This window comes from Balaenoptera physalus, assembly GCF_965194825.1.
Source record: "Balaenoptera physalus genome assembly, chromosome: 20".
Taxonomy (NCBI): domain Eukaryota; kingdom Metazoa; phylum Chordata; class Mammalia; order Artiodactyla; family Balaenopteridae; genus Balaenoptera; species Balaenoptera physalus.
In genome coordinates, this window is record NC_138901.1 from 20,549,251 (window position 1) to 20,616,373 (window position 67,123).

At 54.8% G+C, this 67,123-nt stretch overlaps 5 protein-coding genes and 1 long non-coding RNA gene across 32 annotated transcripts in view; 3 read left to right on the forward strand and 3 right to left on the reverse strand.

The window, feature by feature from the left end:
* Window positions 1–2,271: 2,271 nt before the first annotated feature.
* Window positions 2,272–28,803, reverse strand: JUP (junction plakoglobin). 14 transcript variants are annotated; one of them, XM_082440733.1, is made up of 15 exons: window positions 28,650–28,802; window positions 17,351–17,566; window positions 13,916–14,172; window positions 13,439–13,677; window positions 12,371–12,572; window positions 11,433–11,577; window positions 11,203–11,306; window positions 9,163–9,501; window positions 7,380–7,535; window positions 7,051–7,170; window positions 4,637–4,787; window positions 4,406–4,527; window positions 3,816–3,855; window positions 3,390–3,555; window positions 2,272–3,061 (listed from the first exon to the last, which is right to left on the reverse strand). In XM_082440733.1, exons 2-14 carry the CDS (start codon window positions 17,556–17,558, stop codon window positions 3,404–3,406), a joined length of 2,235 nt encoding a protein of 744 aa, XP_082296859.1. In that variant the 5' UTR covers window positions 17,559–17,566; window positions 28,650–28,802; the 3' UTR covers window positions 2,272–3,061; window positions 3,390–3,403. The 14 variants fall into 14 exon arrangements, with proteins under 14 accessions (XP_082296859.1, XP_082296863.1, XP_082296861.1 ...); XM_082440737.1 differs by having other exon boundaries at window positions 13,868–14,172; window positions 28,635–28,795; XM_082440735.1 differs by having other exon boundaries at window positions 17,351–17,563; window positions 28,631–28,793.
* LOC309650010 lies at window positions 17,574–30,808 on the forward strand. The gene is made up of 2 exons (XR_014257376.1): window positions 17,574–19,366; window positions 30,333–30,808. It is a non-coding gene; the product is annotated as an uncharacterized lncRNA (long non-coding RNA).
* An 8,712-nt stretch (window positions 30,809–39,520) lies between these two features.
* P3H4 (prolyl 3-hydroxylase family member 4 (inactive)) lies at window positions 39,521–45,989 on the reverse strand. The gene is made up of 8 exons (XM_082440745.1): window positions 45,221–45,989; window positions 44,954–45,106; window positions 44,664–44,835; window positions 43,732–43,860; window positions 42,700–42,845; window positions 41,914–41,997; window positions 40,294–40,438; window positions 39,521–39,966 (listed from the first exon to the last, which is right to left on the reverse strand). Exons 1-8 carry the CDS (start codon window positions 45,701–45,703, stop codon window positions 39,944–39,946), a joined length of 1,335 nt encoding a protein of 444 aa, XP_082296871.1. The 5' UTR covers window positions 45,704–45,989; the 3' UTR covers window positions 39,521–39,943.
* Window positions 45,990–46,776: 787 nt separating this feature from the next.
* On the forward strand, window positions 46,777–54,678 carry FKBP10 (FKBP prolyl isomerase 10). The gene is made up of 10 exons (XM_082440744.1): window positions 46,777–47,117; window positions 49,741–49,886; window positions 50,211–50,400; window positions 50,515–50,660; window positions 51,102–51,291; window positions 51,400–51,545; window positions 52,145–52,337; window positions 52,710–52,852; window positions 53,083–53,246; window positions 53,617–54,678. Exons 1-10 carry the CDS (start codon window positions 46,870–46,872, stop codon window positions 53,800–53,802), a joined length of 1,752 nt encoding a protein of 583 aa, XP_082296870.1. The 5' UTR covers window positions 46,777–46,869; the 3' UTR covers window positions 53,803–54,678.
* NT5C3B (5'-nucleotidase, cytosolic IIIB) lies at window positions 48,083–63,911 on the reverse strand. 9 transcript variants are annotated; one of them, XM_082440748.1, is made up of 10 exons: window positions 63,856–63,908; window positions 63,534–63,632; window positions 62,888–62,957; window positions 62,755–62,801; window positions 60,419–60,504; window positions 59,763–59,852; window positions 58,626–58,788; window positions 57,577–57,777; window positions 48,316–48,425; window positions 48,083–48,210 (listed from the first exon to the last, which is right to left on the reverse strand). In XM_082440748.1, the coding sequence occupies exons 1-9, from the start codon at window positions 63,865–63,867 to the stop codon at window positions 48,336–48,338; spliced, it is 858 nt and encodes a 285-aa protein (XP_082296874.1). In that variant the 5' UTR covers window positions 63,868–63,908; the 3' UTR covers window positions 48,083–48,210; window positions 48,316–48,335. The 9 variants fall into 9 exon arrangements, with proteins under 9 accessions (XP_082296874.1, XP_082296873.1, XP_082296872.1 ...); XM_082440747.1 differs by lacking the exons at window positions 48,083–48,210; window positions 48,316–48,425 and adding an exon at window positions 56,210–56,784 and having other exon boundaries at window positions 63,856–63,907; XM_082440746.1 differs by lacking the exons at window positions 48,083–48,210; window positions 48,316–48,425 and adding an exon at window positions 56,210–56,711 and having other exon boundaries at window positions 63,856–63,902.
* Window positions 63,912–64,031: 120 nt separating this feature from the next.
* Window positions 64,032–67,123, forward strand: part of KLHL10 (kelch like family member 10) — a 6,240-nt gene continuing 3,148 nt past the window's right edge. For 2 of the 6 annotated variants that reach the window (XM_082440966.1, XM_082440968.1), the window contains exon 1: window positions 64,032–64,499. Coding sequence is in view for 2 of the 6 variants with exons in the window: in XM_082440963.1 (XP_082297089.1) it covers window positions 64,677–64,975 (299 nt within the window). In the remaining 4 variants the exon portion in view is untranslated. Of the gene's footprint in view, window positions 64,516–64,554 lie in introns of those variants that run through there. The other 4 variants (XM_082440964.1, XM_082440965.1, XM_082440963.1 and 1 more) reach the window with 4 other exon arrangements.

Here is a 67,123-nt window from a genome sequence, read left to right on the forward strand (position 1 = left end):
GAGACTTGAAAAAGAAATCCTTTCTTGTAAGCCGTCTCCAATCCTCTTTTGGAAAGACGGGGGGTGGGAGAGAGTTATATTCCACTGGCTTCCCCAGATCTACTCCCCACTCTGCTCTGGGCAGCAGGATACAACATGGATAGACCACATTGATGGGCTCTCTGGTTTCTGCTTGGGTTTGGCCAACAGGGAGCACCAGTAGGAAGGAGTGAGGTCACAGCCTTCCCTTGTCAGGAACCTCATCCACAGGGTCCTGTCCCCAAGAAGCACTCCTTCCCTTCTTGCCTGAGGGTAGAGAAGGTGAGGCCACCATAATTAGTCCAGGGTACTACCCTCTCCCTTCCTGCTTCCTATACCTGCCCACACCTTTATAAAACTGTGCCTTTAGCAAATTCTCAAATTACCCAAATTGAGTGTTTCCTATCAGGGCTCTCTTATGGGCTGAATGTTTGTGTCCCTCTGAACTCATATGTTGAAGTTCTAGCCCCCAGTGTGATGGTATTTGGAGATAGGGCCTTTGGGAGATAATTTGGTTTAGATGAGGTCACAAGGGTGGGACTCTCATGATGGGATTCGTGCCCTTATAAGAAAAGGGAGAGGGCTTCCCTGGTGGCACAGTGGTTGAGAATCTGCCTGCCAATGCAGGGGACACGGGTTCGAGCCCTGGTCTGGGAAGATCCCACATGCCGCGGAGCAACTAGGCCCGTGGGCCACAACTACTGAGCCTGCGCGTCTGGAGCCTGTGCTCCGCAACAAGAGAGGCTGCGACAGTGAGAGGCCCGCGCACCGCGATGAAGAGTGGCCCCTGCTCACCACAACTAGAGAAAGCCCTTGCACAGAAACGAAGACCCAACACAGCCAAAAATAAATAAATAAATAAATAAAGTTATAAAAAAAATAAATAAATAAGAAGAGGGAGAGAAATGCCCTTATAAGAAGAGGGAGAGAAATCTCTCTATGAGCCAGCACCAAGGAAAGGTCATGTGAGCACACAGCAAGGAGGTGTTGTCTGCAAGCCAAGAAGTGGGCTCTCACCAGACATGGAATCTACTGGCACCTTGATGTTGGACTTCCTGCCTCCAGAACTGTGAGAAGTCAATGGGGTTTAAGCCACCAGTCTATGGTATTTTGTTATAGCAACCCAAGCCGACTAAGGCAGGCCCTGAACACAGAGTACAGAAAGCACATTGTTAAAAGACCTTCTCGTGGGAATTCCCTGGCAGTCCAGTGGTTAAGACTCTGCACTTTCACTGCCAAGGGCCTGGGTGGGTTCAATCCCTGATCGGGGAACTAAGGTCCCACAAGCCGCGAGGCACAGCCAAAAAAAAAAAAAAAAAAGACCAAAAGACCTTCTCATGATCTCTGAAAATTCTGTTCTCCCCTCCCATTCCACGGCCCCTCTCAGCAGAGCTCGGCTCAGCACCTCATCACCTCTCCCCCGCACCTTTCAGCTGCCGCCTAACTGGGCTCCCTGCCCTGCCCCCAACACCGGACCTGCGCCACTGCTCCTCCAAGAGCAAGGCCATGACCTCCCTCCACTGCCCGAGCTCCAGGCAGGTACAGAGATGAGGCAACGGATCTGGTGAGAGCAGGCCCACAGGGGCCACATGTTCCAGGCTTGGCATGTGTGTTACACTCAGCCCTCCTCAGGAAGGAGAATTTGGGGACATGGGTGGGGGACCGTCACATAAGCTGACAGTGGCACCGTGATGGGTGAAATGAGAGGAGAGGGAACAGCATGGACAAAGATCAAGAGGCAAGAAACAGCGTGGAGGATGTCGGCTGAAGGGCCGATGATGTCGGCTGAAGGGCCGGAGGGGAGGCGTGCAGGGGCGGGGGCGGGCCCACCACAGACCGACCAATAAGGGGCCTGGACTCCAAGCCACAGGCCACGGGGGGAGTGTTCTGCCCAGGAGAGATGCGCCAATGTTCATTAAGGCTGGACGGGGGCAGAGCATGCTGGAAGTTGAGAGGCCGGCAAGGAGGTTGCCCACTGAAGAGATAAATACTGCCTGGTGTGCCCAAAAGGGGGGACTCACCCCCCCAGTCATCTCTTCACCCCTCCTAGCCTCCTAAGGTTCCAAGTTGTGTGTATTAAATCAACTCCAGCTCCTGGAAGGCTCCTTTCTCCCCCCGCCCCCCCTCCACCCCCGCTCTTGCCTTCTCCACACACAAGGTGGCCGTGGATGCTCGGGATCCGGCCAAGGAGGCATCAGGCTGCTAAGGGAGCCCCGTCCCCCCACCCCTCTCCCCCAAACAGTCTCCACCAGATCTGTGTCTTAGTTTTATTTTCTTTGCTTTGGTCTATACAAAAAAAAACCAATAACCAAAAACATAAAGCGGTAATAATAAAATTTTCTACTGGGACCTTCCCCAGCCCCCCACACCCGTGTGCAGGAGGTGGTGGGGGGAGTCTGAAACAGGAAGGGGAAGAGAAAGCCCCTCACCGCACACCAGAGGGGTCAGCCAAGAGCACTTCTCAGGGGGTCAGCTAGGGCAGTTGCGTGGGCGGGACAGGGTGCAAGGGAGCTGCTAACCCCGGGAGGGGCCAAAGCCAACTGCGCATCCTGGGGAGGGAGCAGGCCGAGTCCTGGAGCAGGGGAGGCACTCTCCACATCTCCGCCCCATCCCCCTGGTCAGACGATCCCTGAACTTTTCAAGATAAGCTTTGGATTCTGGGCCTTTGGGCCTTGAACCTGGGGCCTGGAGACCCCCAGGGCTCAGTACAGTTGGTGGAGTTCAGTGACCAAATCGGAGCCAGCCAGAGAAGGAACCACAGCCCTAGGGAGACAGGCAGCCCAGGAGGAGGGGGGACAGAGTGGGGGCCTCGAGTCTAAAGCTTTAGTGCCAGGGCCTCGGGGGTGGGAGGGGGTGTCGGGCCCTGGACCCACAGCCCAGAACAGAAAAGCAAGAGCAGATCGCCATCCCAAGAAAGACCCTACAGAGGACCTCTGAAGGCGCGGGGTTCAGCAGGAAGTTGCAGCCCTCCTGCCCAGGCTCAGGCACTTGGCTATCTCGCCCCAACGCCTGCGAGGAGAGCCTCTCAGATGGGGAACCGCACCTGGAGGGAGGGGCAGACATAGAGGGGTCAGGCCAGCCCCATGGCCCGCAGGAGCTCGTGCATAACCCGGGCACCATGGTAGAAGGGGCAGGGCTCCTCGCCTCGAGCGAAGATAACAGAATGAGGCAGGCGAGGCACACCTTCCCTGGGGGAGCTCAGCACCAAGAGGCCCCACACTTGTTCCCCCCAAAAAGGAGCCAAGGTTTCAGGGGAAACGTGAGAGGGCCTCCATGAGAAGGAGGTTCTGAAGGGAAGGGAAAGCCCGAGTCTCAGCAGCCCACAGGGAGAAGGGAGAGCTGCAAAGCAGGGCGGGGAGGGGTCGCCATACTAGGGTCCAGGCAGCTAGGCCAGCATGTGGTCCGCAGTGGGGTAGGGGGGCCTGAGGCCGTCGCTGTAGGTGTCAATGGGGTAGTCCCCGTCCATGTCCATGTGCATCTCCAGGGGGTCCAGGGGCATGTCACTCGAGTACATGGGGCGGTAGGTGGCATCCATGTCTGGGGAGGAGAAGGGAGCTCCGTCCAGGGTCTCAGGCTACCCCGCGGGGGTCTGGATAGCCCTCAGCCACACCTTCTACCTCTGCCCGCCCCCCGTGGGTCCGCCCCCTTCCCCAGACTCTCACATCAGGGACCCGGACAGGAGTGCATGTGGACACGACAGTGGCCGTCACTGGTCCTTTGGCCCTGGGGTCACAAAATTGCCCCCTTGCTCACACCCACACAGCACCCCCTCTGCCCTGGGCTCTGCACACACTTACCATCTGCGTAGGGTTCATTAATGGGGATCATGCTCTGGGCCTGAGGATGGAGACAAAGAGAAACATTGAGGGAGGGGAAGGGTGGAAAACGCAGGCTCCAGGCTGGGGGGCAAAGACCCCTTGAAGGAACAGAGGATGAGATAGGGTTACACAGTGCCCTGATGAACTCCTCTCCTCAGGCACCTCCCCAGGGTGGAGGGTCCCACCATTCACGCTTGGAGGCACCCGCAGAACTAGAGCGGGGAGGGGAGTGGAGGGGAGAGGACTAGAGAATGGGTGCCAGGAGCTGCCCCACCCAGGATCAGGGCAGCCTCCAGCCTATACAGCACCTTTGTGCAAGTTAGAGAAAGGCACCCCTGCCCCAACACTTCATATTAGTTTGGACAAAATAAAATTGCCATTTCGTAGGTCAAAAACAGTAGATGGTTCAACCTACTACTTCCATCTGCTGGGAATTGTCATAAATGATCCAATTATAAAATAAAAATCTATGAAGTTGACAGGATGGTAGAGGCCTCCCTAAAAGTACAATCCTTGTGCAGTGCGCAACTTGCACAACCAGACACTGCAGCCCAACCCACGATACTCACAGCCTCCCAGGCTGCAGGGTCGTGCTTGAAGAGGGAGTTGGTGAGCTCCACAGACACACGTTTACGGTAATCTGGGTTCTTGTCCTCGGAGATGCGGAACAAGACGGCAGCAGCGTAGGTGGCTGAGCAGAGAAAAGGACAGGCCAAGTCAGGTGCCTGCCTCCACCCAGGCCGGGGGAATAAGGCCCAGCTTCCCTCCTCGCCCCCCTCGCCTCCAGCCCAGCCCCTCACCGGTGCCCTCATTGTGGGAGTGCAGTAGCTCCATGAGTGGGGCTGAGGCCCCCTCAGCATCAATGGTGTCGGCCGCCTCCTTGTCCTGGGCCAGCTCGCACAGCACCCCAGCGGCCACACGCTGGATGTTCTCCACTGAGGAGTACAGGAGCTGGGGAGAGGGGGCATGGGGCGGGCGTGAGGCAGGCGGGCGTGAGGCACCTCACCGCCCTGCCCATCTCTGCCTCTCTTTTTTGGATTTAACCCAAGCCCGTAGTAGAAAGCGTGAAAAGTCTAAGAAAAGTATAAAGAAATGGAAAAGCACACTGGACACAATCCCCCACCCAGACACAGCTTCTTTCCATTGGATTTTTATCATAGTCATATACATATATTTGATTCCTGTTTTTTTATCAAACATTGTAGCATAAAGCATTTTCCCATATTATTCAATAACTTTTCCTTAAAAATCTATGAGTTCATGGGAATTCCCTGGCGGTCCAGTGGTTAGGACTCCGCACTTTCACTGCCGAGGGCGTGAGTTCAATCCCTGGTCAGAGAACAAATCACAAGCAGCACAGAGCAGCCAAAAAAAAAAAAAAAATCTATGCGTTCATATTGATACTCAAGAGAGAAAGAGACAGAGACTTGGCTGGACCTAGAGACTGTCATACGGAGTGAAGTAAGTCAGAAAGAGAAAAACAAATATCGTATATTAACTATTAATATTTGTGGAATCTAGAAAAATGGTACAGATGAATCAGTTTGCAAGGCAGAAATAGAGACACAGATGTAGAGAACAAAAGTAAGGATACCAAGGGGGGAAAGCAGAGGGAGTGGGGGGGGGGTGGTGGGATGAACTGGGAGATTGGGATTGACATGTATACACTGATGTGTATAAAGTAGATAACTAATAAGAACCTGCTATATAGGGGTTTCCCTGGCGGTGCCAGTAGTTAAGAATCCACCTGCCAATGCAAGGGACACGGGTTCGAGCCCTGGGCCGGGAAGATCCCACATGCCGGGGAGCAACTAAGCCCGTGCGCCAAAACTACTGAGCCTGCGCTCTAGAGTCTGCGAGCCACACCTACTGAAGCCCGCGCGCCTAGAGCCCGTGCTCCGCAACAAGAGAAGCCACCACAATGAGAAGCCGGCGCACCGCAACGAAGAGCAAGCCCCCGCTCGCCGCAACTAGAGAAAGCCTGCGTGCGGCAACAAAGACCCAACTCAGCCAAAAATTATACATAAATTAATTTTTTAAAAAAAGAACCTGCTGTATAAAACATTAAACTAAATTAAAGAAAAAAAAGAGAGAAAGAGAATGCTACAAAGCAAAACAACAACAAAAAGCAAAAAGCCTCATCAATCGCAAGTGGAGGTAGCTACCCGCACCAACTCCTTACTCTGAACATTAATAATTAAAGGAAAAACATTTCAAAAACTAAAAGTTCTTCTTCAACACCATTGTCTATGACCACATGATATAATGGACCATTCCTTTTTTAACCATTCTCTTATCATTGGACAGCCGGTTAATTTTCAATTATTAGTAGTAACATTGCAATTGTCAGCTCTGTGCATACATCTATGCCATGTTTTCAATTACATTACGTTATTGCATAAAGATAGAGTCCCAGACCTGTACTACTTGGCTGTCTATATATATTTCAAGACTGCTTTCTGGAAAGGTTTTACCACCTTATCTTCCCACCAGCAGGGTATAAGACTGCCCATTTTATCACATCTTCATCAGCACAAAGCACTCCCATTCTTTTCTTTGCCAATTTGATAGTGGAAAATGGGCTCTCGCTGCAGGGTAAGCTTCATTTCTTTAAACTCCTGGGGCTGAGCATTGTTTTTTGTTTTTCGGGTTTTTAAAATATTTATTTATTTACTTGGCTGCGCCGGGTCTTAGTTGCGGTATGCGGGGTCTTTAGTTGTGGTATGTGAACTCTTAGTTGCGGCATGTGGGATTGAACCCGGGCCCCCTGCATTTGGAGTGCGGAGTCTTAGCCATTGGACCACCAGGGAAGTCCTGAGCATTGTTTGTTTATGAGCCACCTGGGAATTGCATGTGCCTCTTCTTATATAACTGCTGGGGTCTAGCACTGGGGTCTAGTATTAACGAGCTCTTTTTATATGAAAGATATTAAACTCTTGTCTGTTGTGATGCTTGCAAATATTTTCCCAGTTTGCTGTTTACTTTTCAATGCTTTTAGGTTTTTTCGGACATTAAAACATAGTTTTTGTTTTCATTTGCTGGCGTTTGCTAAGTGGTCACTCCTGGTGCGGCCACTTTTCTCCAAACTCCTCCAAAGACCTCTTGATGCCTGGCCCAGACCCCCTCAAACCCATGGCTGTCAACCTTCCCCTTTCAGCAGTGGGGAGAAGCAGGGGTTGGGGGAACCTCTCCTGCCCACCTGCCCTAGACTCACCTGCACAAACAGGGGGATGGTGTTGAGTCGGAAGATCTCCATGCGGTTCATGGGATCCCGGGCGAGGATGTGCAGGGCCCCGGTGCAGCCTTCCACGATCTCCTCCATCCTCACGCCATCCTGTACAAGAGGAGCCATTGGGGCATAGCAACAGGTAGCCCTTGGGAGTGGTCACACCCCCCCACGACCCTGGCAAACCTCACTGGACCTTGGAGTTGGCATCAATTGCAACTCACCTCCTTATTTACACACTCGCATGCGCACACGTTCACACAGAGGACACCCTGACTCCCAGGGTAGAGGGTCACAGGCCCCTGCAGTTCACTTACCGTGTAGGGCTGCTGTGTGCCTGCAGCCATGTGGCGCTGGGCATCCTGGTGGGCCTTGACCAGCAGCTGGACGAGGCGGGGAATGACCGCTGCCTCCTGCAGTGGGGCATGGTTGGCTGGGCACAGGGCCAGATTCCTGATCAGGCCGATGGTTGCCTGGCAAGAAAAGGTACACTCATCAAGGGCATTTCCTGGGCATCGCTTCTCCAGCATCATCTCCTCCTTCCCCTCTCATCTCTTCTGTCCCCCAGGCCAGCCACAGACATGCTGGAAGATCTCCAGAGAATGAGATCACCCCCAGCCCATGCCCCTTATTCCATACGACCTGTGGGTCCTCATGTCTAACTCTTAGAGGTCCTGCTAAAATGATACCCCATTCCAGAATATTCCATCAGCCCCCAGGCCCTGACACTGCCCCCTGTCCCCTCTCTCTTACCTCCCACTCACAGACAACACAGTCTTGCTTTTCTGATAGTTCCCAAACCCTGATTATCAGGGAGAGGGAGCCCTCAATAGGGTTGACCCCGAAGCCTCCTGCTTTGGTGACGCTCACACTGTAATCAGTCCCCAGCAGGCGGCTCTGGGAAGAGGTCTCTGCTCCAGGGTCCTCCAACTCCCAGGAGCCATTCTGGCCTCCCAGGGCTCCTTGGGGAGCAATTTATCATCTTATTTGATCCTCAAAACAAGAAACCAGGAGGGCAGGGATGAAAATCATGGGGGAGATGAGGACAGAGTGGATGACCTGCCAAGGTCACTTGTCAACTTAGCTGCTGGGTCAGGGTGCAAACCCTCCGCCCACCTCGAGCTTGTGCTGCAGACCAAGACCAAGGAGGGGAGGGACCGCGTGCTGCCCTTTCTTTAAAATACAATATATATAATCACTTAGAGTCATTCTTCTCTGGACTGTTATATTGTTGAAAATTTAGGCAATAGGAGCCCCTGCCAGCTGGCTCCTGGGCCCTTTGACAAGACCCCGGTCTATGGCAGCTTCCTCACTCTCTGGCGCCAGGTGTCACACACACCGGTAGCCCTGCCCTGGCTCCCCCTCACCTCCCCTGCCTGTGACAGGGAACTGATACACACCTCTCCTCTACCCAGGCAGCCTCCTGACAAGAAAGCTCCACCCTGGCTCCCAGTAGCAGACACCAAGTGTCCCCAGAATCCTCTCTACCCTTTGTCTTTTTCGTAACCCTCCTGAGTTTGAGCAGGACACATAACACGGTGCTAACATCCTTGCATCCAGATGTGGCCAAATGACCAAGTTCCAGAGTATGGGCTGAAGTGATGTGTCCCACTTTCTGGTCGCTGCTAGCCCTCCCTACTTCTCCAGGGCTAAAAGGCACCTACAGGGATGATGTAGTCCAACTGTTCGTGTGAGGATAGTCCTCATGCCCAGACCCTCTGGCATAAGGAATGTGCTCCATGGACCACCAATAGCACCTGGGGGCTTGTTAGAAATGCAGACTCTCAGGCCCACCCCAGGCCCACCGAATCAGAGCCTGCAGTTGAATGAGACCGCCCAGGGTGGTCCTGTGCATGTTAAACTTTGAAGCTCTATTCTAGGAGATGGCTGAGCTACAAGATAGAAGGATTCTGGGTCTCAGGAGCAGAGCCGCTGTGGAGGTCTAAACCGGAACATGAGAGAGGAGTAAACTTTTGTCTTATCGGAGCCACTGTATTTTAGGCCTCTTTGTTACCGCAGCTTTGCCTGAACCCATACAGCGCCTAATCCTGTCTTCAGAGCTCCTCCCCTCGCCTGACCCCACCGTGCAGTGGGCGGTACCTTGACCAGTGGCCACTGGTTGGGCTGGTTGAGCAGCTTGACGATGGCCGGGATGCCGTAGTTGAGGCGCACGGAGTTCTGAGCCATCTCGGCCTCGGGGTGGCGGCTGGTGAGGTGGCGCAGGGCACAGATGGCGGGCTCTGTGATGTCATCCTTGTCACCCGCGCACAGGATGGCATGGATGAGCGCCTCCACGCCGCTGTTCTGCGTCACCAGCGTCTTGTTCTTGCTGTTGTTGCAGGTCAGGTTGGACAGAGTGCCCGTGGCACAGGTGAGGACATTGACGTCGTCCACGCTCAGCTGGTTCACCAGAATCTTCAGCACACTCTCCAGGCCCTCCTGGGGTCGGGGGAGGCAGTGCAGAGTGAGGGAGATTCCCAAACGCAGGGTCTTCCCAAGTGTATCCGGGAGAACGGATGGCCTAAGGAGGTCTCCAGCCCTCTCAGCTCATACTCGATGGGCCCTGCCTGTGTGTGTTCATCCCCGTGATCCTGCCAACACCCGTGAGAAGGTAGTCGTGGGGCAGCTGAGGCCCAGAGAGGTTGAGGGCCTTGCCCACAGACCCACAGCTAGTGAGCCGGATCTGAACTCAAGCCTGTCTCTAAGCTCCACGCTCTTTCCTCCACCCACTCCTGTCCTCAGACCCAACAGAGCTCTACTCAGGCCGAGGGAGGCCCCTAGGCCAGAAGGAAATTGTTGAGGAGGTCCACGCTTCCATGGCCCAGCTGACCCACTTTTACACGCTTCTCCCCTCTCTGGGCCTTAGCTGCTGCCCATTCAGTGGTCCCCAGGCCAAATCTGCTTTCAGGAAACATCCTTAACCCAGGAGCCTCATTCTCCCAAGGGGAGCCATATGGGCCCTGTGATGGAACAGGAAGACCCCAGGATCTGGGGACAGACAGTCCTGAGTTCAAATCCCAGCTCTGCTGTCTGCTAGCTGTGACCAAGGGCCATTCCTTAACTCCCTGAGCCTCTGTTTCTTTTTTTTTTTTTTCTATTTTTCTGTGAAAACTTTTTTTCTTTAAATTTTTTATTTTATATTGGAGTATAGTTGATTAACAATGTTGTGTTAGTTTCAGGTGTACAGCAAAGTCAGTTATACATATACATGTATCTATTCTTTTTCAGATTCTTTTCCCATTTAGGTTATTACAGAGTACTGAGTAGAGTTCCCTGTGCTATACAGTAGATCCTGTTGATTATCTATTTTAAATATAGCAGTGTGTACATGTTAATACCAAACTCCCAGTTTGTCCCTTCCCCCCACCCTTCCCCCCGGTAACCATAAGTTTGTTCTTTAAGTCTGTGAGTCTGTTTTTTTTAGATTCCGCATATAAGCGACATCGTATGATATTTGTCTTTCTCTGAATGACTTACTTCACTCAGTATGATAATCTCCAGGTCCATTTGTGTTGCTGCCAATGGCATTATTTCATTCTTTTTAATGGCTGAGTAACATTCCACTGTGTATCTGTACCACCTGAGCCTCTGTTTCTTCATCTAATGATGGGCCCCGCACTCTACCTCCAAGTACTGAAAGGGGTAAAGGAGCCAATGTCCCCAGTGCCTAGTGGAGCCCAGTACATGGCAGGTGCTCAACAAGCAGCCGATTGATGCAATTCTTAGCAATGACAGTCAGGTTGGAAGGAGGGACCAGAAGACTTGTCCTGAAACTGCATTTTTCCTTAAGCTGTTTTTAGGCACCGGGGGCCCCCAAGCCGTCTCCTGCACACTACTGCTCCCCGCCCAGGGTCTAGGTCAGAACTGTTCCTCTGACACCACCTGAACCCCAGCCAAGAAACATCAGCCTCCTCCATCTAGTCCCCTTTCTGAATCCCTAACAGGGATTAGAGCCTTGAGTCTAAAGGGATGAGGGGCTACAGGGCACTTCCATCCCCAGCCACAGTGGAGCAAGATATAGAGGCCTCCGGCCTCCCCCCCAGCTCCTAAGGTCAGACTCCCAGACAGGAGGTTGGACACGGTAAGATGGAAGGACGAGGTGGCTGAAGAGGCGGACCCAGGCTCGATGACCTCCCTCACCTGCTTGGTGGCCACGTCCGAGAGGTTGCGCAGGGTCCAGAGGCAGTTCTGCACGAGGCGGGGGCTGTTGCTCGTCAGGTGTTTGCCCAGGGCCTGCATCCCACCTGGGATGGGAGATGGGGGCACGTCAGCCACAGGGGAGCACCGCTGACCAAGTCCGGTCACCAGTCAAGGCCCCCGCCCCCGCCTGCCCGGCCACATGGGCCACCCTCACCGGCCACGGTACTCACCAGCCTCCACAATAGCGGGCTTATTGCTGGGACACACGGACAGCACCTTGAGCACACGGCTGGTGGTCCAGAGCAGCTTCTCGTAACTGTAGTTGCGCATGATGTGCACGAGAGCCTGGGGTCCTCCGTTGGCCAGGATGATGAGCTGTGGAGGGAGGCGGGCAACGAGTGTGAGACAGATGGGACCATGACAGGGAACAGAGAAGGAAGGGGGGGTGACAGAGACGTTATTACTGTGCTTCATCTAAAACCTGAAGAGCTTCTGTGACTATTAAATAAGCCAAAATGTTGGGAAAAAAAAGGTAATACACAATGCTGGCAAGGATGAGGTGAAACTACTAACATACACTGTCACTGATGGCATTGCAAATAATGCAGTCCTTTTGGAAAGTACCTGGAACTCTGAGTAAAAGCTTAGAGATATTAAAAATCCTCAGCCCCACTGATGAAACACTTTTCCTACTCTCTGGGAAAGGCTGTGTACCTGAATATGTTCATTACAGCATCGTTCGTTCATAAAGGTGGAAAACCGGGAGCAACCTAGATGCCCTCCCACAGAATAAAGTCTGGGGCCTCCACTTATATGAAATGCTATTTGCTGTTACAGAGGGTGGTTTTGAGGACAGTCTAGCAAAAAAAAAAAAAAATTTTAATATCATGCAGAAAACAGAGGCAAAGATGTAAATTGCTGTAACTACCACTGTGTACAAATATGCCCACAGGAAAGCACTGGAGAAGCACACGGTTGTATGAGGATAATGAATTTTTTCTTTCCCTTATCCTCAAAATATCCAGTAATATGGTGAAACATGTACATCTGTATATACATATATATTTAACCTAAAAAGGGTAAGAAGGCAGTGGCCTGAAGCTGCCGCTGGACGGAGGGTGATGCCATGGGAGCTGCAGGTCTTGGTTGGGGGCGGGGTGTGGCCCACCTTGCTCTCCTGGTTGCCGTAGGCCAGGAGCTGCAGGCAGTCGGTGGTGATGGCCAGGAACTTGGGGTTGTTCTTGTTGAGCAGGGGCACCATCTTCTGCAGCCCGTCTGCCAGGCGCACCGCCATCTTGGCGCCCTCCTGGTAGAGCAGCAGGTTGTGCAGCGTGGTGATGGCGTAGAAAAGGACCGACTCCACCGGGGAGCTGGGATAGGGGCAGGGGGTTTGCGTGAGCCAGGTACCAGGTAAACGTGGCCCACCTCCCAGTACTAATACCCCAATGGTGTCCCTTGAGTCCAGCCCCACTTTTTTTTTTTGGCCACACCGTGTGGCATGCGGGATCTTAGTTCCCTGACCAGGGATCAAACCCGCGCCCCCTGCAGTGGAAGCGTGGAGTCTTAACCACTGGACCGCCAGGGGAGTCCCCCGGCCCTTTTTATGCACAAAGCACACAGCACCTCTCCTCTCTCCACTGGGACCATGACTCCTCCTGCTCTGGGCTCCCGGCTGGGTGCTAAACGCACGGTTGGTCCCCTCGACACCTGTCCCTACTGAGTAACTGCCATGTGGAAGGCCTCATACTAGAGAAGCCCTGCAAGGGACTCAGAGGCGAATAAGATCAGTATCTCCACCCTTAGGTAACTCGCAGCCTAATATGATGTAAGGAAAAAGGCCAATCAACACTGCAAGGCTGGGAAAGATAAAGGTGGCAAGGGACTTTGCACATGCTGTTCCCTCTGCCTGTAATACTCTTCCCTTCATCTACACCAGCCAAACTCCACTCATCCGTCAACCCCCTGCCATTAGAGTGAACAGCTTCTTGGAGATCCGCTGACCAATCTTGGACACACCTTTGCCCTCATCTATACTGTATCCTGATAACTAACCTGTGAGTTACATGCCTGTCTCCCCTGCTAGGCTGTGAGCAGCTGAGCACCAAGACTGGGTGTGGTTCTGCACCTGGCACATAGTAGGTGCTCAATAAATGTATGGAAGCCCAGGGACGTGGGCAGGGTGGGGAGTCCAAGGGAGGGGAAGCCCCAGGCTCCCGCAGTGAGTAGGGGTCGGTACCTGAGCATGCGGACCAGGGCAGGGATGCCGCCCGACTTGAAGATGGCAAGCAGCCCCTCGCGGTGGTGGGAGAGGTTGTGAAGGATGCTGGTGGTACAGCGGGCTGTGTCCAGGTCGCTGGTGTTCTGCATGGTGCGCACGACGGCTGCTACCAGCTGGGGCGAGCCCATCAGCGCCCGCCGAGACGCCTCCTTCTTCGACAGCTGGTTCACGATCATGGCCGCCTTGGTCACCACCACCTGGGGGGAGGGGGGAGGACGGGAGGATCTGAGCAGATGGCCCAGGTTGGTTGCCGCTGTGAGAAGGAAGGGCCAGGAGACCCCTCCACAAAGCTCAGACAGACCCGGGTCAGACTCTTCCCACTGATGGGGCTTTGGGTCAATGACCTCCCTCCACCCCAGGTAGGGCCCTCTCCTGCAGACACCTGACCTCTCCCCTCCCTGTCCTGCCTCCAGCCCGGCCAGGCCCCTCACAGACCGGGTCCTCATCGTTGAGCAGTTTGGTGAGCTCAGGAAGGGCCCGGGTGGCCAGCTCGGCATCGTCCTGGTAGTTGATGAGATGCACGATGGCCGACTTCAGGAGCTGGGATGGCTCAGCCAGCCGCTGCAGGTTGGTGGTCTGTCCCTCCACCTGGGTGACCAGCAGGGAGCTGTCCTCTCCTGTCACACCAGGACACATGGCCTCCCGCACCCGCTTGGCTCTGGCTGTTGTGGACATCTGGTAATCCAGGTCACCTGGGGGCCAACAGGCAGGGACTGAGTTGCAGGATGCGGGCAGGGGGACACTGGGGAGCAGGCATCCCATCTGGGTCCTCTGGACTGCCTCCCAGACCACCACTCATAGTTCTACCTTTAACCAGTGACCTTGAGGAGGGCATCATCACCTCAGTTACATCATCTGTAAAATGGGGCACCACCTGTTCTGTCCGTCGCAGGGAATTCTTACGAGAATTAAATGAGATAATAGTTGTGAATTGGGACTTCCCTGGTGGTCCAGTGGTAAAGAATCCGCCTTACAATGCAGGGGACGCGGGTTTGATCCCTGGTCAGGGAACTAAGATCTCACATGTCGCGGGGCAACGAAGCCCACGTGCCACAACTACTGAGCTCACGCACCTCAACTACAGCCCACGTGCCACAAACCACAGAGCCCTCGCGCTCTGGAACCCACACGCCACTACAGAGTCCACACGTCCTGGAGCCTGCGCACCATAACTAGAAAACAGAAAATCCACAGGCCACAACTAGAGAGAAGCCCGCGCACCAAAATGGAGAGCCCACGTGCCGCAACTAAGACCTGACGCAGCTAAAAATAAATTAAATAAATAAATAATAAATAAATCTTAAAAAAAAAAGTTGTGAATTGCTCTTAAAAGAAAGGATGGGGCTTCCCTGGTGGCACAGTGGTTGAGAATCTGCCTGCCAATGCAGGGGACACGGGTTCGAGCCCTGGTCTGGGAGGATCCCACATGCCGCGGAGCAACTGGGCCCGCGAGCCACAACTACTGAGCCTGCGCTCCGCAACAAGAGAGGCAGCAACAGTGAGAGGCCCGCGCACCGCGATTAAGAGTGGCCCCCGCTCGCCGCAACTAGAGAAAGCCCTCGCACAGAAACGAAGACCCAACACAGCCATAAATAAATAAATAAATAAATAAATAAATAAATAAATTTATTAAAAGAAAAAGAAAGGATGCATGTGCCTGGCACATATTGCTAAAAAAACGTTCAGAGATTATTATTATTAAAAGGAATAGCTAACATTTTTTGAGTACAGGCACACCTTGGAGATATTGAGGTTTCATTTCCAGACCACTGTAATGAAGTGAATATTGCAATAAAGTGAGTCATGAATTTTTTGGTTTCCCAGTGCATATAAAAGTTATGTTTACACTGTATGTAGTATATTAAGTGTGCCATAGCATTATGTCTAAAAAATGTACATATCTCAATTTTAAAATGCTGCCAAAAAATGCTAACCGCCATCTGAGTCTTCAGCAAGTCACAGTAGTAATATCAAAGATCACTGATCATAGATCACTATGACAAATAGAATAATCATGAAAACGTTTGAAATATTGCAAGAATTACTAAAATGTGACACAGAGACATGAAGTGAGCAAATGTTTTGGAGAAATGGCACCGATAGACTTGCTCCATGCAAGGTTACCACAAACCTCCAATTTGTAAAAAACGCAGTATCTGCGAAGTGTAATAAAGTGAAGTGCAATAAAACGAGGTGTGCCTGTACTTATTATGTGCTTAGCAGTGAATTAAGTGCTTTCCTTATACTTTTCTCATTTAATCTTACAACAATCCTAGAACGTAAAGACTATTATTATCTCCACTTTATAGATGGGAAAACTGAGTCACAGAGAGGTTATAAGAACCCAAGCTGGGATCTGAACTCAGAGAGCCTGACTCCAGAATCCAACTCCGACTCTATGCCCCTCCCTTAACCACCAGGTAGGGGTAGGATGAGACAACCTCGGTCTCTTTTCAACCCTGAAATCTCACGATTCTAATTATACCCTCATCCTCCCCAAAGGAGACAACTCTCCCATTATATGGGCAGGCAAATAGAGGCCCAGACAGCCACCCAGTAAAATAGAGCAGATGAGAGGGAAAGTCCAGACTGTGGGTTTCAGCAAGCAAGAGGTGGGCTCTCAGCTAAGAGTCCAGGCTCCACCCCCTGGTGGGTCTGGGAGTCCCACAGACAGGTGCCCCGGCTTCCCAGGCAGCCCTGCCCTGGCGAGTGTCCCAAAGCCCCGAAGAGAGGGAGGCAGAGGTTCCACCCTCCAATCAGTCAGGAAGGAGGGACCATCCACATGACTTTCCCACCCGGATGCTGTACTTGAGCTACCAACACAATGCCTGGCCCTGCCAAGCTGAGAGGCCTCTGCCTGCTGTGTGGGAGGAGCTCCCCGGGGTGCAGAGGCTGAGCTCTGCCGTGGCCCAGGCTGCCACAGCCTACCCTGCACCCTCCCCAGCTCCCACAGCTCTCTGGGCTGCAACATTCAGGGCCCTGCAGGCATCTGTGGACTACAGACAGGACTGGATACTTCTCTCCCCCAGAGAGGCAGGGCACCCTGGGCTGACGGGGATCCCCACCCCTGACTAAGCCCCAGAACCAGGCTCTACCTCCCCGGAATATCTGAGGCTCCTGGAGCAAGAGGACTGTGTCTTCGCCACAGTCCCTGAGTTCCCCGAGGGCAGCAGTGATGCCTCCTCATCACACTGTAAGTTCATGGAAGGCAAAGACTGTGCCTCTTCCTTCAGACTGGTGGGCAGGGTCTATGCTTCCGCTCCGTCCTAGAGGTTCACAGAAGAGGAATCTGCCTCCCTCCCAGATGGGGGCGCTCTGAAGTTGCTGTGCCTCCTCCCTCAGACTGGTGAGTCTAAGAACAGGAGCTGTGGGGCTTCCCTGGTGGCGCAGTGGTTGAGAATCCGCCTGCCAGTGCAGGGGACACGGGTTCGAGCCTTGGTCTGGGAAGATCCCACATGCCGCGGAGCAACTAAGCCCGTGCGCCACAACTACTGAGCCCGCGCTCTAGAGCCCGCGAGCCACAGCTACTGAGCCCACATGCCACAACTACTGAAGCCTGCATGCCTAGAGCCCATGCTCCGCAACAAGAGAAGCCACCGCAGTGAGAAGCCCGCAAACCGCAATGAAGAGTAGACCCCACTCACCGCAACTAGAGAAAGCCTGCACACAGCAACGAAGACCCAATGCAGCCAAAAATAAATAGATAAATAAATATATTTATATATTAAAAAAAAAAAAACAGTAGCTGTGCCTCCCTCCTCAGACTGGGAGCCCCATAAAGTCTGCCTCCTCTGACCCTGACCTCCCTCCAGGGCCCAGCCTGGTTTTCGGCTGGAATATTCCCATGGAAGAGTCCCCAGGGATCCCGACCTTGGCTCTGGGGCACCGCCTGGGTGTAGGTGGTGGTCTTCTTGAGCATGTACTGGCGCCCACAGGCCTCGTCCTCCTCCGTGATGCATTTGCTGCTGACCGAGGGCACGCAGGTATTGACCCCCGAGTGGATGCCCGAGTCGTAGGTGTACGTCTGTTGCCACTCGGTCACCTTGATGGGTTGTTCGATGAGGTTCATCACGTCCATGGTGGCTGCTGGGGACACAAAGGAGGGGCAGGAAATTAGCTGGCCGCAGTGGGGCATCCCATCACCGGGCCCAGTCCCCACCTTCAGCCTCTCCCCAGGCCCTGCCCATCACCCCTAACCCGCACCACAGCTGCAAGGCCGTCAGCAGGCTGTGGAGCAGGGTGGGAGACAGGAGGGACCAAGCCCAGGGAGGGACCGCCAGGATGGGACACCTGTCTGTGAGCCCTGGGCTTGCATCTCTGACCTCCAGTCCAGGGTGGGGTGAACCCAATGGCAGGAGGGGCATAAAGGGCCAGATGCCCCAACCCAGCTCTCAGCTCACTCACCTTGCTGTCCCAGACCAAAACCCCCAGAGCAGGAGAAGGCATTCAGGACCTCCAACAGCTTCTGGGGTCCCGCAGACCCACCCCCATCCACTGGGGCCCCCTGGGAAGAACTGTAGAGGTGAGGCAGCTACACCCCAGGCACTGGGCAGGAAACCGGGTGGGGCAGGGAAGCAGCCAGACAGGTTTCTCTGGAAGCCTCAGAGACTCCAAGATCTCACTTTCCTGCAGATGGGGCAGGATCACGAGTGACCCCAGAGACTCAGGCCCTAAGAACCCCATCTTGGGCTTTCCTGGTGGCGCAGTGGTTGAGAATCTGCCTGCCAACACAGAGGGCACAGGTTCGAGCCCTGGTCTGGGAGGATCCCACATGCCGCGGAGCAACTGGGCCCGTGAGCCACAATTACTGAGCCTGCGCGTCTGGAGCCTGTGCTCCGCGGCAGGAGAGGCTGCGATGGTGAGAGGCCCGCGCACCGCGATGAAGAGTGGCCCCCACTTGCCGCAGCTAGAGAAAGCCCTCGCACGGAAACGAAGACTCAACACAGCCATAAATAAATAAATTAATTAAAACATCTGATTGCCTTAAAAAAAAAAAAAATCCTTAACCTCATTTCATTTAAAAAAAAAAAAAAGAACCCCATCTCTCCAGCACTCCAGCTTCTAGAAGCCTTTCCCAGAATTCTGAATCCTACCAACCAGTTCAAATCTCAGCCACATACTACTGGGGCAACTCACCGCTCCGCTGAACCTCAGTCCTCATCTGTAAAATGGGGTAGCACCACCTCCCTCGTAGGCTGTTGTGAGGACCAGATTCGTAAAGGACCCAGCCTGGTGCCTGGCACACAGTAGGTGCTCAGTGTTGGTGACCTTGGCCAGATATCAGTACTGCTTCTCCCTCGGGGTGGGGCAGACCTTGGGGTGGTCACTGCTATTCAGAGACTTGGGGCCACTTGAGGCTCATGAATAGCTGGGCCTGCCTCTGTACCACGGAGGTGGTGACTCCCACTTGGTCTGTCCAGCTCCCGTCTCGGTGCTGACCTCCAGAGTCCAGCAGCTGGGAGGACGGGCAAGGGAAGCTGTGCCCCAGTGAGGGCCTTCCTGGTGTCCTTCAAGAAGGCTTCCCTGGTGGCGCAGTGGTTAAGAATCCGCCTGCCAATGCAGGGGCCACGGGTTCGAGCCCTGGTCCGGGAAGATCCCACATGCCGCGGAGCCACTAAGGCCGTGCGCCACAACTACTGAGCCTGCGCTCTAGAGTCCGCGAGCCACAGCTACTGAGCCCGCATGCCGCAACTACTGAAGCCCGCGGGCCTAGAGCCGGTGCTCTGCAACAAGAGAAGCCACCGCAATGAGAAGCCCGCTCACTGCAACAAAGAGTAGCCCCCGCTCATCGCAACTAGAGAAAGCCTGTGCGCAGCAACGAAGACCCAACACAGCCAAAAATTTAAAAAATAAATACAATAAATAAATTTAAAAAAAAAAAAAAAGGTCATCATCCTCACAAGTGGGTTTCGAAGCACATGCTCTGCTCCCGCATTTACAGATGGGGAAACTGAGGCTCCACCCAGTAAGGAGGCATAGCAGAGAAATGACAGAGCCAGGCCCAGGCCCAGGTGTGAGTGACACCCGAGTCTGTGGCCTGTGCACACCCAGTGTGGCCTCAGATGGCAAGCAGACCCCAGGCTGGTCCACCCGTGAGGCTGGGCAGCAGCACCCAGCACCTCAAACCCACTGTCCCATTGTGTTGGGAGACCAGTTAAGGACGAGGCTGGAGTGGCTGGTGAGCCTGGTCCCAACCCAGGGACAAAGATCACCAAGGATATGTCTTCTGGGACGGCCCCAGTGCCACCCTCCGGGAGGATGACAAAGATCCTTCATGTCTCCCCGCCTTTTATGGCGACCCCAGCTCCTCCCCTGCCTGTGATCACACCTGGAACCGGCAGAGGCAGGAGCCAGACCAGCTCCCCGCAGACTCCTTCCTCTCCTCCCATCACCCCGAGTGACTCAGAGTTTCCGGCTGATAAACAGAAGCAGGCTCGGTGCCTCCAGATGTGCCCAGCTGCTTGCCAGGCACCGGCCAAGTGTGGCTATTTCAGGGAGAGCCCTTCCCCCCGCCCCCGCCCTAACCACACACTGCCCGGCACTCCTGTCTTCCCTGGACAGACAGACACAGAGAATACAGGAGAGTTTGGGAGGAGAAAGCCTGTCGCAGAAGCCCCCGGGGAGAAAATTCAGGCAGGAGGCCTTGGACGTCCAAGCACTGGAGAAGGAAGATGAAACTGTCAGTAAATACAGTTGCATTAACCCTGTAAAGGCCACTTTGCCGGGCAGAGGGCTGAGCCAACATGTGGATGCCGAGCCTCAGTCAGATTCGCTTAGGACAAACTGGACATCTCCAGCCCTATCAGTAAAAACACCCCACCCGAGCCAGAAGAGACCAGTAGAGACCCACCGCCTACCCTGGTGCTTCTGAGCCAAGTGAGAGGGATATGGGCCTTGGTCGGAACCTCAGGGACAATCCCCTCACCAGCCCCATATCCAAAGGGACCACCGAGGTCAAGGCTGGCCATGGGAGGGGCGTTTCCTCAGCAGGCCCCTCACCACCCCCGCCAGCCCAGGCCTGGAGCCAAGAGAAGTTGAGGGCTGGACAGCTGCCCAGGGCGAGACAGAGCCCTCAGAGGTCAAAGGATCCATGGCGGAGGGGAGGCGGGGGACGGAGGGCGGGGGGAGAGCCTTAACTAGCAAATGAATCTCATGCTTCCCTAGAAGCAACCCTGGCCGGCATTTTATTATTCCCAGTTTCTAGGTGAGGAAACAAGCTCCAGGCTGAAAAACAGTGGTGCTCTGCTCAAATCCAGATCTGCCTCACTGCCAACCAGCCTCCAGCCCACCAAGGAGAGAATGCCAGACACCCTGCTGCAGAAGAGAGTGATGGGCAGGGGGCAGGAGGGGCACAGGTGGAGCCCAGCACCTGCTGCTCGGCAATCAGGAGTCCCAGGTTCTAGTCCCACCTCTGCTGCAAACTTGCTGTGTGTCCTTGGGCAACAGCTTTCCCTCTCTGTGCTTCATCTTCAGAAAGGGTAGCCCAGGTGATCTCAGAGGAATGTTGATATCTAAGATTCTAGGAATAAAGAGTCAGAATTCCCATGACAGACAAGAAAAGGCTGAGAGTGGGCAGGGTCAGAGGTGGAAAGCAGTCCAGAGAGGACACGCACCAAAACTCTTCTTGAAGAAAGCATGCTGGTGGGGAGCTACTCCTGCCACAGGAAAGATATAAGTCAGACCTCAGGCAGGGCTGTCAAGCAGCCCCACCTGTCTCCCCACCTACTCCCCAGGAGAACCAGGGGAATTCTTTTTTTTTTAAAATAAATTTATTTATTTATTTATTTTTGGCAGTGTTGGGTCTTCGTTGACGCACGCGGGCTTTCTCTAGTTGCGGCGAGGCGCAGGCTTCAGTAGTTGTGGCGCACGGGCTTAGTTGCTCCGCGGCATGTGGGATCTTCCCGGACCAGGGCTCGAACCTGTGTCCCCTGCACTGGCAGGCGGATTTTTAACCACTGCGCCACCAGAGAAGCCCCAGGGGAATTCTTTCACAAGAAACAAAAATGCTGTTTTTGCAGTTCCCAGGGTGGAGGAGGCCGCACCTGGTTTGGTATTGTCCCTCTCTGTCCTGGACCTGGAGTGAGACCCACCACAATGCCCCTGGACAGAGCCAGGGTGGAAGGAGGCGAGACAGACGCGGGCCCTGCCCCTGCACCCTGGCGGAAGCCGGGCAGAGCCAGACACAGGGCGGGGCTCTGAGTTGAATGGGGGCACTTTGTTTAGCAAGCAATCTCTATTGCAGAAGGAAGAATCCAGCTCAGAGATCACTGGGTGGGGTGGGGGACCTCACAAGAGACAGGAAGAGAGAAGACAGGGGCTCTGAAGAGGGTGTGCGAAGGACCCTTCCCCCACCAGTCCACACTGGCCAGGAATCTGCAAGCTAGCAAGGGGGATGCTTTGGGGCCTAACCCGCCTGTCGCTCCTGCTTCCTCCGCCGCGTGGCCGACCCAGGGGGCTGGCAGCGGGCACCCTAAATCCAAGACTGTCCTGGCAGAGTGTGGTCCAGCTCTGACATTAAAAAGAACTCCCAGGAATTCCCAGGCAGTCCAGTGGTTAAGACTCCACGCTTCCACTGCAGGGGGCACGGGTTCGATCCCTGGTCAGGGAACTAAGATCCTGCATGCCATGCGTCATGGCCAAAAAAAAATTAAAAATAAATAAAAGGAACTCCCACCAGAGCTACATCAGGCTTCTTCCCCCTGCCAGCACCTGCCGCAGTGACGGGCTGGGCTGGGCTGTGCTGCAGGACGCCAAGTGTCAGTAAGACGCCGGGAAACCAGGACAGGAATGGGCTGCCCAAGAGGTGAGCTGGGACCCGGCTCAGAAACATGGCATTAGAGCAGGCAGGGCCCTCCAGAAGTTCCTTGGGCCAGAGGCCAGCACCCTGTGCAGACACGGATCACGGGCTCAGACAATGACAGACGAAGGGGGCCATGGGCAGGGCGGGAGGGCATGGGGGTCAGGGGAAGGCTCCATCCTGCCCCCGCACTCACTGGCCGTGTGCCCTTGGGCAAATCACGCAATTTCCTGAAGCCTCATTCCTCCTCTGTAAAGTAGAGACAATCAAGACACTCCTTTCTTCAGACGGCTGTGTGTTGTGTGGATGGTACACAACCATGACTGTGCAAGGCCTCTGTTGGTGGGAAAGGCCCAGGCAAGCGTCCTTCTACTAGGGAAACACAGAAATGGCAGAGAAGGAAGCCAGCAGAGATGGGCCTGGCAAGGTAGCCGGTAGCCAGCCTGCTTTGTGGGACCCAGTACCCAGGGCAAGACCCAGGTTTCCTTTCCCTGAACCCTCAGATGAAGGCTAGGAGGGGAGCTGCCTCCCGGCCCTAGGCCAGAGCCCCTGCGGTCGGGGGAGGTGTGGCTGGGGAAGACGAGTTACGTCCAGGTCCTGGGAGGGGAGGCCAGGTGGAGACATGGCGCTGCCCCTCTCCCCGGCCACACGTGCTGCCTTCTGCAGCTGGGGGCCGGCAGGCCAGTCAGGCCTGGACATTCCCCACATAGCAGCCCCAGGGGAGAGGCTGGGCTCCGCAGTGTCACCAGCCACCAGCCTTCCCCACTCTGTCTCTGGCTCCAGCAGAGATTTGGCGAGCGGTCCCAAGCACAGATGGAAACAGACTCTAGAAAAGTACAGAGACAGACAGGACTGCATCCCTTGACAGCCCTGTCTCCCCCATCAGGCTGGGGCTTCCCAACTAGGCCTCTCCCCTCAGACGGGTGGCTCCAGGAGAAACGTCCACCACCCGCAGACTAGATGTTCCTTGGCAGAGACTGTGGTCTCCCCCATCAGACTGGTCATTCCAAACGGGCAGGGACTGAAGCGGGCACCATGCGTGGCCAGGGTCCTGGGGACGGGAGAAGATACAGAAGCCCATCCTGAGCTTCCGGAGGAAAGCCCTCACTTCCAGTCTGGAGGACAGACTGAGCTGTGGCCCAGGACTGGCTGTGGGTAGAGGTTCAGGTCAGGCCGACCCAGCTGCTGTTTATTTTCTTCCTTCTGGGCTCCTGCCCAAAGCAAACAAACCAGGGTGGGAAAATGAAGGGGACTTGGAGGAGAGGGAAATGCCTGGCCAGGTGGCTGGACCCTGGGAAACTCCGGGCTCCCCTGGAGAGGGCTCCAGCTGGAGCGCCATTCCCTGCTGGGGACCCTGGGTGGGCAAAAATCCCAAACCGGCAGATGACCCTAAACCGGGACTCCTGGGAATGGAAAAACACTTTACCAGCCTCAGGAAACAACAGCTAAGGACTCACTTGGGTCTGTGACGTATCTCAATACCCAAGTGCCTGCTGTCCCCACCTGACCACCCCCACCCAGGGGGGCTTGAGGAGTCCGACCCCAGCTCATGTCTACTCCTCAGGGTGTGATTCCCCAGGGTTTCATTCTGCAAGGATCGCTGCCTGGCCCTCTCCTGGAAAAGCAGGGAAGACCCAACTCTTACTTCCCTGTTCAGCATTTGCTGGAGAAAACTAGGGTTTGGATAAAGATTTGGTTAAAATTTGTTATTGTATACAGAGCATAAGATCATCCAAGAGCGAGGCTGAGAAATAAGAGGATGCTAAGAAAAGAGAAGGGAAAGAGATGTTCATGGTTAGATGCCTCGACAGGATTACGGGTGACTTTTTTTCTTCTCTTGGAAACTTTCCTAAACTTTCCAACTGTTTTGTAAAATGATCAGATATTACTTTTTCAATCAAGTGGGAGGGGGAGTCGTGTAGTGAGTGCAACCTCCACTCACCCCCAAATAAGCAGTGTATTGATTGCCCAGCCCCGCCCCAATTCTCCCCTGTCCCTGCCACTCACCAGAGACAAGAATCCAGAGACAAGAATCCTCTGTCCCCACAGTGAGGAAAGACAGTCAACCTGTTAACCCACACTCTGCAGGTCATAGAAAGCTGAGCTTCCTGCCCTGAGGGCCCCCAAAGCCTGAGGGGCCAGGAGGCTGAGCAAAGGGGGAGTGGTCAGTGAGTTTTCTCTTCAGCCTAGCCAAGGAAGCTGCTGGAAATCAGGACAGTCCACGCCCCCCAGACCTCCACCAGATTCAACCATGTCCCAGGAGGCAGGCCTCGTGGTGTCTCTTGCAGAGACACAAACCCTGATGACCTGCCCCAGTCACTGCTCCTTCCCTTCATAGGGGTCACTGGGCCAGCGGCTCATGGTTACCTGCCTCTCACATGGCCAAGTCTCTCCTCCCAAAAGACACAAGACTAAGAGTTTCCCCAGGGACCCCAACAGACCTCAGACTCGCCCCAAAGGGTAGTGATTCCTACTTGCCCTCTCTCCTGGGGCAGGCTGGCTCTCCCCCAGCTCACACAGATGGGACCCTGCTTCATCCTCTTCAGAGAAGAGTCAACCCTGAGCCTCCACCAGCATCTCCCTCTTACTCATCAACTCAAGATCTCATCTCTAACAGGCAGGAAGTCCTTCCTCCTATCTAGCCTCCATTCCTTCCATAAGAGTCCCGATCGCTCTTGTGTCTTCAGGGCTGTTGGAAAACTGCAAGCCTGTCACCCTCTTCACAGCAATCACCCGGGACTGAGTTCATTCTCTTTCTTTCTTTGTCACATCAAGTCCCCTCAGCCTTCTCTTCTCCAGGATCAATAACTCCCCAATCCTAGGGTCCCCTCCTGACCTCAAGGGATCTGGAAGCCCCATGTTGATAGGCTCAGTACCCAGGCTATACTGACACAGATAGAGGCCCCATTTCCCAGGCCCATTCCGGTGTCAGGTGCCCGGTTGGCAGATGTGCCAGAGCCAGGGAGGTCTGAGGACAGTAACACCAGCCCCTCCCTCCAGGACCCAGGCCCTGCTGACCCCACCCCAATCACCGGAAAGGCCTCCTCAGCAGCGGAAAACCTACTCCCAGCCCCCAGGGCTCCCCGCTCCAGAGGACAGCCAGCTCCCCGCCCAAGAGCAGGCTGGCAGTGTTGACTGGTGGAGTACAGCAGGACACTGGTCCGGTCCTAAATCTGACTCTCGTTTCTCTCCACTCCCCAGGGGACAGGCCCCCCTTTATCTTGGCCCAGCTCCAGCCCCCAGCAAAGCAGACAACTCCCACTTCCTACACAGGGATAAGCCCAGAACAGTCCATGGCTCGGCCCAGCTCAAGCCAGGAGGCGGCAGCGGCTTTGACCCCTGCCCTCCTCTCCCTGCCAAACCTCCTCCACACATCCGCCACAGCCCCTGGCCTTGGGGAGACAGCCCCCTCCACCAGGAGCCAAAAACCAAGCCATGGGAGGGGCAGGGGTTTCAGGGGGCAGGAGGCTGGGACGTGAGTCACCCCTACCTGGCAAACCTGCCCCTGCCTTCACCAACCACACACACCACCCTGGACCCTTTGGAATTCTCTTCTCCCCAAACTCCTAAGCAGAGACTCTCAAAAAAGGGATGGCAGAAAAATTCTTCCCAGAGCCAGGGTAGGGTGATACAGCAAGATGGGCCCTGGGCTTGGCGCCAAAGGACCCAAATGCCAGCCTTGGCCCTGCTTGGGTCTCACTGTGCAACCTTGGGCAAGTTACTTAACTCCCCGAGTTTCCATTTCCTCACCTGTAGAATGGGGTAATGATACTTGCCTAGAGGGATGGTCATAAGGATTAAGTGAGAACAGTTAATGAAAGTGCTTGGAATCTGTAAGTAGTCCCTTAATTTTTAAGTGACCATTTATCAAGTACTTATTCGGTAGTTGGTACCATTATTTCCATTTTGCCCAGGAGGTCACTGAAGCTCAGAGAGGTTAAGTGACTTGACCAAGGCCGCACAGGTAACGAGCGACAGAGCTGGGAATCAAACCTAGCTCAGTCCAAGCCTAAATCCCTATGCTCAGAACTGCCCCACTACAACATCTGTCCAAATAATAGCCCTTCTGTAGAGAAGTCAACTGCCCCATCTCATTCTAAGGTGGCTCTTTTCCCCAAGCCCTCCCAGGCCGGGGAGAGACCCCCGTCACCTGTACCTGCCCAATCAGTACCCCTTCCTTCCCATGCAATGCACTCTCAAAGCCTCATCCCTGGCAGCCCAAACAGAGATTCCAGAGGAAAAGGGGTTGTAACTGGGGTGGGGTGGGACCGGGTGGAGGCATGGGGAGGGCTCATGTCACCCAAGCTAAGGCTTGATCTAGCAAGAAATGACTACTTGGATCCTACCTTTTTTTCCCCTCTCCCTCCAGTCCAGTAAGTAGCCAGTTTGCACCTCCTAACAATACTTCCTCAGTATTATCTTTTCATCGAAGTCACGAGCCAGATTAGCTAACCTAATCATTTAACCAGTGTAATTAACAATGCCTTCCCCTCCTCCACTTTGGCACAGAGAGAGGGAAAACAGGTTATTTTGCCCCAACTCCTTGCCCTTGTGACACCCACTGGAGCAGAAGAGGCATGGGACTCCCCCTGACCCAGGGCACTCCATGGGGTGGGTCTGACCTCCGCCGCCCTCACTCTCCCATCTACGTAGGGCGGTACGGGTCTTCCCAAGCGAGTCAGGGCAAGCAACCGTGATCCCCCCAATCTTCCCTTCACCTCAGGAATGGAGAACCTGGCTGTTACATTCCCCTTTCTGTTCCCCAAGGAGGCCAGGGAAGGGGCTCTCAGGAAATTGCTGGGGGGAGTAGGGAGGGCAGCAGCTAACGCAGCTCTGCCTGAAACCTTCCCCACTGAAGCCTTCCTCCAGTCCCACCTTCCCCATCGAAGTCTCTCCGGAAAGGGGGTGGGTAGGAAAAGGACTTCAAAAGCCTCCAGAAGGAATGCACCTTCAAAACCCAGAAATCAAATGGAAATCCAGCCCCGTTGCTCCGCGCTCTTCGGACTCAATCCCCAGCCAGCTAAATAACGTGGGGGATGGGATAGAGGGAAAAAAACACCAGAACAATCGCTCCCCCCACCCTCAGTCAGTTTGGCCCGGCCCTGCCCCACCCCCATTCCTGGGGAGGGGGGCAGAGCTCCGGAGAGAGCCTGTAGGGCAGGCCTCCTGCGAGGGGGTGTGGTGGTCCCCGGAGACAGGAAGACAAGGAAGAAGCTGCTTCCCCTTTGGCCCGGCCCCCCACCCCGGTCTCCCCCTCAGGCCCCAAGGGGCCCAGCAAACAGGATGGAGGTGGGGGCTGGGAAGACGGGGTCACAGCGCAGGCACTGCCCAGGTTCAGCCTGGCCGGCTGGGGGAGGGGGCTTTGCTCCGAGAAGGACCCCTAAAGCCTGCGGGAAGCCCCGGGCAAGGAGGCAGGAAAACCCCCAGAGAAAGCTGCCGTGAATACTCCTTCCTGGAAAGTTTGTTCTGGGTGATTTTTCCGCCAAGAAGAGGATAGAAAGGAAGGGTAGTCCTGTTCCCATATCAACACTCTGGAAGCCGCAGCTACTGGAAACTGGGCCGGTGAATTCTCCACCCGTGCACGACCCCTCCGCCCAGACCCCTATCTTGAGCCTCGGGTGCCAGACACCGGCTGGGCGCGGAGCCGGGCCCAGCACCAATCCCACTGCCATCCCTTCCCGCCTCCGCTGGCGGAGCTAGAGCCCGGCACCCACCCGAACGGAGCGGAGGGAGACGCCGCAGGTACAGTCCCGACCAGGCTCGCAGAGCTGGAGGGCAGGGCCTCCGGACTCCGTGTGCTCACCTGCTCGGCAGGTGGGGCCCGCGTCTCTGGGAAAATGTGCGCTCAGCCCTCACAGTTGGGCAAGCCGGGCGTAGACAATAGGGCCCCACCCAGGCCTGGGGGAGTAGAGAGGGAGGGAAAGCGAGGATAACGCGTGGGGTGGGGTGAGGGTGGCCCCAAAGAGACCAGCGGCAGCAAGTTTCGCAAACAGTAAATTCCTGATTACAGAGTGAGCGCTGGGACGCAGGCCGAGCAGGTTAAAGTCTCCGCCGCAAGAGGCAGGGCCAGAGTCAGGGACGCGGCGCCCAGCGAGCTCCGCGGGTCCCGGGGGAGGCGCGACCCGGAGGCACCTGCCCTGATCCCTCCCCACCCTTCTCAGACACCGGCTCTCGGAGCCCCCAGTCGCGCTACGCGCGAACCTCGCGCCCACTTAGTCACCGCGCCCAGGACCCCAGCGCGCCCCCTGCCGCCGGTGCAGGGTGGCTCTCCCTGGCTCCCGCCCTCACCTGCCCTGGGACGGCGGGGATCGGCCTCTCGTCCGCTCGCCCCGCTTCCCTCGCCCCAGCGATACCTGCCTCGATCGTCCGCACCTGCGTTTGGAGCCTGGCCGGGCTGGGTAGGGATCGGGCCGGGATGGGAGCCGGCGCGGGCTGCGAACTGAGCTCAGCACACTCGGGCGGTGGCTGCTCCGGACTCTGGCCAAGGCAGCAACTCACTAACCGAACAAAAGGCGAAGGGACCTGACAGCCAAGCCACGCCTCTCGCCCCCTCGAAGCTCCGCCCCTGAGGGAGACGCCCACCCGCTGATGTGGGCTTACTGGCTGCCTGGCCTGACTGTCCTATGGAGAGGCGGAGCCTCGCGCCCAGTCCCCTTTCACCGCCGCCTCTGTTTATCCGCTGGCCATTGGCCCCAGGGACTGCCACTCGGCCCTAGGGACGTTCTCCAACTTGAGGTTCCATCCTAACTCCTCACCTATTGGCAGATTGAGGGTTACTTCCTCCTGATTGGGCAAGGAACTGTCAGTAAGACTAAGGAAAGAACCAATGGAAGGGATGGGGTGTGTCTTGTCCCACCCTACCTCCGAGCAGGTAAGAATGATTACTCTCCCCTTCCCCCTACCTGTCCAACAGGTGAGTCAGGAGGGGCAAGGACAGACGCCTTCACTGGCCAGCCAACTCAGCGTGAGGCATGATGCTTCATTGGGCTTATTCACCCTTGCCGCAAAGTGGTAATAACATATTAGTATAGCATTTCATAGGCTTTTTTTTCTGGGTTGGGATTTTTTTCCCCCAAAGATGGAGTGCTCTATGAGCTTTAGAATTAGAAGTCCTGGATTCGGGTTCTGCTACTTAGTAGCTATATGATCTTAGGCAAATTACTTGTCTTTCACCCTGTTTCTCCACACCTGTAAAATGGGTATATGAGCTATATCTCTCTCTCATGGGGGTGAAGGAAGTTTTGTGAAGTCACTTGGACAACTGCTAAAACTTAAAGTTAAATTAATGATGGGTTTTTTTTTTTTAATTCTCATGACAATTCTGAAAAATTGTTAGGGCAACAAAATGGTCCTCATTTCAAAGATGAGGAAACTGCTTCAGAGAGATGACAAAACTAGAAAATGGCACATCCTAAACTAGAACCCTTTTCTAACTTCAAGGCCCACCAAACCACATGTTCTCCTGGTGGAATAATAGCATAGACATAAAGTGTCAAAGCAGTGGGGAGGGGCTGTGGAAAAGGCAAAAACGAATATTCTAGGGAGAGAAAGAAGAGCCACGATGTGTGACAAAGAGAAAGTATTGGCAGGTTTGGAAAAAGTCAGGCAGCAGATCTAAAGGACATCAACACTGGCATAAAAGAAATGGGGCAGCAGGCCCCTCAGTAGTGGAAGAATCGGGGTTAGTTATCAGAAATAACTTCCCAGGGCTTCCCTGGTGGCGCGGTGGTTAAGAATCCGCCTGCCAATGCAGGGGACACGGGTTCGAGCCCTGGTCCGGGAAGATCCCACATGCCGCGGAGCAACTAAGCCCGCCCGTGCGCCACAACTACTGAGCCTGCGCTCTAGAGCCCACGAGCCACAACTACTGAAGCCTGCGTGCCTAGAGTCCATGCTCCGCAACAAGAGAAGCCACCACAGTGAGAAGCCCGCGCACCACAACGAAGAGTAGCCCCCACTCGCCACAACTAGAGAAAGCCCGCGTGCAGCAACGAAGACCCAACGCAGCCAAAAATAAATAAGTAAAATAAATAAATTTTAAAAAAAGAAAGAAAGAACTTCCCAGTAGGCGGGTTGAGAAGACAAGGGTCTTTCTGTGGTTGATGAAATGAATGCCTGCTGTACAGTGTGCCAAGGGTCTTACAGACATTCATTTATTAACACAGGTATTGGGCTTCCCTGGTGGTGCGGTGGTTAAGAATCCGCCTGCCAATGCAAGGGACACGGGTTCGAGCCCTGGTCTGGAGGAACCCACATGCCGCGGAGCAACTAAGCCCGTGCACCACAACTACTGAGCCTGCGCTCTAGAGCCCGTGAGCCACAACTGCTGAGCCCGAGTGCTGCAACTACTGAAGCCCTCACTCCTAGAGCCCGTGCTCTGCAACAAAAGAAGCCACCACAATGAGTAGCCCGCGCACCACACTGAAGCGTAGCCCCCGCTCACCGCAACTAGAGAAAGCCTGAGAGCAGCAACGAAGACCCAACACAGCCAAAAATTAATAAATAAATTTATTTTTTAAAAAAACACACAAGTATTGAGCACCAACTGTATGCTAGACACTGGGTTAGACCCTGGTGACACGGAAAATCAAAATGTCCCCAACCCTCAAAGGGCTTCCAGAGGGCCAAGTGTAAACAGGTCATATTAGCCACTCTGTGTGTGTCGGTGTTGGAGGGGTGATTGTTCAGGAAAGGGTCCCCCGCTCAGAAAACCTTTACATCCCCAAAGCTAGCCCTCAGGATGGGCTGGATGGAGGTACGTCCATCCTTGACCACTTTCTCCACCAGAGAAAGGAATGATGGCAAAACAGTCTCACTTCTGAGGCTTGTGCCATCCAAGTCTTCCTGGAAGGGGCCAGGGAGACATCAACATCCCCAGCCAGTTACCATCCACATGCCCTGGCCACTGCCCTGTGCTTTGTTTCCCCTACTCCCCAACTTCTTTCTCCCTACCTTCCCTGTGCCCCACCCACCTGCTTGCCACCCTGCCACGCCATGCAGCAGCCAGACCCCAGCTGGGGAGGAAAAGAGCTCCCAATCCTAGGCTGCTGCCCCCTCCAGGGTTTCTCCTCCTTCCTCTCCCACCTCCCATCTTCCCCTGCCCACTTCACACACCCCACACAAGGCAACACACAGACACACACACTTCCAGACCCAAGCCTGGCTTAACCCCTTCCTTTCTCCTGACTTCAGTAGGTTGGTTGATTGCAAAGGGGTGGAGAAGCCTGGGTTGGGTGGAGAGACAGAAATAAGGATTCAGAATAAAACCTGTGTGTTTGTGTGTGTGTCCCCAGAATTCTCCCGGCATGTCAGCCTAGAACATGCTGCAACAAGCTGGCCCCAAAACTCAGCCTGAGACTGGGTGGAGGCATTACCACAGCAGCAGGAAAGGCTGGGCTAAGAGCTGCATCTCCCACATCAAGGTAGCTTCTGCATGTTTATTAAGCACCTACTATTGCCTGCTAGGCACTGAGGATTCATCTGTAGGATACAGAAAAGAATCAGAAAATGATGTTTACTAGAATCAGCTGTCTGTACAGGGGATTTGGTCTCATGCGGCAAGGAGGTGCCTAGGGATAGGGATGGGAGTCCCTGCGGCCACAGTCTCCTCTGTAGCTTGAACTTGAAGGAAAGGCCACAAGACCATCTTACCCAGTCCCCTGCCTCCAAGCCTTTAAAGGCAGGGATTTCTCTGTTTGACAAATCTCCAGGAAAGGAGATTCTCCAGCCTCCCTTATATGAATACCCTTGTCTCCTTATTCTAACACTGGTAAATTCCTTCTGGTGTCTAGCCCTAATTCATATCCCTGCAGTTTAAACTAATTTCTCTTGCCCAGAGCTCAGTGGAAGCAGAGTCTTTGGGCCACCAAGAACACATATAGTTAATTCAACCTTGCAGATTTCTGGGGCCTCAGAGTAAAGAAGGAAAGGGCATCAAGTGGCCCCTCCCAAGTCACCCCAGAGACAGGAGTTACTGGCAAAGAGCGGTCCAGGGGCCCATCTGATGAGGGGAGCCGGTGGAGGATGGGGAGGCGCTTCCCTGGAGAAAGGTGACCGAGGCAGCCCAGCTGCCCTCCTCAGCTCCTCTCCCTTCTTCTCAACCTCCACGAGGCCTCTGGGCCATATAAGGAGGTGCATGAGTCTCTGTTGTCAGTTCACAATCAGTCCTTTCTCTGTGGAGGCCCCTTCCCCAGAGAGAAGCAAGTAGACATTTAGATCTGCACACATTACACACACACACACAGACACATACACACACACACACACAGACACAACCTTCCATGCTCACACCTCAGGGATATACACTCAGAGGCACAGATTCAGACACACAAACCCCAGCCGTGTCAGCGTTCTCTCCCCAGTACACTCAAATACACACGGCCTTCTTCCCTCCTCTTCTGCCTGGCCTCAGGAATGGCTGCCTCCATAAAGGAAGACCAGGTAAACAGACGGGACGCTAAACTTCAGGCTGATGACGGTCCCTTGCCACCACCCAGCAGCTCTCCCCTGGCGTTACAGCAGCGGGAAAGGAGCACGGACAAGTGGAAGTCATTTCCGGGTGGCAAAGTCCCAGGCAAAGGGGCAGAGCCATCCGTATACCTAGGCCCCTGCTCTGGTCCTTCCGGGGTTGCACCCCTCCATACAGAGCCAAGGGGATGAACGTACACAGATTGATGCCTCGGCCCTTGAAGATCACACTATGGGTACGTGCCCAGCACTGACCCTGCTTCTAGGGCCTGTGGGTCTCTTACTCAGGCTCTTTCTCCTGTTCAGATAGCGGCACTGTGCATGGTGTGAGCACAGCAGGCCAAGGGGCAACAAGGGGCAGTTATGGGAAAGGGATGCACACAGCGGGGACATGCAAGCTGGGGTACCTGCACCGACATGCTGGAGGCCCTTTGTGGTGTGGGGGAAGCCAGGGCTGCGAAGGGGAGGGGAGATGGCCCAGGGGCTGGGGGTCAGGGAGCAGTTTTCTGCAGGCTTCCATGTTCTGAGAAGGAGTCAGAAGTCTGAATTTCAGCCTGGCTTTCAGGTCACGGTGGAGGTATACTTGGCAAGGTGTATCTATTTTTTTTTTTTTTTTGAACAAAAGAACATTTATTATTCTCCTCCTTATTACAAAACATGTTAAGTATAAAAAAAATGAAAAAGAATCAGCTATATTCCCATCATAGTTAAATAATCACTGTTCATATTTTGTTGTATATATTTCCAGCTTTTTCTCTAAGCATTTTCACGTATCCATTTTTTCTTTTTTTTGGATTATAGTTGATTCACAATGTTGTGTTAGTTTCAGGTGTACAGTAATGTGATTCCGTTATACATATACATATATTCATTCTTCTTCAGATTCTTTTCTCATATAGGTTATCACAAAACTAGTAGAGTTCCCTGTGCTATACAGTAGGTCCTTGTTAGTAATAAGGTGTATCTTTGAACAGTTAGCTTGACTTGTAACTTATGTAGATCTATGTATGTGCAACTCCGTTTGCACTGCTGCCCCTGTCCACTGCCCCTGGCGTTGGGGTGAGGGGACTTGCCCAGGGTGACCCCTTCAGGCCTGGGGAGAGGACATTGTCTACAGAAGAGTCTCCCAAATGCTCTGGCTGGAGTGGGCCCAAGCATCGCCAGGAGTGGGAACAGGGCAGGACGGTGCAAGGCCCCAGAGGTGAGGGTGGGTGTGCTCCTGACTTTTTTGCTCCCCTTTGTCCAAGGGGAGGAACCTCGAGGCCAGAGGCTGCCCACGGCCTGGCCCAGTGGGTGTGTGCCCAGCCCGCCTGGGGAGGGCTCTTAATAGCAGAGGTAGCTCCAGCCACACTTCCCCGAGAGAGACGAGGTGTGTGGGCGGGAATGGAATGTCAAAGGGAAAACAAGGAGACAAGAAAACAGAGATAGGATGGGCCAGAAATAGCACAGGCCAGGGCGAGATACCAGGGGCCAGTGGTGGTGGACGGAAAGGCTGGAGGAGGGTCAGGACCTCTCCAGAGAATGTCCATCTCTGAGCGGCCCCCTCCTCCCCCCTGACCTACCTCAACTGTCCCAAGGTACGATTTCAGGGCTTCAGGAGCCCAAAAGGCAGGGCCCCAAGCATCAGGATTCTATTCTGGAGCTGGGTCTCCCTGGGTCTCTGAGCAACCCCTTCCCCGTCCTGAGTGGGTTGGGGGAAGGGAGGGGACGAGCCCTTGCCGCTTGAGTCACCCCGCTTCCTGTCCCTGGCCTGGGCGACTCCACTCACAGGCTGACACAGCTGGGGCCACACCCGCCTTGCCAGCCTGCCTGTCCCTCCCTCCCCCAACAAGCCAGGGGCGACGCCTGCCCCGACAGGCACCCTTCCCACCGAGAGGCCACCCCTCCCCGGCCCGCATGCGTGCGTGCGTGTCAGCGCGCGCGCACACGCACACACGGCAGGAGTTTCTCCCCCACCTGTTGAGAATCTCTAATCAGAGCCCCCTTCCTTGTATATTTGGGGACACTGAATTCGGAGCTAGGAGAGGAACTTCCCCAGGGTCACACAAGCAAACTCCTGGCAGTTGGGGGGAGGGGGGCAGATGAGAACCAACCTTGGGAGAAGTCGGCTGGAGGTGTGACTTCAGGCAAACCTCCGGATTAGAGAGCCACGGCTGGGGGAGGGGTGGGGCAGCCCGGGGCGGGCCGACCCTCCTCAGGGACTAAATCCGTACTTTCCCTCACTACCTCTAAACCCTCTAAACCGGCGAGGGCCCTACACAGACCCACTGTCATCGATTATGCAAAGAGACCCTTCCCCCACCTCTTCCCGCGCTCTGGCCTTCCCGGTCTCCCTGCCCAGGACTCCACCTCGGTGGGAACCAGGGCCAAGGTTTGGAGGCCCCTAGCCTTGTACATTAATCCCTAGTCCCATACTGCAGCCACCAGGGAATTTTGAGAGTTGAGATCCTTGCATATTTCATCAGCACTTCAGCCTGCAGTTGAAGAAGCAGCCAACTTACAGCTCATGGATAATTTATGGCCCCAGCAGAGAACCTGGAAGTAGTGAGGGGGAGGGGCAGGGAGAGTGGGGGCGGGTGAAGCCTGGACACAGCTGTGACGGCAGCTCCAGCCAAAGTGTGTGTTGGGGGCCGGGGAGGAGCTCCAAGGCCAGGGACATTTCCATTTTTGAGGATATCAAGGTATTACCAAAAAATAAAAAAAAAAGGGTTATCAAAATAGTTATGCTAAAGGTTAAAGTTACATGACAAGCATTTTCTGACTTCATTCCTGTGTCTCTGTAACTGTGTGCATAACCTCACTTGGAGATAACAAAAAATTTATGTTATCTCCTTCATGGCTGTGAAACCTCCAAAGAGACCCCCCTGCTCCCCATACCCACCCAGGGCCAGGGAAAGAGGCCAGACTCCCCAGTTAGACTGTCTGAACCTCACTCCTTCCTAGCCTCCTCCTCCAGGAAAGCCACCAGGATTTAGCCAAATGCTCAAAAGAAAAGAATCACAAATGGCCACCACTTACTTCGCTCCAGGAACATAACATAGCACTCTTCTTGTTAAAGGAAATCTGAAAAGATGACCCAAAATAGAAAATGTCAAGTTCTCTTGGACTCTTCTTTTTTTTTTTTTGGCCTCTTCTTTACCAAGGGACATACCTTAGTGAGTTCTTCCACAGATTCAGAGGATCAAGTATATGGGGCGGGGGAGAGGGTTAAACAATCAGCCATGTCCTCCTTTTACTTCAGTTTCTCCACCTGAGTTAGGGGCATGAGAGGTGCTCCCACCCCAAGGGCTTTTTGGGGGTCAGAAGAGATGCTATCCAGGCACCCTGGTGCCAGCTGGCACCCAGCCAGGTGATGATTATGGGGTGATGTGTCCCCAGTTTGGGCTGGGGCTGGCTCCAGTGGGCAGCCCCAGCACTCAGCATACTCCCATCTAATCCCCAAGTCATCTTGGAGTTTTATCATGCAGCCCTGGGAGCCCAATCTAGTCTCTCTGGGCCTCAGTTTCCCCATCCATGAAATTGGGGCCATCTGCTGGAGCCATCCTCGGAGAGAAGCTGCAAGAGGAGGCCTGGATGAAGGCCCCTGAGTGGGGAAGCTGCATAGGGCTTGGGCCCTGCGGCTGCCAGGACTCCCCCAGTAAGCTTATGAGGTTGGCCCCAGTGCCAACTGGACACAGCCTTCTGACACAGGAGGGGGTCAGGGGGACCCTACTCTCCCTGAGGAGGAGAACACTAGGGTGAGACTTCAAGAACTAGTTCTCAAACCTAAGAGGGGAATTTCTTCCATTGGAATTTACAAGAATTTGGGGAGATCCCATAGGACCCTCCCTCCCCCGCCTCCCTTGGCCATCACCTCTCAGGATTCAAGAAGAGGCTGGTCTAAATGACCCCAGTGAGTCTGTCCCCAGGCCCTCTAACATCTGGTCCAATCCCAGGGAGCCAACAGCGGGAAGTGGGACTGGGCTATGGAATCAGGCCTGAGAGTGAGGCTTGACTGCCTGCTCTTCCTCCCTTTCCTGCTTTCCTCCCTTCCTCCCTACCCTTCCTCCTTCCCTCTCTCCCTTCTGGAACTCTCTGCCTCCCTCGGTGAGCTGTGGCAATGTGCGGGCTTTGTCTCCACATCTGGTCCTCACCTTCCTCTCCTGTGTCCCAGCTGACAGCATAAAGGGACAAAGCCAGCTCCAGGGACCAGAGAGAGGAGATCAGGGTGTTCTCGGCTCTCTCCCTTCTCTGAGCATCATGGATTTAGGGAGAAATGTTTCAAACCCAGCTCAGCCACCCCCCACCTTGAGGAACCTTGGACAGGTTGCTTCTCATTCCTCAGCCTCACCTGTGGCAGAAGGGCATTGATATCTATGTTGCAAGACTGTTTTTTGTTTGTTTTGGCCGCATGGCATGCGGGACCTTAGTTCCCGGACCAAGGATCAAACCCTTGCCCCCTGCAGTGGAAGCAAGGAGTCTTAACCACTGGACCGCCAGGGAAGTCCAGGAACCGGAAGACTGTTTTGAAGGCTGTAAAGAACCTGCCAAGTGCCCGGCACACAGTAGGTATTCAATACATTGTAGCAGTGATGCTTTGCTTGGGACGGGGTCTTTCTGGGTCCAGGACACCTCTGTGACATCTGAGTCTGGCCCTATTGTGTGAGGTCATCATCCCCAGTGCCCTTTTGGCTGTCTCTAACCTCGCCATTTTGCTACAGATGGTAGGCCTGCTGAGGTGCTGGGTGGGTAGTTGGGAGCGGGGTAAGGAGAGGACCGAGTGAGACAGAGATGTGGAGGAGGTGAAGGCGTCTGGGCTGGGTGGGGTTGGGAGAATGGGCTGGATGGCCCCAGAGGGCCCACGCTGGGACTCGCTAGAACTCGGTCTCACCGGTTTGGGGAGCTGGCCGGGCAATGGGGAGACGCTGGCATCAGAGAGAGGTGGGAGTGGCTGGCGGCTGCCAAGGATGGAGAAGCTGAGTAAGACCCACTGGAAGGGGAGGGCCTGGGCTAACGCCGGGATGCGGGTGAGTACCTAGAGAGGGGCGGCCTTCTGTTCCCAGGACACACGCGCGCACGCGCGCACACACACACACACACACCCTCACCCTCAGACGCCACCGTCAGATGCACACTTGGACACACACATCAACACACTTCTTAAACCGTACTCCCCTTCCCACCCTGTTCTCCTGATCCTCTCACCCTGCTTTATTTTTCCAACGCACTTATGTAACATAGCCTGATAACTCATTCATTATTACATTTATTGTTTATTGCCTGTCTCCCCGCTGGAATGCAAGCTCCAGGAAGGCAGGGGGTGCTTGGCTTGCTTTGCCCACTATTGTATGCCCAGTACCTGCGGCGTACCCGGCTCATAGTAGGTGCCCAATAGATAAGCGTTGGGTACAGTCACATATTCTAGGGTTAGGGTCACGAATGCGCGCACCCTCAGGGACGCATGCGCAAACCCGCTCTGTCGCCCACGACGCTGCCACGGACATTCTCAGACACGTGCACGCAGGCACTCGCTCACATCCACACCAACACCCAAGCACATAGGCCTTCTCGCTCCCGCACACAGGCGCTTTCAGACTCAAACCCAGCGGTCCAGATTCCAGAGCTCCTACTCACGCAGGCATGCTGAAGCACGTCCCCACTCCCCACCCTCCGGAGGGCCAGCCCCGGAGCGCAGCCCCTCCCAGAAACAGGGGGCGGGGCCTCGGTGGAAGCTGACAACACAGCAGCTTGAGAGGGGTGGGGTGGGGCAGGGCCGCCCTGGTACCTGGGAGCTCTTCGGAGACGCTGCCACTGCATACCCACCTACGGGAGAGAGGGAGGAGTGAGGTCACCGGCGCCCCCAGCTTTGACCCCGCCCGTGCTCCACACTCCGACTCTGTCCTTCCTTCCCTCATCTTCACCAAGGCCCAGGGGAAGGGCATAGGGTGGGGCACGGAGTCCTCCTGGGCACAGCGATGGATAGGGCCCAGGCCACGTCAGCTGGCACATCTGGGCAGGGGTGTGGACGGTGAGAACTGGGCTTACCAGCTTCCGCTCCACCTTCCAGTAAGAGGAGAAAGGGCCTCCACCACCCTGCCACTGGGAGAACAGAAATGTGGGCAGTGGGCCAGAACTGTCACCTGGCTGGCCCTAGCCCGGTGTCCCTCCCCAGAGAGACCCCTTTTGCCCCTACTTCCCTGCTCTGGAACATGAAGTGGGGGGGAATCACAGGGTGGGTGGTAGCCACCTCCAAATTCTCTGCCCCCCAGAGCCAATGCAAGATTGGGCAAGACGGTCTGGCAGTCCCACTGCCACCACAAAGTCTCATGTTATCAAGCCGTATCCCTAGGGTTCCTCTGGCCACTCAGAGGGCCCGTTCCCTGCTGTGGAATGAATGGGAGAATGGGCAGAGAGGGCAGCGCAGGGCATGCTTGCTCTGACTCAGTAAATGCTTGGAAAGTAAAAACCGGAAGTAAGTGTCCTTGGCCCCCTCCCCACATTCCCTGAGGGAAGCGATGCTGAACTAGGAAAATACAGGACATACCACCTTAGAAATCTGAAACCACCATCTTGCCAGGACTCAGGCAGACCTGCATCCTCACGCCCCCTAGCGGCAGATTGCAATGGCAGGCTGATGCTCCTCGTGGTCGCAAACACCCAGGGTCCACAGAGGCCAAACTGTGGCCCCTCACCTGTCTCCACATTTACTGGTGAGGGGAGATGGGTGCAGAGGGAGGGAGGGAAGGACCTGCACCCTCACCACTCCGCCCAGGAGAGTCTGGACCCCAATGCTGTGATTCATTCAACAAGAAATGTTTATTGAGCACCAATTGCCAGTGTGCAAGGAACAGCTGGACTCCTGGTCCAGTGCTCTTCGTGATGCCAGCTGCCCCTCTGCTGTGTCTGCAATTCAGGCTGAGTCCCCAACTAGGAAGAGCTAGCATCTTCTCCTCCAGGAGACTGCCCCACTGGGTGGGGAGGACACTGGGAGGAGGGCAGGCCGTCAGCAGCTCAGCACCATCATCCGGTGGTCCAGAGACCCAGCGAGGAGGCAAGAGGGGTCTGGGGAGCAGGGCTCACAGTTGGGACAGGATGGGGCCTGGTCAGCTATGTCCATTTACATGTTTAATAAATAGTCGTTGTTGCTGCCCAGGCTGGTGGGGGTGGTGCCACTGGGCCCGGGATTCCTAAGCTCTTGAGGGGTGCCAGGGGCCCTCTTCTTATGCTAGTTCAGGCTCCGGCTCTGAAAAATGAAAGGAGAGAGCATTGGGGTCAGCTTCCCATCCCCAACAGGTTTCTGGGTGCTGTCCTCGGGGAGGTGGCGCAGGCAGGAGTGAGGGTCCCCAGGAACAGGTCTCAGCTGGTCCCTGCTCCAGGAAGGATGTCACCCCCACCCCTCTACCAGGTGGGACAGGGGTTTTGCTAACAGGCCGGAAGCCCCCAGAAGAGGGGTGCCAGCACCCAGCACAGCTACTCCACAGCCTCTGCAGCCCAGTGCTTGGATCCTCCTGTCCCTAACGTCCAGCCCAGGTTGCATCCCCGCCCCTCCACCAGGACTCAAGTCACTGACCGGCCTCAGCCTCGTCACCCTTGGCGTCTGGCTCCTGCCACCAGTCAGCATAGATGCTCTCCTCGTAGTCGCCCTCCCCTTCAAACTCGGCATCAGACGGGGGCTCTTCAGGCTCCGTGGGCGCTTCTGTCTCCTTCAGCTCCATCTAGAGCAGCCCCAGGATGGGAGGATAAACCAGGTCACAGCAGGCACAAACCCAGATCGGCTCCCTTCCTGGCCAAGGGGCCCTCCCATCCCATCTCGGTCCCAAACCCCTCCTTCCCAGTCACACTCAAGACCTCACACAGGAGTGACTGGAGGGTTTCTCCCTAAGTCCTGTTCCCAAACTGCCCCCTCAGTGAACGGATGCACGGGGCTCCAACAGCAGACCTTCAGGGCTGGTGTAACCTTCTTCCTCTCCACAGCCCACCTTTTAAGCATAAATACACAGGCAACACTGCGAGTCTATGAATACTGTCTGCTCACGCTGCTTCCCGGCCGGGAACACCTTTACTCCCCTGTGCTTGGATAGCTTTTGTTTATCCCTCCAACACCAGGCATCAGCTCCAGGATGCGGCCCTTGATGATGACCCTGGCTGCGTCTGGAGGCCTCGTCCAGTGCCCCGTGCTGACTTCTCCCATTGCACTGAACTAACGGTGAGCTGATTGGACGAGGGACTGTGCCCTTCATCAATTTACCACAGCCCCAAGCACAGTGTCTGGCAAACAGCAAGCAACAAATAACAGTAATCAAAATGGCTACCACCCCCTGAGCACCTACTATGTGCCAGCTCTACACTAAGTGATTTACATACTAGATCTCATTGAATTCTCACCACAACAGTGTAAGATGGCCATTATTCTCTCCATTCCATGGATGAAGAAATGGAAGTTAGAGGGTTACCTAACACTTGCCTGGAGGCTATCCAACTGGGAAATGGTGGAGCCAAGTCTGGTAAGCACCAAAGCCTGGGGGCTCACTGTGCAGACCTGGCCCCCTGTTTGATGAGGGGGGGGCATGGGTGCATGAACAATGCACGGGATGGATAAATAAGCACTGGGCAGCAACGCCTCAGAGAATTCAGGCTCTCACACCCTCATTTAGAATCAATGTAATAACACACTGTGGTCCTTCCTTCCCAGCGTCCTGTGTTCATTCATTCACTCACTGGTTCATTCAAGCTCAGTTTCTGAGGGCCAGCTCTGTGCCAGGTGCTGTGGGAGAGCTGGGAATAACCTGGTCCCTGTCCTGGAGCCCAGTCCTCTAGGAGACTGGCTGGAGAAAGGGGCAGGGTGAGACAGACGAGGGCTGTAAATAACTCCGGTCCAGGGAGGCACAGACGGTCAGAGTAGGCACTGCAAGCCCAGAAGACAGAGCCAGGACATACAACAAGGGCTTCTGGAGGAGGCGCCACCAGAGCTAGGCCCAGGAGAAGCGAGATTCAGACATGTAGAGAAAGGGGGTGTGAGAACACGGGGTGGGGAGAGGAGGGCAGGTGTAAACAAGGGAGAGGTGAAATCTCTCTGCCTCACAATGGCTGACTGCCACGAGCTGAGGCTGAGATTTGGCACAGCGGCCCCAGGAAGAGGATCAAGGGGTGTCCATCACCACCCAAGCCAGCAGGGCAAGGGGCCACTTACCTCGTCATCTGACTGCAGGTACATGTGTGCAAACTCCAGCAGCTCCCGAAGCTCAGCTGTCTGGTTGTGGTAGAGCATGGCCTCCTGGGAGGAGGGAAGGAAAGTGAGGTGAGCCAGGCCCTGCTGCCAGATGGTGGAGGAGCCAGAGCTCATAGGATCTGGGCCCTCTGGCCCTTTTACAGCTCGAGGAGCAGGGAACAGGTATCAGTTCACATGTTGATCAAAAAATCACAGCTGCCTGAAGTGCCGGGTTAAGAAGGATTCTGAGGGCTCAGTGAGAAAGTGCCTAAATCAATTCGCAATGTCTGCCACTGACAAGGAAGTGGGGAGTGGCACCACGTGCCCCATATTTGCCAGTCTTGCCCTAGAATTCCAGGGTTGGAATTCCAGAATTCCAGGGTTCTAGAATTCCTAGAATTCCAATCCTCAGTTGGTCCAGGTTATGGGGTCCCTGGGGAAGAAGGGCAAAGGCCAGCAGTGAGCATGGTGAGAGTGGGGAAGGGAGCAGGCAGGGACAGATACTTTTTACCTCCCACATGCCAGGCACTGTGCTGGGGACGTAGGCTGTTCCACCCCCATTTTGCAGGTGAGGCAACAGATTCAGAAAAGGCCAGTAGTGTTCCCAGGACCACACAGCTGGTGGGTTTGAACCTAGGACTCCAACTACAACCCAAATTCTTTCTTTTTATTTCTCACCCTGCCTTTGGAGGAAGCCAGGTTTTTGTTTTGTTTTGTTTTGTTTTTAAATCAAATCACATATCCTGAGAATGCCTCGGCAATGCCCACCTCCCTGGGCTGGAAGTCCTCCTCCTCCAGGCCCCAGCGAGCCCTGTGGAAGCGATAATACACCAGGTTTTGCTGCATGACATTGTCTTCGGGGTCAAAGAGCATGTAGCTGGCGGCACTGCGGGCAGCATGGCGCACGTCGTTCACTGCAGGCAGGACAGGAGTGAGTAGTGGCCCTGGCACTTCCCCACCTTCAGGGATAACCCTCAACTAACCCACCCCTATCTCCCAATTTAGTCCATTGCCCCTGATTCCCCAGCTGCCTCCCAGAATACCTGTTGGGCGCCTCACCCGACCCAATAATAATACAAGCTAGAACATATTGGGCACTTACCCTATGCCCCATGTAACTCATTTAAGCTTCACTGTTACTATCATCCCCATTTTACAGATAAGACATCTGAGGCACAGAGAGGTCAGCTAAACTGCTTGAGCTCACACAGCTGGAGAATGATGGCACTGGGGAATCAGAAGCTGGTGGCCCAGCCCTCAACCTGTTTGCCAACTAGAACACAAAGGGTCTCCTGGCCCTTGGTCTTCAGCTCCTCCTCTCCAACTCCAGCCTGTCTGAATCTTGGTATCTCTGCATTGCAGAAACCCTGGAGATTGACCATCTTAGCCCCAGCTGATGCCAGAATCCCCCTTAAGTGAGGAGAGCCTTAAGTCCTGGTGCTACTTTTTATTAGCCATGTGACTAATGGCCCCTTACCCTCTATGAGCCTCGGTTTCCTCATCTGAAAAATGGGTCCAGTAACGCCAGCTACCGGTTGCTTGTGAGAGGATCAAGTGAGATAAACAGATGTGGCAAAGCTTTGTAAACTATCAAGTGCTGTGCAGTTGTTGACTGTCTAGTCATTTACCCAAGAGGCCCTGGCATTCTCCCCTGAGGCTGCTCTCTGTTCCCCGCCACAAGCCTCTCACCTGCCTCACCACCCCCAGCCTTCCCTCCCATCACCAAGGGTCCTCAATTCTGGCTCGGCTTCACTCCCAGTGCAGTGCTCTCCCCCACCCCAAGCCCACCAGGAGGCTCACACTTGTAGTAGGCAAACTGCAGGTAGTGATACATGGTGGCCACGAACTTCTCCACGAAGTAGCCGCCCACGTTGGGGGTCAAGTTGGTCTCACAGTCCACCTTGCACTGCAGGGATTCTGCAAAGAGATCTGGGGGTGGGGGTGGCAGCGGTGAGGAGCTGGACGCGGCGATGTCCAGCAGCCCGCAATAGTAGTTGAGATACTTGGTGGTGAGCTCGTGCTTCGGGTTCCTCTGTACTGAACAGCTCCATCCCGCTGATGGGGACGACGGCCAATGACTTCCAGTCCCAGCTCTGCCTGATGATCCCATGAGACAGTCGAGGGACAAGGGATGCTGCAGAAGCCTACAGTGGCCTGGGCTGACTTATCACCCCCACAGCTCACCCACCGCCCCAAAGCCAGAGGAAGCCGGGGCACACTGGGAGGTTGGCAGGTGAGGCCTGGAGGTGGGACTGAAGCCCAAAGAGAGAAGCTCAGGACAGTCCCTTCTGCCCCTGCTGAGGGACTCCGCCCTTAGGGATCCCCAGACTAGGTGTGATTTCTGGCCACAAACTGCTTTCTGCACACACCTGCTGGGTCGTTTCCCACCTCAGCAACTTTGCACCTGCGTTGCCCTCTGCCTGGAAGGCCCATGAACCCAACCTCCCCAGACCTTTTTGGGATGTCACCTCCTCTCTGCACCGATGCCCAGCACCTTGGACACTCCCTACTGCAGCCCTCTGCACCCAGTGGCAGGTGTTCTGTTGGCCCCTCTCAGCCAACGCCGACTGAAGAGTCTGAGGGTCGGGATAACACCTTATGCCTGTCGGCCTCCCAAGCACTTAGTAGGCGCTCCATAAATGTGTGTGGAATGAATATTTGTGTTAAGGTGCCTTAGGAGTTCTGGGAAGCAGGGCCCTGTGGATGAAAGGGATGCCCACCGGGGTGGGTACCTGCTATGGCTGGATAGAAGTCCTTGAAGTCCACCTGCTCGTGGGCGCCCTCGCAGCCAGCCAGACACCGGGCAAAGACGGCCATGTACTCGGCCAGGGCCCGCTCCATGTCCTCCGTGCTGCTACGGAAATCTCCGCTGTTGTAGAGCTTCACAGCCCGGAGGAACACGGCCTAGGGGGAGGGGACGCGGCAGAGGGGTCAAGGGGACCCACACACCTCCCCTCCCCCACAGGCCCTAAGGGGGGACTCAGGGAGTTGCGTCAGGGCTGGCCCTACCCTGGCACCCCACCTCGTAGGGCTGGGCCTCCAAGTCCGTGAGGGGCTCGTCGGCGGCGTCCAGCAGCCCGCGATAGTAGTTGAGATACTTGGCGGTGAGCTCGTGCTTCGGGTTCCTCTGAAGGAAGGTGTAGGCCGCGGCCACCGCTTTCTCCAGCCGGTTCGCCTGCGGCGTGGGGACAGGGCCGGTCAGCAGGGCCAGAGCCCGCAACCCCGAGCACACGCGAGGAGCCGCGTTCCCCCCGACCCGACTGGGAGGCGCCGCCGTCTGGGCGCGCACCTTGAACTGCGCGTAGTGCAGGTACTGGTAGGGCAGGCGGCTCTGGAAGTCGCGCAGCAGCTGGCGCGGCGGGTAGGGCACCTGGAAGGCGGGCAGCGAACGCTTGCAGCGCCGCAGGCAGGCGGCGCGCTCCAGGACGTGGCCGAAGAGTCGCAGCTCGCGGGCCCACTCGTCGCCGCCGCCGCCGTCGGGGCCGGGGGTAGCGGGCCCGGGGGGCGCGGCGGCGGGCGGCGCGGGGCCGCTGCAGTTGGCGTGGCAGAAGGCCTCGCTGTCCCGCAGCAGCCGGTGCAGCCGCAGCGCGGCCTCGAGGTAGCGCGCGCTCTCGCGCCAGCTCTCGCCCTCGTACTGCTCCAGCGCGTGCCCGTAGGCCGCGGCCAGGGGCATCAGGTCCTCGGGCGGGAAGCCCCGGAAGCTGTACTTCTCGTACTGCGCCCCGGCGCTGCCCAGCAGCAGCCACAGCAGCCCCCACGCCGCCCGAGCCATAGCCCCCTCCGCGCCGCTGTCTCTCCCCTCCGCGAGCAGGCGTCCCGGCCCAGCTGCCGGGCAGGCTGGCGGGCTCAGGGGCCCGGGACTGGCCGGCGCGCCCGCTGGGTCTTAGCGCCTGGCACCGGCGGCAGCGAGGCGGGGTCGTGGTTTGAGTCAGATCCCCCGAGGGGCCGAGGGCTGTGTCTCCACTCTTTTCAGAAAGCCAACACTATCCTGAGTCCCCGACCTCCTGCCCTTGGGGGTCCTCCCTTTGGCAGATGGTGAGAGGGTGGAGGAACAATTCCTGCAGGGATGCGGAGCCCAGAAAGCCCCTCCCACACAAGACAGTCCCCCCCGCCCCCGGGACCTTAATATAGAGAAATTGAGGGAAGTGCCACCTCACTCTACTTTACCCAAGCCCTGGAATCTGCTCTTCCTTCCATCAGAGCGGTCCTTCTGCTTACTCCCCACTCCCAGCCCCGAAGAGGTTCCTCCAAGTGTCCCCCCAGCCCGCGACGGGGAGGCACACCCCCGGTTTTACCCTGCACATCCTCCACTCTCACCACCTCCCACTCGATCTCCATCCCCACGTCAGAAAGTCCTCTGGCAGTCCAGCTTTTGCAGGACAAAGCAGCCCGTCCCTGGAGAGGCCGTCCCTGGGGCAGAAGGGGTGGGAGGGAGCACTGAGATACCCTCCGATTTTGGAGCCTCACCAGCCACTGGAGAGACCTAGTTTGGGGTTGCCAGCCAAAGAAACAAGGGCTGCCTCAGTCTGGCTTTAGGACCCGGGGGGCTCCAGAAAAAAACTCTGAACTTTTTTTTTTTTTTTTAAGTCGGCTCCGACTTTCCCAACTTTCCGGAACTTCCCTACCCCTCCCAGGTCTCTCAGCCCCAGGGTGGGGGTGGGGGTAAATCTGGAGGGCTTTGTGGTGCTTTCCTCGTACTCTAACGCTATCAGCCTGGCCCTCCTCCTCTTATTCCACACCCCTTCCCCCCCCCACACCCCCCGCCCCGCCAGCTCAGCCTCCCCAGCCCCCATTCCACGTGGACCAGCCAGGGCGGGGGTGGGGATGGAGGACAGGAAGAGGGGGAGCCAGCTCTGGGAGGAGTGGGGGGAAGGAGTCTGGCGGCGGCTGCGGCTCTCTCGCTCGCCCTCACAGCCGGCCGTCCCAGCTCCAGGCACCATGTTCCGCGCGGGGCGCCCCAGCCACACCGTCCTCCGGCTCCCCCTGCTGCAATCGTTGCTGCTGCTGCTGCTGCAGGCCGTGGGGAGGGGGCTGGGCCGCGCCAGCCCGGCCGGGAGCCCCCTGGAAGATGTGGTCATCGAGAGGTACCACATCCCCAGGGCCTGTCCCCGGGAAGTGCAGATGGGGGATTTTGTGCGCTACCACTACAACGGTACTTTCGAGGACGGCAAGAAGTTTGACTCGAGGTAATGGCTTGAGTGCCCCCAGACTCACCATTTCCCTTCCCGCAGCCCGGGACCAAGCTCTCTCAGTCCTGGGGTTCCCTTGTTGCTGCTTTTAAGCTGTGTCTGCATGCTCCCTACTCACACCGTGATCCCCTAACCTCACACACAGCACCCTGGGTGGGGGGACTCCTAGACGTCCATCTCCCCAGACATCCCTGCCCTCAATTTCAAACCTTCGCCTCTCAGAAGACCCCAGTTTCTTTCACACAAACTCCCTCTGTCTCTCAGAGTGCTTGAGAATCAAAGTGAACTGCTCTATTTACTTACCAGCGCTTTATTTAAAGACATAGAGGGGGTTTTCTGGTCCACAGAGTTGGGGGGAAGGGCATGGTCCCTGTTGCATGTGAATCCTCCAGTGGTCTCAGCCCAGCACCCTCTACCTTTCCAGCCACCCTGACTCCCTTTCTGGTTCCAGCCACAGGTTTCAGTGCCTTTGTGTTTAGAGAAAAAGTAAGTAGAGTTTTTGGGGGAGGGGGAGGGGGTTTTTTAGCAGCCAGTGGGGTAAAGCAGGTGGGCATTCTAAGACAGCAGGATGGATCAGGGAGTGCAGGGCATAGCTTGGTGTAGGGATCCTGTCTGCCTACATGTCACACAGTCACACATGCCACCCTGGGCTCCTCCGAGGGTTTTCATGCCTCCCTCTCCCCGTGATCCCTCACCCTCATCTCCCTCCATCTTAGCTCAACCAGGTCAGTGCTGCCGCCCATCTTGCCAGCCTTGGGGTTTGAGAGATGGGCTCCTCTTCTGTGTCCAGGCTTTCCATCTGCTCTGGCAAGTTCATTTTTCTTGGTGGGGGCAGGGCTGTACGCCAGGCCAGCCTCAGTTAAACCTTGGGTCCAGGTCACACACACAAGCCCCCACCCCACACCCAAGAAGTCAGTCCCTCTTAGACCCTTCCCCAAAACACACAACTCGGCCTATAGAAATTAGTGGCTCTGGAGGCAGACAGTTTATTGGGTAAGAACACGAACTCCTGAGACCAAGACCCTGGATTCAAACCCAGGCTGTGATCATGGACAAGGAGTTTTGCCTCTTTAAGCTTTACTTTCCTCATCTGAGAAAAAGGAGATTAAAAAACAGTCTGAAAAACTGCGTCCCTACTTCCTAAGGCTGATGTTAAGACTCAAGATGATGAATGAAAGTGAACTTCACACAGTACCTTACAGTCTGCAAGCGGGTTCAGTACACATTAGCCTTGACTCTGGGGAGAACTTTGGTAGTGTTTAACTGGTAGAAGCTTCTTGCCATGCTTGGGCTCTCACAACGGCACTGTGGAGGAAGCAGGCCATACACCCAGCTCAGTGGGCAAAATGAGGCATAGGCAGTAGCCAGGAGTACAGCTGTGAGCCTGTGGCCACCAAGGAGTGGAGGAGGTGTTGGGAGTTGGGGAATGACCTCCCTATCGGGGATCCTGATGGGGACTCTTGGATCCAGGTTGGGTCCAAGCAGTGCTGAGCTTGGAAAACTTTTACAACCCATGACACCTTCCATCAAAATAATAATCTCCCATCTTTCCTTAACTTCTGAAAACTTAAAATTAAAACTGTAACTAAAAACAAATAAAAGCCATGGCAATTTTAGAGTAGGCTTTTTCAAAATTGAAAACCAATCCCTATCCCCAGCCAGTTCTGCTTCCCCTTCCTTTCCTCTGCGAATTGATGGTGCCGTGGCCCAAACGTGGGCTTTGGAGTTGAACAGACCAAACATTAGCTGTGTGACCTTGGGCAAGTCATTTGGTCTCTCAAGTCTCAATTTTTCTCGTAAGAAAAATGAAATCAATAATGCCCATTTCGGGAATTCCCTGGTGGTCCAGTGGTTAGGACTCAGCGCTTTCACTGCTGTGGCCCGGCTGTGATCCCTGGTGGGGGAACTAAGATCTCACAAGCTGCACGGTGCAGCAAATAATAATAATAATAATAATAATAATGCCCACCTCACAGGGGATAGAATTAAATAAGATAATGAACGCAGGGACTTCCCTGGTGGTCCAATGGTTAAGGCTCCGTGCTCCCAATGCAGGGGGCCCGGGTTCGATCCCTGGTCAGGGAACTAGATTCCACATGCCACAACTAAGAGCCCACATGCCGCAACTAAAAGATCCCGCGTGCCGCAACGAAGATCCCAAGTGCCACAACTAAAGATGCGGCGCAGCCAAATCAATAAATATTTTTAAAAAGATAATGAATGCAAAATGCCAAGCATTTCGTCGGCCTTATCATTTAAGTGCTGGATAACTGGTCTCCCCACACCCCCACACCCCCCCACACACCCCCAGGTCTGCACTTCCCACTCCTTTTCTGTCAGCAGATAGCAGCAGCAGACAGGACTGCTGGCACCATCCCCCCATCCCGGGGCAGATAAAAGCCCCTGGCCTCCTGGAGGGCTTCCTTTTGTAACCGCCCATCCTATTAAGGTGGGAGTCATGGCCCACCTAGAAGGGAGGCCTGAAATGTTGAGAAGCCTTTGGATCTACACCTTTGTGTAGGGAGGGGGATTGTGTGTGTGTGTGCGCTTGTGTGCACCTGTGCATGTATGTGACCATGGGCAGAGGCCACTGTATCCCATCTGTCCCCTCCCTCCCCAGCTATGACCGCCACACCTTGGTGGCCATCGTGGTGGGCGTGGGGCGCCTCATCACCGGCATGGACCGAGGCCTCATGGGCATGTGCGTCAATGAGCGGCGACGCCTCATTGTGCCTCCGCACCTTGGCTATGGCAGCATCGGAGTGGGTGAGGAGAGCTGGGGCCCAGGCATGGGGGTGGAGGAGACCAGGAGGCAGAAGCAAGGGCCCAGGACAAGAAAACTGAAGCTCAGAGAGGGAGAGCAGCTTTCCAAGGTCACAATGCATGCGCAGAATGAATAGCGAGGCAGGTCTGGGACTAGACTTTTCCGTCTCCTGCCGCTGGGGCGGGAGTAAGGGCAATAATAGGGCCCTGGGTAGGATCCTAGCTTGACCTGGGAGAAGGGGAACTAAGGGTGGTGGAGGGGGAGGCCAAGCAGAGATGCTCAGACCTCCACTCCACCCCCCACTCTGGGGGCTGCACCAAACACAGCGGGGCTTATTCCCCCGGATGCCACCCTCTACTTTGATGTGGTCCTGCTCGATGTGTGGAACAAGGCGGACACCGTGCAGGTGAGCACCTTGCTGCGCCCGCCCCACTGCCCCCGCATGGTCCAGGACAGCGACTTCGTCCGCTACCACTACAACGGCACGCTGCTGGATGGCACTGCCTTCGACACCAGGTAAGGGCTGGAAGGAGCCCTGGGGCGCCAGGGGCTGTGGCATGCAGCGGGGAGTCGGGGGCCTTCCTGCCTCTCCCACCAACAGCAGCCTCACCCCTACCTCATTCTCTGCAGCTACAGTAGAGGTGGCACTTATGACACCTACGTGGGCTCTGGCTGGCTGATCAAGGGCATGGACCAGGGGCTGCTGGGCATGTGTCCTGGAGAGAGAAGGAAGATCGTCATCCCTCCATTCCTGGCCTATGGCGAGAAAGGCTATGGTGAGGGCAAGCAGGGACTTGGGGATTCTCTAGAAGTGGGCTGCCACATACAGTTGTTGAGGTTGAGTACTGCACAAGGACACCCGGCCAGGGAGGCAAGTAGTGATGAAATCTAACCCTTGGTGATCACCTCACTAAGAAGGGGTGCTTGGGTGGTTAGGACTCGGCACTATCACTGCTGGGGCCCGGGTTCAATCCCTGGTTGGGGAACTAAGATGCTTTGTTCTGATTCACACAAAGGCTCATATGGGCTGGCGGTGGCCCTGGGGAAAGCTCAGCTCAGGCCTCACAGGGGAAGAAGCAGGGCTGCTGATGGGCGTCAAAGGCTCTGGAAAGCAGGGTTAGTACCTTTTTGCACGGTGCTCACATAGGCCTTCCTGAGTGGAGAAGAAGCCCTGCTTTGCTCTCCACGTGTATGGTTCAAGCCTATCCCTTCCCCAGGGACTGTGATCCCCCCGCAGGCCTCCCTGGTCTTCCATGTCCTACTGATTGACGTCCACAACCCAAAGGACACGGTCCAGCTGGAGACACTGGAGCTGCCACCTGGCTGCGTCCGGAGAGCCGTGGCTGGGGACTTCATGCGTTACCACTACAACGGCTCCCTGATGGACGGCACCCTCTTTGACTCCAGGTCCGGGGGGGTCCTGAGGATGGCGGTGGGGACTGGGGGTGGCTCTGTGCTGGGGGAAGGGCGGGGCCACTGTGACTCCCTTGCCCACCTCCCCGCCTCGTATTGCAGCTACTCCCGAAACCGCACCTACAATACCTATGTGGGGCAGGGCTACGTCGTCCCAGGGATGGACCAGGGGCTGCAGGGCTCGTGCATGGGGGAGCGCCGGAGAATCACCATCCCCCCCCACCTTGCCTACGGGGAGAACGGGACTGGTAGGCTTGCTCCCTGTTCCCCAAGCCAACACCTCAGTTCCTCCTGACCTTCCCCCTGATGAGCGGGGGCGAAGGGGGTGGATTTCAGCCATTGCTCTGCCCCTCTCATCAAAAAAACTGGTCCCCCACCCAACTCCTGCCACAAGGACTCCATCCTTTTCTCCAGGGGGCAGTCCCCCACTTCTCCCCTTCCACACTGGAGAAGGGCAGCCGACTCCTGAGCTTGGGGAGGGAGGGTGGTTATGGAAGAACAGAAACAGCATAGCCCTGGGAAGCAAAGAGACCGGGATTTGAGTCCCAGCTTTGCTGGAAGCCTTTGTGTGCTCACCTGTAAAATGGGACTAATCACATCGATCAGCAGGGTAAGTTATTGGGAGGTTGCAAGATACATATATAAAAGGCTTTCCAGCTGGCGTGCCCCTCCCCTCCCCTGCCTCCTCACCACCACAGAGTATATTACAAGAGTTGACTATGTGGACAAACATCCCATCCCATCCTTGTTTAAAACCCCAGGATGGGGAAGGTCTGGGGCCTCCATGGAGACCTAGAGCAGCCCCTCCTAGACTCCAGCTGATCCACGCCCCCCATTCTGGCCCCAGGAGACAAGATCCCTGGCTCTGCTGTGCTGATCTTCGACGTCCACATCATCGACTTCCACAACCCTGCAGATCCCGTGGAAATCAAGACACTGTCCCGGCCCCCGGAGACCTGCAACGAGACGGCCAAGCTTGGGGACTTTGTTCGCTACCACTACAACTGCTCTCTGCTGGATGGCACCAAGCTCTTCTCCTCGTGGGTCCGGGGCAGGGCCAGGGCTGGGCAGGTGGGTGGGCCCAGGCGTGGGGAGTCCTCCTAGCAGCACCCCTGACTCTTCCTTCCTCCCTAAGTTCCCACCTAAGCTGAAACTCTTAACTCCACAGGCAGAGGGAGGGTGAAGTAAGCAGAAGGGGGAGCTGCTAGTTCCACTCAGTGGAGGGAAACGAGCAGGGAGAGATGAGCCCCCGGCCACACTGCAGGGCAGTGGCGAGATAAGGGGATTGATCCTGTCTCTGCACTGCTGGGCCCTTGCACCCTGCCCTGTGGGGCGGCACCAGGGGTGACTCGGGAGCTGGGCCTGCCGGGGACCAGGATGAATGCTGACCCGGGAATCTGCTCTCCCCCCAGCCATGACTACGGGGCCCCTCAGGAGGCGACTCTGGGCGCCCACAAGGTGATCGAAGGCCTGGACACGGGCCTGCAGGGCATGTGTGTGGGAGAGCGGCGGCAGCTTGTGGTCCCCCCGCACCTGGCACATGGAGAGAGCGGAGGTGAGGAGCAGAGACTGGCCTGACGGCTTTCCTCCTCCCCTCTGTCCCTGCCACCTGGAGCCTTGATGGCTGGTGGGAGGAGTGAGTGAAGCCTTCCGGATGCTTCCCATTCCATGCCCCCCTCTCCAGCCCCCAAGGCAGGAGCTGAGGCCTGTAGGCTGGGAGCGCACTGGGCAGGCAGTGAAGCCGGGCCCAGACCCTTCCCTTCTCTCCTCCTCCCCTCCCTCCAGCCCGGGGGGTCCCTGGAAGTGCTGTGCTCCTGTTTGAGGTGGAGCTGGTGTCCCGGGAGGATGGGCTGCCCACAGGCTACCTGTTTGTGTGGCACGAAGACCCTCCTGCCAACCTGTTTGAAGACATGGACCTCAACAAGGATGGCGAGGTCCCCCCGGAGGAGGTGGGTGAGGAGTTTGCTCCTGCTAGTAATCCCTCCCACGCTGTCACCCGGCAGGAGCCACCTTGCACGGTGGCATCTAACGAGAACAGCGTGTGTCCACCATCCTGTCTGCACCCGTGTTCCTGCCCCTCTGCGGGTCAGTGTGCCTTAAGCCCCTCATCCCCGCCTTTGCCTCTGGCACATGCAGCCCATTCCCCCACGGCTGCCTGACCCTGGGCACGCCCTCCGCCCCCGCCCCCCTCAGAACGCAGCACCAGCTCCCCTCCTCAGTCCTCACTGGACGGCCTCCGCCTGGGGGCCCGTCCCAAGGTGAGCACAGCTGCTCAGGCAGGACGCTCTCTCCCCCTCCCCTTGGCTCTCCTCGCCGTAGTTCTCCACCTTCATCAAGGCTCAAGTCAGTGAGGGCAAAGGACGCCTCCTGCCTGGCCAGGACCCTGAGAAAACCATAGGAGACATGTTCCAGAATCAGGATCGCAACCAGGATGGCAACATCACCGCTGAGGAACTCAAGCTGAAGTCGGACGAAGACCAGGAGCGGGTCCATGAGGAGCTCTGAAGGGCAGAGGCCTGGGCCCAAATGCAAAGGTCCACGTCTAAGGGGACAGTGGGCAGTGGGGCTGCCTTCCCAACAGTCACCCTCCCCTCTGCTGGGATGAGGTCTGGAAGCTTCTAGAAAGTGGTCAGAGGGGACAACTCTGGTTTTCCCACTGCCCGAGAGTAAAATCCACAGCACAGATCTCTATTCGGTTTTTCTCTCCCAACCCCAAACCCCTTCCTTAAAAGTTCTGGAACTACAAAGCCAATCTGGGGATTGGTGGAGTTTGGGGGTTGGCTGGGGTCATTGCTGGCCCCTTGCTCAGACCTCCCCTCCATGTCACCAGCCACTGAGCAAGGCCAAACTCACCATTTCCTTATTTCCCCTTTACCTGTACTTTTCCTCACCATCCTCAACCTGCCCCCCCCACCCCCGCTGCCCACAGCCCCCATTCCTCTGTCCTGGCAGCTCCCCAGGAACATGAACCCCCAGCTTTCCTCCCTCGGCTCTGGCTGGTTCCTAGGGAAGGGGACGGTTCCGGGGGGGCAGCCCTAGCTTACCTGTCCGGTTCCCTTCACCTGTCCCATGCCCCCTCGCTGCCGTCCAGTGGTGGCTGAAGTGCCCCTAGGGTGCTGCACTTCAGGGCTGGGCTTTGTGTCACCTTTTATCCTTAAAGAAGGCTGCCTTCTCTAGGGACCAAAGAACAAGAGAAAAATGAAGGGGGGTGGTATGAGGAAACCTACTTGGATGGATCTTAGGGCTATGAAATCCTTGGTTCGGGGCTGAGCTCATTATTGAGGGGTGAGAGGGGGGTGGGCAGAGCTCTGCACACTCGAAAGGCTAAACTGGTGTCAGACCCCCTTCTCCTTTGTGCCAAATAAAACATGTCCGAAACCAAAGTCTTTGGGATGTGGTCTTTCTTGGTTGGGGGCGGGGAGCTTAGACCCAAGTGTTGGGAGGAAGGGGAGCAAAGCAGGCCATCTCCATGGCCCTTCAGCTCAAGACCCTGTGTCCTTAGGTCTCAGCCTCCTGCCTCCCTGAGGCCCAGCTGGGGCCCTCACCATGGAGGGAGGCTGGCGGGTAAGTGTCCACAGAGAGGGGCCTGCAGGGGAGGCCTGGAGACATGATCCTGATCTCCTAAGGGTCCCAGCTGAATGGAAAAACAAGTTCCCTGAACTCAAACACAACATGCCAAGCTCAAGGGTTAAATTAAACCACACAGGTCAGATTCCCCTTTCACATAGATCGTTTCTAATACCACGATGTTCCCACCTCTCCCTGCTCCTGGCCGCCAGCTGTTACCACCTGCCTGGTGCTTCTCCCTCCTGCCAGAAAGAAAGGTAATTGAGTTCAAACCTCTGGTGTCTTGAGGAAGGAGTTGCTTCAGCCACTCATCAGGCCATCTGCCCTCACCTGCCTGGCTGGACTCTGGCCAGTGCGACAGAGATGACCCAAGCCATCCAAGGGGGTGGGGTGGGGGGGATGCTTGGGAGAGAAAACGACTGGACTCACACCCCAAACTGCCCCCACAGCACCGAGCTCTTGCCCAAGATCCCCCGAGAGACGGAGCTGCTCCCCACGGTCGCCAGTGACTGATACTCCCTGGTCCCAAAGCACAGAAAGCACCTCGGGGTTGACAGAGGTGACAGCCTCAGATGATAACCACCCTCCCCCAAGCCTAACAGGACAGCCTGAACTAAGTCCGTGTGGAGGCAGCGCGACGCAGAAGAGAAGGCTGGCTCTGGCGGAAACACTGCAACCCCAGCTCGAGCTCCCAGCTCTGGCCTTTGGGCAAAGGACTGGTCCTTTCTAAGTGGACCCATACCTCCTGCAGGATCCCTGTGAGGATGAAACGGCACCTGCAGCACCTGGGTGCACACAGCTGGCCCTCAGTCAACACTCCCGCCACTTTCTCTGCTGAGCTGCAGACAAACACAACTTACCAGCCACCAGGCAGGCGGACGAGGGAATGGACCTGACTACCTGAGCACCTGCTCCCTTCAGGTCCCGACTCAACCGCCCTTAAGTCATCCATTTCAGTGGCCGTGGAGGAGGAGGAGGGACAGGAGCCAAGGGCACCAGTGAAAATCCACACTCATGTGGATCACTTTAGGGACCCATAAAGAGGGGGCTCTGCATACAGGGCCGGCCAGACTCAGCTGATCCCAGCTGAATTTCAAGTTTAACGGCTGCATGAGAATCAAGTCAAACCATTCCAGGTCAGAAACACCCCCTTCCAACCCTGCCTGCCCACCGTGATGCCCACAGACACACTAGGCTGTGCTCGCTGTGCTCAGAGTCTCCTGGGCTAATTCAGGGGTTTTCAAACTGTGTTCCGTGGAGCTCTAGCAGCTTCTCGGAGGTTCCTGCGCCTCCAGAACCAGGAGGTACAGGCTCTGCCCCGCCCCCACCCCAATCGGAACAGCTCTGTGTTTTCCTTTTTTTATTTTGATCTGTTTCACATATTAGATTTGTTTGAAGAGCAGCTTCCCATGTTAAAAAATACTGGAAAAAAGATTCCCTGGACCAAATGATTCCTAAAGTGCTAACACTGTGTAGGTCCACAGTTCATCTAGGATGGCTTTTGCTGCCCTCCGGGCTGGCAGGGGTCCCTCAAGGCTCCGGAGAACACAAACCACGAAGCCAGGGAAAGGGGGAGGGAGGGGCGTGGGCCAGCAGCTCGCAGCCGCCCGGACTGTTCTCTGCAGCACGGGAGGAGCAGTGCTCAGAGCAGAGTAGCCTTCGGGTGAAGCCCCTCCTCGTCACAGCCCGCGGGGCCTGACCCTGGCCCGCCCTCAGGAGCCCTGCATCTCTGTCCAGTCCCTCTGCAGCAGGATGTGCTGCAGCAGCCCGTTGACCACGTCCAGCGTCTCATCCTTCTCCAGCACGATGTCATACGAGTCCATGTAGCGCTCCCGCCGCTCCTCCACCTGCCCGGGGAGCAGAGACCGAGAGTCCCCCAGCGCCCTGCCCTCCGCATTGCCCACTGTTGCGCACCTGGGGCTGGGGAAGAGGGCATTCAAGCTGCGACTCCCCAGGAGGAGTTCAAGGTTACCGGGACCTGCCCTTTGGAGACACAGGTGGCCACGGATGCAGGCTGCCACAATTAACCCTTGGGTCAGTGCCAAAAGGACCGTCACAACGATTAGAAACAAAAAGTATCAGATGTTACCTCTAATCTATCTGGATTGAATCTTCACAAGGCTTCAGCACCTGCTGACCGAGGGTGAGAACTGGAGGCCTTCTAGCCTGATGCCATACTGTGCCCCTCTGTGACCTTATGTTTTCACCCCTGTCAACCTCTGGTCTGTTCCTATGCTTTCCTGCTCTAAATTATAAACCCACATCCTGAATACCAACATCTCCCATCTCAATCATGCCCTACTGGTATGATTTAGGAGGACTGGTAATCAGCCCAGCCACTTTCTAAACTATGTCACCTTGGGCAAGTTACTTAAGCCCCTTGCCTCAGCTTCCTCATTTGTAAACTGGGTATAATAGTCACTACCTCAGAGTATGACTGAACAGATTAACTGGGTTAATGTGCGCGGCACACGGTGAGCACTCGGTAAGTGTGGGCTCTGATGACGTGCTCTGACCTCTGGGTCACGCCGTGTGCTTCGTGCACAGCTGTAACCACTGGGTATTTCTTTTGTTTCCTATGAGACTATGGTTTGTGTCTGACCTCTGTGCCTCTCATACTTCACACAGTGTCTAGCCCACAGGTGTTCAATAAGCACCATTAACAGGAATGAAGGAGAAGCCAGCCATGAAGAACCCGGCTCTCCTACCTACCTTGTCATTTAGGAAGCCAATCTTGAGAATGTTCTCCACGCCAGGAACCCCATCGGCCATAGTGAGGTCCCCCATGGAGTCTCCCAGCAGGAGGATGTTGGTTTTGCCCTGAAGCTGCTCGAAGTAACCAGAGTTCTCGCACACGGAGCTGTTCTTGTTGTAGGTGTGTATGAGCTGGCCCTTGAATCCCTTCAGGAAGCCCTAAATAATCAAGACAAGAGATAGACAGAAGGGCTACAGGGACCCATTCAGAACCAGTGTTCCACTGTCTCTGCCACAGAGGAAAGGGAATCCTGAAAGCCACAGATAATGCCAAAACTTCACTGTGATCCAACTAGGGGTCAGCAAGCTAGGGCCCGTGGACTAGATTTGGCCTATTTTTGTAAATTGCTTTGCTGGAACACAGCCAGGCCCATTTGTTTACATCTTGTCTATGGGTGCTTTTTTGTGTGACAGAGTAGTTGTGACAGAGATCATATTGCCCACAAAGCCCGAGATACTTACTACCTGGTCTTTTACAGAAAAAGTTTACAACCCCTGCTTTAAACTAACAGGGATCATCAAATATTGCTGATCACCTACTCTGGTGAAAGCATGAAGCCCGTGATACGAGCACTGCCTGGCTACACGTGCGCTAACCTCAGCTGTGGGCCACACCCTAACCACAGGTCACAGGGATGAAAATTCCAGCCTTGGTTTTAAGGGGAAGAAGTCAGAACACGGGTGAGTCAGAGCAGCCCACCTCTGGCTCAAGAAAAACAAGTCCAAGTCCAAGCCCTTGAGTACCTAGGATGGCACACGAGCCATGACAGTGACACGGGGCCTGGCTGAGCCCTAAGCTCGGTCCTCCCTGGCAGAGTCGACTGTCAGCCAAACACCCAAGAGTGGGTCCTTCAAAAGCGACTGTCTTTAGCTGGCACTAATAAATAAATAACTGCTGAGAGCAAAGAAGCCTGCATGTCTTCCCTCCCACCTCTCCCATCAAGGTTAACATTTAGGGTGAAGCACCCTGGCTGGCGGTCCCCACCCCTCTTCCGGCCCCAGCTCACATCTTCATCAAACTCCATGTAGTTAGAGACGATGTGGATGTTTGGGTGGAACACTTTCCTCTGCCGCATGATTTCTTCCAGGATATCCCCAACGCCCGCGGAGAAGATGAAAAGGGGAACGCTGTTCTGGGAGAGGGTGTTGAAGAACGTCTTGTATCCATCCCTGAAGTGACATGAACGGTTCTGAAACGGCATTGCCTCTGCGACTGTTCTTTACTTTCTATTTGGGTTACATCTTTAACATTTTTTAAAACACATTTTAAATTGAGGTATAAAATACATAGAGTAAATTATTAAAGTGCACTAATCTTAAGTGTTCAGCTCAGTTAATATTTACATACGTTCACACACATGTAGTTACTAACCAGGTCAAGATTCCCTCATGTCCCTTCCCAGTCGATGCCATCGCCCCCATTTTGACTTCACATCACCATTGATTTGCTCTCCCTGTCCCTGAACTTCATATACACCATATAACCACATTTTTTGTTTGTTTGTTTGTTTCTGGATTATTTTGCCTGAGCAAAATACAACCAGGCAGCTATCCTGAGGCAGCTTCACTGGGGAACACCTCCAACCCACCCAGGCACTTACTGGGTCTGCACATGTCTACTCTCCTGGCTTGCCACGAGCTAGCCTCTCTCCCCAATCAGGACACACAATCCTTGAGGGAAGGCACCCGTGTTGACTCCTTCCTCTACGTGCCCTCATCCCTCCTCCAGTAAAGAACGCTCCAGCAGACAGCTGCACTGTGAAGGCCACGGATGATCAAGGGTCCTAGGTCAGCCAACTCCCATGTCTGGATAAAGAACACCAGTCACCATGGGGACCCCAAAAGTCTTTTTACCATTGGGAAAAATGAGCTAGACGCTGTTTGTCCTAGGAGATGGAGCCCTGGTCATATTCATACCACATCCACTACCAGCAGGCAGACTGCATCCTAGGACACACCCAAGGATAGAAAATTCTCTGGCTGTGTCCAGAGAGGAACCTTCTCCACGTCAGCTACTCATGGTGCTAGATCGCTTCTGACTCTCCCAGCAACTGACTCCTCTTCGATCCTTCCCAGCCTCTCTTTTGTGAGCAAACCCATTCCAAACAGTCTGGCAGAAACATTTTCCAGAGCAGGCAGCTCACCTAAGCATTGCGTTGGACTCTCTCACCACCTGGGCTATCTGAAACTTCTGAATCTTCTGCTGGCACAGGAGCTCATGCGCTTTGGTCCACCTGGAAACACACACCCCACGAAACCCCAAATTCAAACCACTAAGTAAAGTGACCTTTCCCATCTCAGGGCCGAGTCCCCTCTGGAAGTACTGACAGCGGAGGCCTCATCCTTTTCCCCAGGGCCATTTCCTGAAGGACCCTGCTTGTCCCTAAAGGAAGAGGGTGAGACAGCAACACAGCAGCAACACAAGAGCTGGGCAAGTTGCTGCTGATGTCAAAGCTCTTCTGAATCCCTTCCTCTGTGACCCCACTCTCTGGAGAACTGGGGCTTTGCCCAGTGATACTGGTTTCCTTAGGAGGGTTATTGCCCCAAAGCACTTATTGCCCCAAACTAAGGGGATTCTAACTCATTCCAAGGATACTTGGTGAGCCCTCTACTCTAGCAGTAGCCACACGTAGCCTGGCTGTATCTGGACAATTTGTTCTAGCAGCTGGGCTTGTGGTCTTCAGTTAAGCATTCAGTAAGGTAAAGGAGCCTGCATCTGACCAAAGCTCAGGAAAAATACGCCCCTGTCCAGACCAAGCATCGTGAGGGCCAGGGGTGTTTCACCACCACCATCACTTACCATTCCACCATGTCAGGTAACTTCTCTTTGATGGTCCGGTGTGGGTCAATCTCAATTGGGTAATAGTGGTGGAGGAGCGCTTTGAGCTGTGACATCCAAATGAAGAGAAAAGCCGTTTAGTCCACATCAAGTTTTCCCCAGCAGAGTCCTACAGTCCAGCATGAGAAAAAAGTCACCTAGAAGATGCAACTTCATGTCAGGGAGTGACTGGAGCTGCAGAGCTGGCCATCCCTCTGCACTCTCGCTTAATCAGTAAGAACGGATTTAACGCTGTATTTCCCAAAATGTGGTGCATTTTCTCAGGTGGTAGGCAAGATAACTTTGGTGGGGGGTACATGGATAAAAACACTTTTCATTTTAGTGGTTTGGGATTCATTTTAATGTATGTCAGAAAAAGAAAGAAAACTAGAATAGCACACTCATGCTTTCATAAAGATTGCTTCTTTCGTTTGCAAGTTAATTGCATTCAGATCTTTAAAAGCAGGGTAATTTAAACAGATCTGGCAAAAATCATTCAAGTGAACTAGAAGACTGGAGCCTGGGACACAGCACGTTAGGGGATAACTCCATCGCTCTGCCAACGTCAGGTGGACAACCTCACGGGGAGCATCTCTGTGCACCTCCTCTGGCTAAGGTCACCTTCCACATGCCAGGACCTTCCACAATCTAGGGAGGCTGCCTCAGGGATCATGTGTCACACGGGCTCAGTCAGTAACAGGGCCCAATAAAAATGAGAATTGACTAAGTAAAAAATTTTAATTTTAATACGTGCATGGTCTCGGAATATTATGAGATCAAATGGAGTCCCTGACCATCAGTCCAAAAGAGGGTTAAATACAAAGACTGACAAAGACAGAAAGCTCCTAAAATGTGTTAAGATTCTCAATGTTTTCTTGAGTGTGAGAACATTTTTCTGAAAGTATAACAGAATTCAACAGAATATAATTTTTTTTTTTTAATTTTATTTTTGGCTGTGTTGGGTCTTCGTTTCTGTGCGAGGGCTTTCTCTAGTTGCAGCAAGTGGGGGCCACTCTTCAGCGTGGTGCGCAGGCCTCTCACTATTGCGGTCTCTCGTTGCGGAGCACAGGCTCCAGACGCGCAGGCTCAGTAGTTGTGGCTCACGGGCCTAGTTGCTCCGTGGCACGTGGGATCCTCCCAGACCAGGGCTCGAACCCGTGTCCCCTGCATTGGCAGGCAGATTCTCAACCACTGCGCCACCAGGGAAGCTCCCAGGATATAAATTTTTAATAAGAAAAAAGATTTCTTACATAAATTTTGCTTTATTAATTTCTTCAGGAACCCATCAAAGCCACAAATCTTAATGTTCTCTAGCTTCTTTACCCTAAAGAGGGCATCCAAACCTATTGTCTTATTTGTGGACATAGCTCTCTGGAAGCTGCTATGATCAGGGATGTGAGGAACCAAAAAAAGTGACCTGCCAAAGGTAATCAGTGGTGGAGCCAGAATCTACCTTAAGCTGCAAGTGGCATCACCAGAGAGACAAGTGTAGAAACAGAAGAGCTATCTATAATTCACTGTCCATCTTAATAACCAGTAATCATGACAGAGTATTAGAAGATCTGACCAATATGGCAGACCAACAGACCACATAGTAACCAATTTGGTGAACTTCATAATCAAGTGGAACTAAATGATATAGCTATTTAGCAGAAAGAGCTCAGCCACCTGCAGAGAAACGAGGGGCTAGCACAGCTCTGCTCTGGCAGAGAGGACACTGATGGGAAGAACGCGGAGCAAAGTAAAATGAACTCCAAGGCTACAGGGATCGCTTTACAATATCTGTATGCATCTTATGGAAACGGGAGTTTCATACATAGACATTAATTCAGAAGTTTTTCTTGGTACCTGCTGCCTTACCAAGAAAATTGATACTATCAAGGAAAGAGCATAATATAGTGAAAAGAGTTCGGGAACAGAATCAGATCTATGGGAAAACCAAGCTCTGCATCTTGCTGTATGACCTTGGGTAAGTTGCTCAAACCTCTCCAAGCCTCTGTTTTCCCATCTGCTAAATGGAGACAGTAATGATTCTATCCACCTCTCGGAGTTGTAGGAGGGTTAAACAACAAACATCGAAGTCTCCTATTAAGTTCTACAGATAGCAGTAAGCATATTCCAACCATCCATCATCACATGTCTTGGCCAATAAGGAAAAGCTGTCTCAGTGTATTAAGACTAGGTCCACCTGAGCATAACAACAATTTTTTAAAAAATTAATCTTCTAAGATCTCAACCCTGGAATCTTTGGTCCTAACCAAGAACCACTGGAAGTCGTATATGATAGCCATTTCTGAGCAAAGAAGGGAGTAACCCACCTCTTCCCGGCACTCCTCACTGATGATCTTGCTGTTATCCAGAATATCTGCAAAAACACAGAACTCCTTTTACTTGCCCCTTAGAAGCCATCATCCTGTCAAGCCCAATGAAGCAAGCTAGTATGTGACTTACTGTAAGAAGAAGGGCATCGCTTTCCATTATATGCAAACCTGCTCAAGGTCATGTCAAAATCAGAAATGACCTAAAATGCAAAAGAGAGATGAAGCCTAGACAGGCTCCTTCCAGGGTGGCCCTGTGCCAGCCAGGGAGGATGATTATGGAAGTCCAAACAGCTCAGTGCCAGTCTACGGGCAAAGCCTTGGGGGAGTCAGGAAGCGCTGAAGGAAGAACTAATCCTAGTTAGTACCTGTGCTAACCCAGAGAAGACCCAGCCTCTCTGAGGATGGGGGTGGGGACTGCAGAATCAGGACCCCTTCCACTCTTTCAATAGCACCCATCTCAATGCCCTGGTCCTCCCTAAGATGCCCCCACCTTTTGGCCCATCTACACACCTGTGCCTTCTTGGGGAGCCCACCAACCTCGGCCAGTGAGGGCAACAAGACCCGGAGGCCTGGTGTGGGGTGCTTTCTGTCTACAGCACGACCTTACTGAGAAATTTGAAATCTAGGTTTCTGGGCAGGTGGACTCTCCCCCAAGGCAAAACAGTCTTGCCCTCGGGCACCTGGCCATTTCTAGGGGATGAAGGCATGCTTTCAGGTGTCCGCAGCAAAGCGGGAAGGCGCACTGGGCAGGCCGCATCCCCAGCCCCCCGCGGTACCTGTAAGCGGTCTCCCCCGCCCTTGCGGAGGGCGCCCACGATCTCCTGCACCCGCCCGGGCTGCCGCATCAGAACCGTGGCCTTCATCACGGTGCTCACCTGTCCCGAGACCCGAGAGAACCGCTGACCCCGGCACCGCGCTGGGCCCAAGGGGAGGCCGGCGAGGCCGGGCCGGGGGCGCGGGGGACGAGCGGGGGCGCCGGCCGGGCCTGGGCGCCTACGGGCCGCAGTGGCACGGCGAGGCCCAGGCGGCCCGGTGGGGGTCTCGGAGCGCCCGGGGGTTCGGGGCCCGCCTCACGCCGGTCTCCTCCTCCCGCCTCACCTCCTCCGCCATGGCGCTCGCCTGCCGGTTGGCGGCGTGGGCACAACGACCGCCCCGCCGCCCCACTGCGCAGGCGTCGCTTCCGCCGGGGGCGGGGGGGGGCGGGGGGGGCGGGGGGGGCGGGGGGGGGCGGGGCGCGGGTGAGAGTTGGGGGGACGGGGAACGGGTCCGGGGCTGGGGGGGACGGGGAGTGTCCCAAGAGGCTGGGGTTACGTGGGTGGGTGCCACTCTTTTTAGAACAAAAACCCTAACCGGAATGGACGTTTCCAGGCTTAAGGTTTGCATGACCAAAAGGCCGCAGATGGGAGGGGGTGTGAAGGAGCCATAAGTGAGTTCTGTTGAACATGCAGAAGGTGCTTCCTTCACGGGGCTCGCTCCTCATCACAGAAGATGAGTGACTCAGTCCAGAGGGCAGGAGGGCCCTGGACATCTGGGCCAGAATGAAAACCCATCAGCTTTACTTCTCTCTTCTGCCTCCTCTGACTTGGTTTCCTCGAACTCAGTGTCTCGGGAGCCAAGTGCCAAGCTGCGGAAGAAGGTAGATGGATGCCGCAGAGATGCCAGACTGAGCACCGGAAGTGGGCAGCAGGAGCTAGAGTGAATCAAAAGTCTTACGTGGTGTTGGCGGTCACGTCCTGCTCCTGGTTGGTTGCGGAAGATGTGAGGTGGTCTTCATCCTGAGTGATGCCTTGGGGGAGGAGGGGGGGGAAGGAAGGAGGACAGGGACAGGAGAGAGTTCCAGAACCTGAGAGCACAATCCCGAGAGTGATCTCACTAAGAGCCCAGGATTCTGGAACTTGGGCTGCCTGCTAGGCCCTTATATGAGAGATGTAGTAGGGAGAAGGAGTGACAGCTGGCTGAAGGGCCCCCACAATCCTCCCCGACACCCTAGGAGAGCAGCCTCTCTCCGCTTGTCCCAGGGTGCCATGGAGATGGAGAGCGCGGTGGCCTCCACATGTTTCCACCAGCCTCACATGGAGAGGAAGATGAGTGCGATGACCTGTGAGATCTTCAACGAGCTTAGACTAGAGGGCAAGCTCTGCGACGTGGTCATCAAGGTCAATGGCTTTGAGTTCAATGCCCACAAGAACATCCTCTGTAGCTGCAGTTCCTATTTTAGGTATAACAGGGTTGCTGGACTAAGCCAAAAGGGGGAACGGGGCTCATTCTGAGACATTTTGGTTCATTTCATATTTCCCGCCCCATTATCTTAAGTTTAGGGACACTGTCAAAGCCCTGGGCTCCTGTAGACTGGCTCCTTTGTCTTCTGAAGAGGCACAGTTAGGGCCAGAGCCTCTTCTGTCTCGTTTTCAACTAGATTTCAACCAACTATTGGTGGGCCAGATGCTTTTTTTCTTTGATTTTCACCCAAACCAACCTTTGGGAAGGTTGGACACCTGTAGTGGATCTCCTGCTTAACCCTAGATGACAATGCCACTTCAGCCACCCCTTAAGCCCCTATCTGAGACTATCTCAAACAGGGTGCTAAATTAACAAGGACTGAGAGGGTGGGAAGGGGGATGAGGGGAAAGAACCAAGGAAATATTTTTCAGAAGAAAAAGGGAGTTTGAGCCAAAACTATTGTAACCCAGGAAGTAAAAGACCTAGTTGGTTCATGAGCTGAAAATATTTGAGTACTCAGTTCCAATGAAGATATGATAAGTGCCTGCCACCCGTTGCTAAAAATTCTCATTCATCTAGACCTAGAGCAGGGTATACAAAAAGACCAAATAGTGACTATTTTAAGCTTTGCAGGCCGTACAGTCTCTGTCACAACTACTCCACTCTGCCTTTAGTAGGAAAGCAGCCATAGACAATACTAAATGAAAGGGCATGGCTGTGTTCCAATAAAATTATTTATGAATACCGAAATTTGAATTTAATTTCCAGGTGTCACAAAATATTTTTTCCCCATTTAAAAATGTAAAAAATATTCTTAGCTCATGTGCAGTACAAAAACAAGAGTTGGGCTGAATTTGGCCGAGAGGCTGTAGGTTTTCAGAACTCTTCTCTAGAGAATTTGATCTCTGAGCCCACATTCCCTTAAACTTCCTAGAAAAAGGAAGGAAAAATATATTAGGGCAGGGACTTCTGTCCTCTGCAACACCTAGAGAAGTACCTAGCTACATAGTAGGGACCCAATAAGTTGTTGTGGAATAGTAGTCATTTTACTCATTCAATAGTTATTTATTGAGTGCCTATTTTGTGACAGGTACTGGAAATAAAACAATGTATAAACATTCCTGTTCTCGTAAAGTTTACCTTCCAGTAGGGAGAACAGGCATTTAATAAATAAAATACATATTAGATCATAAGTGCTAGGGAAAAAAAGGAAGCTAGAGAGTAGTCAGTGGCAATTTTAAATAGGATTATCACTTTGCTGACAAAGTGACATTTGAGCAAAGACTTCAAGGGGCTGCGGTCTTGGGAAATAACGGAGATCTTGGGAGAGCCTTCCAGGCAGAGTACAAAGCAAAGTGCAAAGATGAAAGCATCTCTGGTGTATTCAAGGAAAGCAAGGCCAGCAGGGCTGGAGCAAGGTGAGGAGGAAGGCGAGAGGAAATGTGGTTAGAGAGGTATTCATGGTCCGGATCCCAGAGGTCTTTTGTAGTCCCTGGTAAGGACTTTGTATTTTACTCTGAGTAACGAGGGAAGTCAGTGGAAGGTTCTGAGTGGAAGAGGAGCATAAACTCATAAGAATCATGCTGGTGGCTGGGATAAGACTATAAACTCTGGAGGTGTCAAAAGCAGAAGCAGAGAGATCAGTTGGGAGGTTTACTCCCAATAACCTAGGCAAGAGCTGGTGGTAGCTCACACCAAGAAGGTAGCAATGAGAGAGGTGAGAAGCGATCGGATTCTGGATATGTGTTGATTGAGTAATACTTGTTTTAAAAGTGTATTTGCTCAAGTTTAATTTCCTTAATTAAGGTAGAATTTGGTGGGCAATGGGCTGAGACAGAAAAAGACCTGGGTCTTACTCCCAGCTGTAGATCCCAGTTTCTCCATCCACAAAATGGGAAAAAGCCTACTTATCATGAAGATAGGAATAAAAGTGACCAAAGTCAAAGTTCTTGGAAAGGTTCTCTTGACCACTGTATAAAACCTACCCTCCTCCCCCCCGCTTCCTCACGCCAGTTTATTTCCAATTGACTTATTGTGCACACTATTTGGAAAATGTCCAAATTTTCCACAACAAGAGAAGGTGGCGGGGGGGAGGGAACATGGCAAACTAGAGAGAAATATTTCAGTGACTGCTAGTTTCTTTCTT

Excerpts from the sequence above, each read along its gene's own strand:
- FKBP10 (XM_082440744.1), top strand. The coding sequence starts at position 46,870 with ATGTTCCGCGCGGGGCGCCCCAGCCACACCGTCCTCCGGCTCCCCCTG. Across the intron at positions 50,401-50,514 it reads GGCACTGCCTTCGACACCAG|CTACAGTAGAGGTGGCACTT; the intron begins GTAAGGGCTGGA and ends CATTCTCTGCAG. Across the intron at positions 52,338-52,709 it reads GGCACCAAGCTCTTCTCCTC|CCATGACTACGGGGCCCCTC; the intron begins GTGGGTCCGGGG and ends CTCTCCCCCCAG.
- JUP (XM_082440736.1), bottom strand. The coding sequence starts at position 17,558 with ATGGACGTGATGAACCTCATCGAACAACCCATCAAGGTGACCGAGTGG. Across the intron at positions 9,502-11,202 it reads CGGACGTGGCCACCAAGCAG|GAGGGCCTGGAGAGTGTGCT; the intron begins GTGAGGGAGGTC and ends CCCCGACCCCAG. Across the intron at positions 7,536-9,162 it reads ACCAGTGGCCACTGGTCAAG|GCAACCATCGGCCTGATCAG; the intron begins GTACCGCCCACT and ends TTTTCTTGCCAG.
- P3H4 (XM_082440745.1), bottom strand. The coding sequence starts at position 45,703 with ATGGCTCGGGCGGCGTGGGGGCTGCTGTGGCTGCTGCTGGGCAGCGCC. Across the intron at positions 44,836-44,953 it reads TGGAGGCCCAGCCCTACGAG|GCCGTGTTCCTCCGGGCTGT; the intron begins GTGGGGTGCCAG and ends CCCTCCCCCTAG. Across the intron at positions 41,998-42,699 it reads AGGACTTCCAGCCCAGGGAG|GAGGCCATGCTCTACCACAA; the intron begins GTGGGCATTGCC and ends CCCTCCTCCCAG.
- NT5C3B (XM_082440746.1), bottom strand. Across the intron at positions 57,778-58,625 it reads ACATGGAGTTTGATGAAGAT|GGCTTCCTGAAGGGATTCAA; the intron begins GTGAGCTGGGGC and ends TTGATTATTTAG. Across the intron at positions 56,712-57,576 it reads TTGGCTTCCTAAATGACAAG|GTGGAGGAGCGGCGGGAGCG; the intron begins GTAGGTAGGAGA and ends CTCCCCGGGCAG.